The 72089-nt window shown below is 47.8% G+C and overlaps 1 protein-coding gene across 2 annotated transcripts; it reads left to right on the forward strand.

Moving 5' to 3' along the window:
- The first annotated feature begins 9369 nt into the window (after positions 1 to 9369).
- Positions 9370 to 60696, forward strand: LOC147089970 (NACHT, LRR and PYD domains-containing protein 3-like). 2 transcript variants are annotated; one of them, XM_085977192.1, is made up of 12 exons: positions 9370 to 9491; positions 10727 to 10891; positions 20318 to 20413; positions 24152 to 24318; positions 32743 to 32914; positions 33020 to 33085; positions 42113 to 43850; positions 56872 to 56958; positions 57101 to 57271; positions 57414 to 57584; positions 57720 to 57887; positions 58035 to 60696. In XM_085977192.1, exons 3-12 carry the CDS (start codon positions 20350 to 20352, stop codon positions 58120 to 58122), a joined length of 2892 nt encoding a protein of 963 aa, XP_085833318.1. In that variant the 5' UTR covers positions 9370 to 9491; positions 10727 to 10891; positions 20318 to 20349; the 3' UTR covers positions 58123 to 60696. The 2 variants fall into 2 exon arrangements, with proteins under 2 accessions (XP_085833318.1, XP_085833320.1); XM_085977194.1 differs by lacking the exons at positions 9370 to 9491; positions 10727 to 10891; positions 20318 to 20413 and adding an exon at positions 29065 to 30703 and having other exon boundaries at positions 24233 to 24318.
- The last annotated feature ends 11393 nt before the right edge of the window (positions 60697 to 72089 follow it).

Consider the following 72089-nt stretch of genomic DNA (forward strand, 5'->3'; position numbering starts at 1 on the left):
AACAGCACCATGGCAAAAGGTTGGTATGGACCTTATTCATTTAAATGGTAAAGACTATCTAATAGTGATTAACTACTATTCTAACTATCCTGAGATGGTGCTGCTCTCAATCACCACAGCAAGCAGTGTCATAATGCATGTGAAATCCATCTTCGCCAGACATGGAATTCCCAGGATTGCCTTTAGCGACAATGGTCCGTGCTTCAACTGTAAGGAGTGGCAACAGTTTGCAGCACATTATGAATTTCAACACATCACATCCAGTCCTTTGTATGCTCAGTCGAATGGTAAGGCAGAGAAAGGTGTTCAAGTTCTCAAGCAGCTACTGAAGAAAGCGACAGAAAGCAAGTCTGATCCTTATCTCGCCCTGCTGAGCTACCGAGCCTCACCTTTAGACTCTGGTTCTTCACCTGCTGAACTCCTAATGGGTCACAAGTTGCGTACCACGCTACCCTGCTGTGCAAAAGAAAAGCAGAGTAAGGAACTGAGACAGTGACTTCAACTGTTAAAGCTGAAACAGAAATCATACTATGACAAGTCATCCAAAACTCTGAAATCATTGACAAGGGATGATGTTGTCAGGATTGAAGATCCAGATGCATGGAACAGGAAAGATACAGTTCTTGAGGAAGTAGGACGAAGGTCATACACTGTTAGAACTGAGGAAGGACAGATTCTCAGGAGGAACCACCGTTCCCTCCTAAAAACACAGGAGACTATCGAAGAGCAAATCGATGACAATGCCGCAACTGAATCTTGTCACTCACCACCAAAACAATCTAACACAAATACACATACAGGCTCTCATGAAAACACATCAGACTTACCTGTGCTGAGAAGATCCACACGTGAAGTAAAAAAGCCTGATAGACTTAATCTTTGATTAAAAAGAAAACTACATTGAAAATGTATTGACTGTTGAAGATGTTCATGTTGTTATGATTGATTGATATTGATTGATACTGATTTTGTTTAAGCTCAAAGAAAGGGGGATGTAATGATCAGTAACCTGTCATTCTGGAATGGTACACTAGGCGGTGCTTTATGTATATAAGAGTGGACTACCCACAATGCACCAGGCAACCCACAAGGCAGCAGTCAAGATGGTTGCCTCTACAGATACAGTACCTAGTCCACATGTGCTCAACAAAGTGTCTAGCAAAAGCTAGCTGTTCTTAATAAAAACGATTAGTTATTAAAGAACATAGCATGTGTAACCCGGGGAGGATGGGCCCAGTGAGATCAGACAGTGTGTAACCCGGGGAGAATGGGCCCAGTGAGATCAGACAGTGTGTAACCCGGGGAGAATGGGCCCAGTGAGATCAGACAGTGTGTAACATTGGGAGGATGGGCCCAGTGAGATCAGACAGTGTGTAACCCGGGGAGGATGGGCCCAGCGAGATCAGACAGTGTGTAACCCGGGGAGAATGGGCCCAGTGAGATCAGATAGTGTGTAACCCGGGGAGGATGGGCCCAGTGAGATCAGACAGTGTGTAACCCGGGGAGGATGGGCCCAGTGAGATCAGACAGTGTGTAACCCAGGGAGGATGGGCCCAGTGAGATCAGACAGTGTGTAACCCGGGGAGGATGGGCCCAGTGTGATCAGATAGTGTGTAACCCGGGGAGGATGGGCCCAGTGAGATCAGACAGTGTGTAACCCGGGGAGGGTGGGCCCAGTGTGATCAGATAGTGTGTAACCCGAGGAGGATGGGCCCAGTGAGATCAGACAGTGTGTAATCGGGGAGGATGGGCCCAGTGAAATCAGTTAACGCTGGTTGCTCTAAAGCACAGAGAAATTGTATATTTCCATCCAGATTTCTGGTAATTTTTCAGAAGCCAAAGTGGGCAGGACGAGGATCTGAGGAAATGGAGAAAATGAAACAGAAATACTCGGCCCTGAACTTTTACTTCTCTGAAAAATTGGAGGAAAATTGTACACTACAATCCACTTCACAACATCAATATTGTTCTCATTTTCTGTTCTGTGGTAATTAGATCTCCCGGGAAGTGACAGAGTAATTGAGAAAGGTCCACAGCTGGCGTAAACATGGATTGTAGACTGAGGAACAACAGCAGGTGAAATAGCACAGGATTGTGAGAGCACCAACCAGAGAGAACCCTTGCGATTCAAAGAGCTTCTAGAGATCGACTGGGGAGAAAGGTCAGAGAGAATCCCATTGACTCAGATACACACTGGTTCTGGAGATGGACTGGGGAGAAAGGTCAGAGAGTCCCATTGACTCAGATACACATTGGTTCTGGAGATACACTGGGGAGAAAGGTCAGCGAGAGTCCCATTGACACAGATACACACTGGTCCTGGAGATGGACGGGGGAGAAAGGTCAGAGAGTCCCATTGATTCAGATACACACTGGCCCTGGAGATGGACTGGGGAGAAAGGTCGGAGAGAGTCCCATTGACTCAGATAGACACTGGTCCTGGAGATGGGTTGGGGAGAAAGGTCAGAGAGTCCCATTGACTCAGATACACACTGCTCCTGGAGATGGACTGGGGAGAAAGGTCAGAGAGAGTCCCATTGCCTCATACACACTGGTCCTGGAGCTGGACTGGGGCGAAAGTTCAGGGAGAGCCCCATTGACTCAAATACACACTGGTCCTGGAGATATACTGGGGAGAAAGGTCAGAGAGAGTCCCATTGACTCAAATACACACTGGTCCTGGAGATATACTGGGGAGAAAGGTCAGGGAGAGTCCCACTGACTCAGATACACACTGGTCCTGGAGATGGACGGGGGAGAAAGGTCAGAGAGTCCCATTGACTCAGATACACACTGGCCCTGGAGATGGACTGGGGAGAAAGGTCAGAGAGAGAACCATTGACTCAGATACACACTGGTCCTGGAGATGGACTGGGGAGAATGGTCAGAGAGTCCCATTGACTCAGATACACAATGGCCCTGGAGATGGACTGGGGAGAAAGGTCAGAGAGAGTCCCATTGACTCAGATACACACTGGTCCTGGAGATGGACTGGGGAGAATGGTCAGAGAGTCCCATTGACTCAGATACACAATGGCCCTGGAGATGGACTGGAGAGAATGGTCAGAGAGTCCCATTGACTCAGATACACACTGGCCCTGGAGATGGACTGGGGAGAAAGGTCAGAGAGAGTCCCATTGACTCAGATACACACTGGTCCTGGAGCTGGACTGGGGCGAAAGTTCAGGGAGAGCCCCATTGACTCAAATACACACTGGTCCTGGAGATATACTGGGGAGAAAGGTCAGAGAGAGTCCCATTGACTCAAATACACACTAGTCCTGGAGATATACTGGGGAGAAAGGTCAGGGAGAGTCCCACTGACTCAGATACACACTGGTCCTGGAGATGGACTGGGAAGATAGATCAGAGTCCCATTGACTCAGATACACACTGGTCCTGTAGACAGTATACAAAGGTTACAGGTTAATGCAGGAAATGGTGAGAATGGGACTGGGAGAGTCTGACCACTGAGCACAATTATCCAGCATGAGGCCGTGCAATGGGATGTGAAGTGAGATCAGTTTCTGTCTCTAAACACACAGTCACACTGAATCTTGTGTGTTGTAGAGTACAGGGATTTGATCTAAGAGGTGACTCCAGTCTGAGGCCGAGGCCAGTAGACTTTAACTATCTCCCCGCCCCCAGCACCAACTCAAAGAACTGACCTTTATGATGGCCATGATATCAGTATTATACTGCCTGTTAAGGTGATACCAGACATTCAATTATATTTCCTATCCAACTCTCTAAAGTCTTATAATTCTGAACTGGATGCTGGGTTTTACGAAAATGTATTTACTCTGATTCTTTTGCTGGATTTCACAATTGAAGTTGATTTACATGATTAATTTCTTCATAAACTGGTTATAAAATATATAAATCTTATATTTTAATAAAGATTTGTAAAATTGCAAACAGTTTATTATTTTGTGTGGTCACCTGATCCAGCTCCCTTCCTTGGCCGAGGGTTCTGTTTATTAAACTGAGAGAGGTGTTTGTCCCGATATTTTCTAGATTCCTTTCCCTGCTCGTTCAGCACAGTCCCCTGATTATCGTGGAGCCTAAAAACACCATGTTTCAGCTCTTCAAAGACTGACTGGAGTTTCCAGAATTGTCCTTTACTGAAATTTTGTAACATTTCAGATGTGCAACGGTGACGATCGGATATTTCGCCTTCAAGTTCAGTATATTGTGTAATTTAAATGGTTACTGTTAACAGTAACAGATTTAGATGGCTTAAGACAATCTGATTTTCAGCAGTCACAGGGTGTATCTCCAACAATGTGACTTTTATTGATGTATTTCTGTAGATGTGGTGCTGCTTAATGTTCTGTACAGCTGGAACTGACGGTGGATTCAGTAAATCCGCAGTGTCAGGTCTGGTGGTGTAAAAAATCCGTTATTGGAATCGCAGCTTCATGGTTAGAAACACTGGCTGAATGTTCAGGGTTAATGTTCTGAACTAAACTCCGAACATGTGATGTTGGTTTTGTTATTTCTGTGTTCAGTTATTTTCGGCAATTGAGTTCCTCTATTTCTAGATCGCAGCACAAGGGGCCTTGGCTCCAATTTATATCCGAAGGACTGTGAAACTTCAGTGTAAACTGCAGTCTATGTATTCGGTAGTCTAGGAGTAGGAACCAGTTGTTTCTGAGCAGTAGGTTATATAGATACATATATTTCGTAATACCTCCTCTTGCTATGATTTATTAACGCTTTGTTCTAAATTTGATAACACCTGTTTCAATACATTTTGTATAGAGAATATTGTTCCACGTTATTCGGTTCTGGGCACTGCTCCCTCGTAAGATATATTGGTCTTGGAGAGGATGCTGCACAGGTTCATTGGAATGACACCAGAGATAAAAGTGTTCAATTATGAGGACAGGTTGCGTAGACTAGGTTTTGTATTCCCCAGAAGATGAAGTGGTGATCTAATTGAGGTTTTTAAGATGATTAAAGGATTCGGTAGGGTGGATAGACAGAAATTATTTCCTCTTGTGGAGGAGTCTTGAACAATGAGGCAGAACCTTCAAATTAGAGCTAAGCTCTAATGATGTCAAAGTATTTCTTCACAAAAAGGGTTGTGGAAAACTGGAACTCTCTCCCCCTAAAAGCTGTTGCGGCTCGGTCAATTGAAAATGTCCAAACTGAGATTAGTAGATGTTTGTTAGGCATTAAGGGTTAACGAACTACAGCGCATGCATTGAGTGAAGACCCAGATCAGCCATGATCCTTGAATGGTGGAACAGTCTGAAGGGGCTGAATGGCCTCCTCCTGTCGCTATGTTCAGTTGTATTCCTCCCACCACTGGGGGCGATGTAGTGAACATTCCCGCTGTCCACCTTTTCCCAGGAGCGCAGTGAAAAGACATCCCAGTCCCTCTGCCTCAGTCTGAGCAAAGCCATGGAGATTGAGTTGTGATGAATTAAAAGCCTACTCCCTCTCCAAGGAGAAACTAGACCGCGAGAGGCAGCGACAGCGACCCTCCGCTCAGCAAACTCCAGCCCGGCTTTCACACCGGGAGGCGGAGGGGGATTATCACGCAGGCGCAGTGATGTCACAGTCAGCCTGAAATATCAGAAACAACAACAGGAAATGCTGGAAAAACTCAGCAGGCCAGACAACATCCATGGAGAGAAAAAACAGAGTCAACGTGTCGGGTCGAACCCTTTTTCAAAACTGGAAAGGAAATAGATCGAAAGGCAGTGCTGGGAGAGAACAAAAGAAGCGAAGAGACATTAAGAGGTATTCAAAACGAGACGCGATGGTGATAGGACGAGTGGAGACAAAAGACGGCTCCAGATTAGGTGTGAGATGTTCTGGCAGAATGGGAGACAGCTGCCATGTGGGAGATCTGTTTCATTTCCTTTCCAGTTTTGAGAAAGGGTTAGACCCGAAACGTCGACTCTGTTTGTTCTCTCCATGGATGTTGCCTGGCCTGCTGAGTTTTTCCAGCATTTTCAGTTGTTTCGGATTTCCAGCATCTGCAGTATTTTGCTATCGTACTGAAATATCAGAAATAACAACAGAAAATGCTGGAAATACTCAGCAGGCCAGGCAGCATCCGTGGAGAGAGAAACAGAGTTAACGTTTCAGGTCTGGGACCCTTCATCAGAACTGGAAAAAACTGGAGATGTAACATATTAAGCAGGTGCAGAGACAGGGGTGGGGGGGGTGTTAGGAGGGGAGGAAGGAATTGAAAGAACACCCTGTACTATTGAAAGAGGCAGGAAAGATAAAATGTTGCAAATGGGAATGGCCTCTTACCCTCTCTAGATCTTATCATTGCTAACTGCCGACGTGACGTCGGCCGTCTCCATTTCTCTGCTCCCCTCACTCACTCCAACCTACCTCCCTCTGAACTTGCAGCACTCCGATCGCTCCGATCCAACCCTAACATTATCATTAAACCTGCTGATAAGGGTGGTGCTGTTGTTGTTTGGCGAACTAACCTCTACCGTGCGGAACCTGAACGCCAACTCTCCAACACCTCCTCCTACCTCCGCCTGGACCATGACCCCACTAGCAAACATCAAGCCATTGTTTTCAAGCGTGTCACTGACCTCATCTCCTCTGGAGATCTTCCCTCCATGGCCGCCAACCTCATAGTCCCCCAACCCCGCACAGCCCGCTTCTACCTCCTTCCCAAGATCCACAAACAGGACTGCCCTGGTAGTCCCATCGTTTCAGCCTGTTCTTGCCCCACGGAACTTATCTCTTCCTATCTCGACTCTATTTTTTCTCCCCTTGCCCAATCTCTTCCCACCTACATTCGCGACTCTTCCGATGCCCTCCGTCACTTTAACAATTTCCAGTTTCCTGGCCCCAACTGCTTCCTTTTCACCATGGACGTCCAATCCCTCTACACCTCCATCCCCCACCAGGACGGCCTTCGGGCGCTCCGTTTCTTCCTTGAACAGAGGCCCAACCAGTCCCCATCCACCACCACCCTCCTCTGCCTGGCTGAACTTGTTCTCACATTGAACAACTTCTCCTTTGACTCCACTCACTTCCTCCAAATTAAAGGCCTGCCTGCCTGTTCATGGGATATGTGGAACATTCTTTGTTCCAGTCCTACTCGGGTCCTCTCCCTCACCTCTTTTTCCGGTACATCGATGACTGTATTGGTGCCGTTTCCTGCTCTCGCCCTGAACTAGATAAGTTCATTCACTTTACTTCCAATTTCCACCCTTCCCTCACCTTCACATGGTCCATCTCCGACTCTTCCCTTCCTTGACTTCTCCGTCTCCATTTCTGGCGATTGGCTTTCAACAAACATCCACTACAAGCCCACTGACTCCCACAGCTACCTGAACTACACTTCCTCCCACCCCGCTTCCTGTAAGGACTCTATTCCATTCTCCCAGTTTCTCCGTCTCCACCGCGTCTGTTCTGACGATGCCACCATCCATACTAGTGCTTCCGACGTCTTCCTTTTTCCTCAACCGAGGATTCCCCTCTACTGTGGTTGACATGGCCCTTGACCGTGTCCGTTCTGTTTCCCGCACTTCTGCTCACACCCCTTCCCTTCCCTCCCAGAACCATGATAGGGTTCCCCTTGTCCTCACCTTTCACCCCACCAGCCTCCACATTCAACGGATCATCCTCTGCCATTTCTGCCACCTCCAACGTGATCCCACCACCAAACAGATCTTCCCCTCACCTCCCCTTTCAGCATTCCGAAGGGACCACTCCCTCCGCGACACCCTGGTCCACTCCTCAATCACCCCCAACAGCCCTTCTCCTTCACCTGGCACCTTCTCGTGCAAGCGCAGGAGATGCAACACATGCCCTTTTACCTCCTCCCTTCCCACTGTCCAGGGCCCCAAACACCCCTTCCAGGTGAAACTGTGATTTACTTGTACTTCTTGCAATCTAGTATACTGCATTCGCTGCTCATGATGCGGTCTCCTCTACATTGGGGAGACCAAACGCAGATTGGGCGACTGCTTTGCGGAACACCTCCGTTCAGTCTGTAACGGTGACCTTAAGCTTCCGGTCGCCTATCACTTTAATTGTCCGCTTCACTCCCACTCTGATCTCTCTGTCCTCGGGCTATTGCATTGTTCCAATGAAGCTCAGCGTAAGCTCGAGGAACAGCACCTCAGCTTTCGATTGGGCACTTTGCAGCCTGCCGGACTCAACATCGAGTTCAACAATTTCAGATAATTATCCCTGCCCCCATTTTTCATGCAGTATGATTTTTGCCATTCCCATTTGCAACATTTTATCTTTCCTGCCTCTTTCAATAGTACAGGATGTTTTTTCAATAACTTCCTCCCCTGGCCATCTCTGCACCTGCTTAATATCTGTTACATCTCCAGCTTTGTCCAGTTCTGATGAAGGGTCCCAGACCTGAAACGTTAGCTCTGTTTCTCTCTCCACGGATGTTGCCTGGCCTGCTGAGTATTTCCAGCATTTTCTGTTGTTATTTCTGAAACGGTGGCATAGTGGTTAGCACTGTTGCCTCACAGCGCCAGGGACCCGGGTTCGAATCCGGCCTCGGGTGACTGAGCAAACTCCACACAGACATTCTCCCCGTGTTTGCGTGGGTTTCCTCCGGGTGCTCCGGTTTCCTCCCACAGTCCAAAGATGTGTGGGTTAGGTTGATTGGCTATGATAAATTGACCCTTAGTGTTAGGGGGATTAAATACGTGGGGTTACGGGGATAGGGTGGGATATGTATTGGTGTAGGGGTTACGGGGATCGGGTGGGATATGTGTCGGTGCAGGCTCGATGGGCCGAAATGGCTTCTATCTGCACTGTGGGGTTTCTGTGATTCTGTGAAATATCAGAGTTGCATTGCCTTCCCGCGCAGGCGCAGTACCGCTCCCTTGCCTTCCCGCGCAGGCGCAGTCTCGCGCTCCCTCTGACGCAGGCGCAGTGCCGCTCTGTCTCAGACGCAGGCGTCGTGCCGCTCTCTCTTTGACGCAGGCGCTGTCGCTCTCTCTGACGCAGGCGTAGTACCGCTCTCTCGCTCTCTCTCTCTCTCGCGCGCTCTCTCTGACGCAGGCGCAGTACCGCTCCCTCTCTGACGCAGGCGCAGTACCGCTCTCTCTCTGACGCAGGCGCAGTACCCCTCCCCCTCTCGCTCGCTCTCTGACGCAGGCGCAGTACCTCTCCCTCTCTCTCTGACGCAGGCGCAGTGTTGCTCGCTGCCGACATTCCGGGGATTGCCGGTCCGGATCAGTTTGCCTCTGGTGCCGGGCCGGGTTGATCGATGAGTGAGGGTCAGAAACAGGGTCATTGCCCAGGTTACGGGTGCCGCGCTCTGTGACTGAGGGAACTCTGCTCCATTCAGCACTCGGCCCGACAGCGGCTGCTCAGACCGGAGTTTGGATCACAGCGAGGGAGGGTCACCGCTCCGGTCAGTAACTCCGCTCAGAAAATGGCGCATTTCTGTCTACAGCAGTGAGAATGCGGAAGTCTCGGTTCTAATTTTTTATATCACACGGAGGGAGGGGATTCACAGGATCACAGCTCCGGTTAGTAACTCCCCGGGGAATGAGCTGGACCGGCTCACAATACAGGGGCTGGTCCGGGGGTGGAGGGCGCGGTGGGTTCATCAGGTCCCGGGGAATGAGCTGAACCGGCTCACAATACAGGGGCTGGTCCGGGGGTGTAGGGCGCGGTGGGTTCATCGGGTGCTGGGGAATGAGCTGAACCGGCTCACAATACAGGGGCTGGTCCGGGGGTGGAGGGCGCGGTGGGTTCATCAGGTCCCGGGGAATGAGCTGAACCGGCTCACAATACAGGGGCTGGTCCGGGGGTGGAGGGCGCGGTGGGTTCATCAGGTCCCGGGGAATGAGCTGAACCGGCTCACAATACAGGGGCTGGTCTAGGGGTGGAGGGCGCGGTGGGTTCATCAGGTCCCGGGGAATGAGCTGAACCGGCTCACAATACAGGGGCTGGTCCGGGGGTGGAGGGCGCGGTGGGTTCATCAGGTCCCGGGGAATGAGCTGAACCGGCTCACAATACAGGGGCTGGTCCGGGGGTGGAGGGCGCGGTGGGTTCATCAGGTCCCGGGGAATGAGTTGAACCGGTTCACAATACCGGGGCTGGTCCGGTGGTGGAGGGCGCGGTGGGTTCATCAGGTCCCGGGGAATGAGCTGAACCGGCTCACAATACAGGGGCTGGTCCGGGGGTGGAGGGCGCGGTGGGTTCATCAGGTCCCGGGGAATGAGCTGAACCGGCTCACAATACAGGGGCTGGTCCGGTGGTGGAGGGCGCGGTCGGTTCATCAGGTCCCGGGGAATGAGCTGAAGTGGCTCACAATACAGGGGCTGGTCCGGGGGTGGAGGGAGCGGTGGGTTCATCAGGTCCTGGGGAATGAGCTGAAGCGGCTCACAATACAGGGGCTGGTCTGGGGGTGGAGGGCGCGGTGGGTTCATCAGACCCCGGGGAATGAGTTGGACCGGCTCACAATACAGGGGCTGGTCCGGGGGCGGAGGGCGCGGTGGGTTCATCAGCAGTTTGGACAGGAAATGGCGCATTTCTGCCCAGAGCAGTGTAAATGGGGGAGTCTCAGGAGGGTGGAAATTTACTGTGAGGAAAATCTCCAAACTAAACACACAGCCCCGGAACTGGGGATCTGAGGAAAGGGACAAAATCAAACAAATACTCGACCTTGAAATTGAATTTTAATAAGCAGATTAAAAGTCTACATTACATTATTTCACGCTTTCAATATTGTTCTTATTTTCTGCTCTGCCGCAATTAGATCTCCCGGTGAATGATGGCGTGATTGAGGAAGGTGCTCAGCTCGAAGTAAACAGGGATTGTAGACTGAGGAACAACAGTAGGTGAACCAGCACAGGATTGTGAGCACCAACCAGAGAGAACTCTTCCGATTCAAAGAGCTTCCATCGGTGGACTGGGGCGAAAGGTAAGAGAGAGTCCCATTGACTCAGATACACTCTGGTCCTGGAGATGGACTGGGGAGAATGGTCAGGGAGAGTCCCATTTACTCAGATACACACTAGTCCTGGAGATGGACTGGGGAGAAAGGTCAGAGAGAGACCCATTGACTCAGATACACACTGGTCCTGGAGATGGACTGGGGAGAAAGGTCAGGGAGAGCCCCATTAACTCAGATACACACTGGTCCTGGAGATGGACAGGGGAGAAAGGTCAGAGAGAGACCCATTGACTCAGATACACACTGGTCCTGCAGACAGTACACACAGGTTACAAAATGAGGCAGGTCTTGGTGAGAATGAGAGTGGGAGTGTCTGACCACCGAGCACAATTATCCAGCATGAGGCCGTGCAATGGGATGTGAAGTGAGATCAGTTTCTGTCTCTAAACACACAGTCACAGTGAATCTTGTGTATGTTTTAAAGTAAAGGGGTTTGATCTAAGAGGTGATGCTGGAGCAGAGCCCAGCAGATGGACACGTGTCTGTTTGTTAGGTGGGGCTGAACACACACCGACACCTTCAGATCTCAGTGTTAAAATATTTCAGATCTGGTGACAAATCAAGGGGAAAGATTGAACAGTGAAACTAATTAAAATCAATTCATTGAACACGATTCAGAGACAAACCTATAGCCTGTGACCAGCAGATATGGAGTATTGTCAGATAGTGCATGCTGAGCACAGCGTTATTACGTAATAAGTAGGAGCAGAAGTCTGCCACACAGCCCCTAGAGCCTGTTCCACCATTCAATACGATCATGGCTGATCATCGACCTCAACTGCACTCTCCTGCCCGATCTCCATATCCCTGGATTCCCCTAGAGCCCAAAAATCTATCGATCTCAGCCTTGAATATACTCAATGACTCAGCATTCGCAGCACTCTGGGGCAGAGAATTCCAAAGAGTCACAACCCTCCAAGTGAAGAAATTCCTCCTCACCTCAGTCTTAAATGACCGACCACTTATCCTGAGACTATGCCCCCTAGTTCTCGACACTCCAGCCAGGTGGAACAACCTCTCGGCATCTACCCTGTCAATCCCCTTCAGAATCTTATATGTTTCAATGAGATCACACCTCATTCTTCTAAACTCCAGAGAGTATAGGCCCATTCTACACAATCTCTCATAGAACATTCCTCTCATCCCAGGAATCAATCTAGTGAACCTTCGTTGCACCGCCTCCAAGGCAAGTATATCCTTCCTTAGATAAGGAGGCCAAAACTGCACAGTACTCCAGGTGTGGTCTCACCAAGGCCCTGTACAATTGTAGCAAGACTTCCTTACTCTTATACTCCAGGCCCCTTGCAATAAAGGCCAACATGCCATTTCCCTTCCTCACTGCTTGCTGTACCTGCATGCTGGTTTTCTGTGTTTCTTGCATGAGGACACCCAAATCTCTGATCACCAACATTTGAAAGATTCTCACCATTTAAAAAGTATTCTGTTTTTCTTGCTCACATTTCCCTACATTATACTGCATCTGCCACCTTACTGCCCACTCACTCAGTCTATCTATATCCCTCACAGCTTACTGTCCCACCAAGATTTGTATCATCAGCAAACTTGGATACATTTCACTCGGTCCCTTCATCGAGGTCATTAATATAGATTGTCAATAGCTGAGGCTCCAATACTGATCCTTGCGGCACCCCACTAGTTACAGCCTGCCAACCTGAATAAGATCTGTTTATCCCGACTGTTTTCTGTCCGTTAACCAATCCTCTATCCATGCTGCTTTATTATCCCCAACCCCATGAGCCCTAATCTTGTGTAATAACCTTTTATGTGGCACCTTCTCGAATGCCTTTTGGAAATCCAAATATACTACATCCACTGGTTCCCCTTTATCTACCCTGCTAGTTACATCCTCAAAAAACTCTAATTAATTTGTCATACACGATTTGCCTTTCATAAAACCATGTTGACTTTGCCTAATCATGTTATGATTTTCAAGTGCCCTGATACAACTTGCTTAACAATCGCTTCCAGCATTTTCCGAATGACTGGCCTGTTGTTCCGTTTTCCCTCTCCCTCCTTTCTTGAATAGCGGTGTTACATTTGCGACCTTCCAATCCGCTGGGACCGTTCTAGAATCTAGGGAATTTTGGAAGATCAAAACCAATGCATCCACTATCTCTTCAGCCACCTCTTTTCGAACACTAGGATGTATGTCATTGGGTCCAGGGGATTTGTCGGCTTTTAGTCCCATTAGTTTCTCTAGTACTTTTTCTCGACTTGTATTAATTACCTTAAGTTCCTACCCTTGGTTCCCCACCATTTTTAGTCTGCTTTTTGTGTCTTCTACTGTGAAGACAGATACAAAATATTTGTTTAACGTTTCTGCCATTTCCTTATTCCCCATAATTTCTCCTGTCTCAGCCTCCAAGAGACCAATGTTTAGTTTTACTACTCTCTTCCTTTTTACATACTTGTAGAAGCTCTTACAATCTGCTTTTATATTTCTTGCTAGTTTTCTCTCATTGTATTTTTCCCTTATCAATGTTTTGGTCAACCTTTGCTGGTTTTTGAATCTTCCCCCAGTCCTCGGGCTTACTATTATTCTTTGCAACATTATAAGCTTCTTCTTTCAATCTAATGCTATCCATAACTTCTTTAGTTAGGGTGGGGGGCGGGGGGCTGAGCCAGTGGGTGTGGGGGGGGCAGAGGCCTGGGCCAGTGGGGGAGAGCGGGGGCCTAGGCCAGTGAGGGGGCGGAGGCCTGGGCCAGTGGGGGAGAGCGGGGGCCTAGGCCAGTGAGGGGGCGGAGGCCTGGGCCAGTGGGGGAGAGTGGGGGCCTAGGCCAGTGAGGTGGCAGGGGGCTGGGCCAGTGTGTGTGGGGGGCGGAGGCCTGGGCCAGTGGGGGAGAGCGGGGGCCTAGGCCAGTGAGGTGGCGGGGGCCTAGGCCAGTGAGGGGGCGGAGGCCTGGGCCAGTGTTGGGGCGGTGCGGAGTGCTGGGCCGTAGGGGGCGGGTATCTGGGTCAGTGAGGTGGCGGGGGGCTGTGCCAGTTTGGGGGAGGGGGTGCTGTGCCCGTGGGGGGACAGAGGAACAACATCACTTGAATTGTACAGGATCGGTCAGAAGGTAAGTTCCATGTTGCTGAGCCTCTGCAAGTAAAATATGCATTGAATGAGGTGTTTGATAGAAACATAGAAGATAGGAGCAGGAGAAGGCTATTCGGCCCCTCGAGCCTGCTCCGCCGTTCAATTAGATCATGGCTGATCATCCAATTTCAGTACACTGTCCCTGCCTTCTCCCCATATCCCTTGATCCCTTTAGCCTTTAGAACTATATCTAACTCCTTGAATATATTTAATGAATTGGCCTCAACTGCCTTCTGTGGTAGAGAATTCCACAGGTTCACCACTCTCTGGGTGAAGAAATTCCTCCTCATCTCAGTCCTAAATGGCTTACCCCTTATCCTTAGACTGTGACCCCTGGTTCTGGACTCCCCCACCATCAGGAACTTCCTTCCTGCATCTAGTCTGTCTAGTCTTGTTAGAATTTTATAAGTTTCAATGTGTCCTCCTTTGTGAAGACAGAACCAAAGTATGTATTTAATTGGTCTTCCATTTCTTTGTTCCCCATTATAAATGCATGAGGGAGAAAGGAATCTCAGGCTATGCTGATGGGGTTAGATGAAGAGCGCTGGCAGCAGGCTCGTGTGGACCATCAAGTGGCACAGACCACTTGGGCTGAATAGCTTGTTTCTCTGCTGTTAATTCCATGTAAAACAGGAGGTGACGATGCCGCATTTTCTGAGACAGTTTGGTATAAAGAGAACATCAGAAGCTTGGCTCTAATTCTGTAACGTGCAACAAGCAAACTCCTCCGGTGGAACTGGGAGATTCCAGTCGCCCAGCCAGAGCACGTGGAATATTCTGTAAAAGTGAAATGAGTTTAACTGTTTCTATAACATTGAATCACAAATAAGGTTTGTGTATTTCACAGAAGAGGGTTTGATCAGAGACTCGTCCCGTTTGCCACGTGGGTGAAGAGTCAGGCAGGTGCATCTCCATCTCCAGCCTCCCTTTCCTCAATGTTTTGCCGCCTCCCGAATTTCTGCCCATCTTTTTCACTGCCTCATGTTTGAATCTCTCCAATCAGGTTTCTGCTCCTGCCACAGCACTGAAATGGCAGCAACCAAAGTCCCAATCGACACATTCTGAGACTGTGACCATGGTAAACGATCCCTCCTCATTCTTCTCGACCTCTGCCGTCTTTGACACGGTCGAGCACGACATCCTCCAAGGCCTCTCCCCCGTTGTCCAGCTCAGTGGGACTGCCCTCACTTGGTTCCACTTTTACCTACCCAGTCGTAGCCAGAGAATCTCCATCAATGGCTTCTCTTCCCGCTCCCGCACTGTTAACACTGGAGTCCCCCATTGATCGCCCCTCGCCCCCTCCTGTTTCTCATCTCCGTGCTACCCCTTGGAGACAGCCGAAGACAAGTGGTCGGCTTTCACATGTACCCTGACCCCACTCTGCTCCACATCTCCACCAGCTCTCTCGAACCCGCCACTGACTCTGCTTTCTCAAGCTGCTTATCCGACATCCATCTGTGATTAGCTGCACATTTCTCCAATTAAACATTGGTAAGACCCAAGACATGGTCTTTGGCCCCTGCCAGGAATTCTGTTCCCTCCTTGTACCCAATCAGTGTCTCAGATTTAAACATACCATTCACACGTGATATCAAGAAATGGCTGCCTGCACTGGATACAGGAAAGGGTATGGGCCCCGACAACATCCCAGCTGTCGTGCTGAAGACTTGTGCTCCAGAACTAGCCGTGCCTCTAGCCAAGCTGTTCCAGTACAGCTACAACACTGGCATCTATCCGACAATGTGGAAAACTGCCCAGGTGTGCCCGGTCCACTAAAAGCAGGACAAATCCAACCTGGCCAATTACCGCCCCATCAGTCTACCCTCAATGATCAGCAAAGTGATGGAAGGTGTCGTCGACAGTGCTATCAAGAGGCACTTATTCACCAATAACCTGGTCAGTGATGCCCAGTTTGGGTTCCACCAGGACCACTCAGCTCCCGACCTCATTACAGCCTTGGTCCAAACATGGACAACAGAGCTGAATTCCAGAGGTGAGGGGAGGTGAGAGTGACTACCCTTCACATCAGGGCAGCATTTGACCAAGTGTAGCACCAAGAAGCCCTAGTAAAACTGAAGACAATGTGAATCGGGGTGGGGGGGGGAAACGCTCCACTGGCTGGAGTTATACCTAGCACAAAGGAAGATGGTTGTGGTGGTTGAAGGTCAATCATCACAGCCCCAGGATATCACTGCAGGAGTTCCTCAGGGCAGTGTCCTAGGCCCAACCACCTTCAGCTGCTTCATCAATGTCCTTCCCTGCAACATAAGGTCAGAAATGGGGATGTTCGCTGATGACTGCACAGTGTTCAGCGCCATTCACAACTCCTCCGATAATGAAGCAGTCCATGCCCGCATGCAACAAGACCTGGACGACGTTCAGGCTTGGGCTTATAAGTGGCAGGTAACATTCGCACCACAGAAGTGCCAGGCAATGACTATCTCCAACAAGCGAGAGTCTAATCACCACCCCTTGACATTCAATGGCATTACCATCACAGAATCCCCCACCATCAGCATCCTGGGGCTTACCATTGACCAGAAACTTAAACTGGACCAGCCACATAAATACTGTGGCAACAAGAGCGGGTCAGAGGCTGGGTATTCTGCGGCGAGTGTCTCACCTCCTGACTGCCCAAAGCCTTTCCACCATCTACAAGGCACAAGTAAGGAGTGTAATGGAATACTCTCCACTTGCCTGGATGAGTGCAGCTCCAACAACACTAAATAAGCTCGACACCATCCAGGACAAAGAAGCCGTTTGATTGGCACTCCATCCACCACCTTAAACATTCACTCCCTCCACCACCGGCGCACCGTGGCTGCAGCGTGTACCATCTACAAGATGCACTGCAGCAACTCACCAAGGCTTCTTCGGCAGCACCTCGCAAACCCGTGACCTCTTCCACCTAGAAGGACAAGGGCAGCAGGCGCATGGGAACACCACCACCTCCAAGACCACCTCCAAGTTCCCCTCCAAGTCACACACCATCCTGACTTAGAAGTATATCACCGATTCTTCATCATCGCTGGGTCAAAATCCTGGAACTCCCTACCTAACAGCACTGTGGGAGTACCTTCACTATAAGGACTGCAGCGGTTCAAGAAGGTGGCTCACCACCACCTTCAAGGGCAATTAGGGATGGGCAATAAATGCTGGCCTTGCCAGCGACGCCAGCTGCCATTAGCGAATAAAAAAAAAAGAAAAAGTTTTATGGGATGGACAATGGAGACGTGGAACATAGAAAAGGATACCAGATGAGAATATATCGAATGCTGTTGGAAGGTGAATGATGGACAAGGAAGGGTTACACACCATGGTCACAGTCACAGAGATTGGAGTTTGTGACTGTTCAGGGCAGATTAGATTTACATCGATACTGCAGCAGAGAAACAGTCCATTCGGCTCTAGTGGTCTATGCTGTGTTTATACTCCACGGGAGCCTCCTCCCACTCTAATTACATCTTGACACCGTATCCACTTACATTCGAGGGCGTTAGACTCGCGACACCAATATTAAATAACATTCAGAATGCCGGAGAACCCATCCTCCTGGAATGGATTGAGCCAGTTTGTCGCACTCCCCTCACTTCAGGAAAAATGAGCTCATTCACGTTGGACCTAAAAAGGATCGATCAGAGAATTTTCTAAATGGTTAGAAGTTAGGAACTATGGATGATCAGAGAGAACTTGGGGGCCAAGTACAGAAATCACTAGAAGCTAGTTGATGGGCACCAAAATAAGTAAAAGTCTGATGGAATGTTGGGCTTTATCGCGAGGGCTGGAATACAAAGGGGTAGAAGTTCTGTTCCAGCTGTACAGAGCTCTGGTTAGACCCATTTAGAGAACCGCACCTTGGGAACAATATCTTGGCTTTGGAGGTGGTGCAGCTCAGATTCACCAGAACGATACCGGGACTAAAAGCTTTAAATTATGAGGATAGATTGCACAGACGAAGCTTTTATTCCCTTGATTATGCAAAGTTAAGGGGTGATCTAATTGAGGTGTTTAAGATGATCAAAGGAATTGCTAGGACAGAGAGTTAAACTATGTCCTTTGATGGACCAGTCCAGAAAAAGGGGGCATAACCTTAAAGGCAGAACGAGGCCGTTCAGGGGTGATGTTAGAAAGCACTTCTTCAGACACAGTGTAGTGGAAATCTGGAACACTCGCCCTCAAAAAGCTGTTGAGTTTCGGTCAATTGAAAATGACAAAACTGTCATTGATAGATTTGTGTTAGGCAATGGTATTTAGGGTTATGGAACCAAGGCGGGGAGATGGAGCCATGATCAAATTGAATGGCGGAACAAGCTAGAACGAGTGAGTGGCCTACTCCTGTTCCTATGTTCCTGGGCCTCTATTTATAAAGCCAATGTTCCCATATATGTTTCTAAAAGCCGTATCGCCATGCCCTGCCACCTCATTGAAACTTATAAAATTCTGATAGGACTGGACAGACTTGATGCAGGAAGGGTGTTCCCGATGGTCGGGGAGTCCAGAACCAGGGGTCACAGTCTAAGGATAAGGGGTAAGCCATTTAGGACAGAGATGAGGAATTTCTTCACCCAGAGAGTGGTGAACCTGTGGAATTCTCTACCACAGAAGGCAGTTGAGGTCAATTCATTAAATATATTCAAGAAGGAGTTCGATATATTTCTTAAGGCTAAAGGGATCAAGGGATATGGGGAGAAGGCAGGGACAGGGTACTGAATTTGGTTGATCAGCCATGATCTCATTGAATAGCGGAGCAGGCTCGAGGGGCCGAATGGCCTACTCCTCCTATCATCGATGTTTCTATGTCAAAGATTTCTGTATCTATACCCCAAAGTACTTCTGTTCCTGCAACCTCTTTAAATTGTACCAGTTGGTTTAAATTGCATCGCCTCATTCTTCCTTCCAAAATGAAGCATTTCACCTGCCATGCGTCTGCCCATTTCACCAGTGTCTCCATTTCCTCCTGAAGTCTTCTGCTATCCTCCTCGCGGTTTACGACTTTTCCGAGATTCGTGTCATCGACAAACTTTTAACTTATGCCCCGTATACCTAAGTCCATGTCATTGAAATATATCAAAAAGAGCAGTGGTCCTAATCCCGCCCCCTGGGGACACTGTATACTTCCCTCCAGTGTGAACAATATCGGTTCACAACTACTGTCTGTTTTCTGTCCCTTCACCAATTTAGTATCCACGCTGCCACTGCTCCTTTAATATCATTGGCTCCAATTTTGTTAACCAGTCTATTATGAGGTACTTTATCAAATGCCTTCTGAAAGTCCATATACAGAACATCAACTGCACCACCTTCATCAACCCTCCTATTTCATCGATTCGTTCATTCAAGTCAGCCAGATTTGATTTGCCTTTTAAAACAAATCCATTTTGGCTGTCACTAGTTAACCCATGTTCTTCCAAGTGACGGTTAATTTTGTTTTGGAAATGTTGTCCCGAGGAGTTTCATCAACACCGATGTTAAGCTGAGTTGCCTGTGGTTATTTGGTTCATCACTCTCTCCTTTTTTGAACAATGAAGTAATGTTTGCAGCCCTCCAGTCCTCTGGCACCTTTCTCAGATCCAAGGATTGGAAGACTGTGGCAGAGCGGGTGACATTTCTGCTTTGAGCCCAATCAACCGTTTTAATACATCGTCCTAATCGATTTATATCCTGTCCAATTTCTCTACCACCTCCTCCTTCACTGTACGATTGGCAGCATCCTCTGCTTTAGTGAATGCGGAGGCAAAGTGCTAATTTATTACCTCAGCTGTGTCCTCTGCTTCCACAAGATGATTGCCTTTTTGGTCATTAATCGGCCCCACCTTTCCTTGGACTATTCTTTCACGCTTTATATGTTTATAAAAGGCGTTCGTGTTCCCTATTATGTTACCACTAATCATTTCTCATACATTCTCCCTGCCCCTCTGTTGCTGTTGTGTGTTTATTACACTAGTGGCAGCGTTTATAAAATTCAGTACGTTGCCGTTTCATTAAGTCTCAAACTGGTACTGAATTAACTGAATCGCTTTGACATTTCCACAGTGGGGAAAGGAAAGACCGCTGATTGATAGTTTCAATGGACACACGTGCGCGGGCTCACACACAAATGGAGAATTATGATTGTAAAACAGCAGTCACATCTACCATTTGTATATTCATGGTGTTTTCTGAGATCCCAGAGCTGCCAGCTGCTGCACTGTTGAGGGAGGAGGGCCTTGATATCATGTTTAACAAGGCAACGTTCTCCTCATCATTTTAACATTTCCCTCGAACCCTCCTATTAATATTATATTTGTTACAGAGCATCAGAGCCTGGGAACGCCTGTCACCGCCATGGCCGAAGGTCCAAACAGGGAAGAAGATCCAACATCTTCAAAAAGAATGAGAATGGACACAGGTAGGTTCACAAAATACTTCAAGTACAATTGCTGTCCTGATAAAATGTCCAGAACTAGTTCAAGAACCTGCAGCTCTCACAGGTCGAGGGAACAGGACAGGGGCTGAGTACGAAGAGGGAAACGAGTGACCATCTAGAGGGACACTGCAGTCTTGGGTGGAGGCAGTCTCTGAGTACTGAAACTCTCCAATGGATGCCTGGTATTGGGGACTGTAAGGTGGAGAGAGTGATCAGAGGAGGGTTTTCCTGAGCAAACAGTGTGACTCCAGAGAGCAGGAGGCCACCCAGCAGGGTGAGAGTGAGAGGTAGGTGGGGCCCAGGAATAGGAGAGCGGCACTGGTGGCAGATTGTATAGTCAGGGGAATAAACAACCTCATCTGCGGCCCTGAGCATGCCCCGAATGGTTAGTTGCCTTCCTGGTGCCAGAGGGAATAACATCCTGGAACAGGTGGGGCCACCTCTGGGAAGGAAAGGAGAGCAGAAAATAGCCATGTTCAGAACCCGTAACACGGATAGAAATACGTTTATAGAGGGACTATTGAGACTGAGGCACTAAACTAAGAAACCAGGCCTCAAGCTGTTGAGCTCCGGATTGTTTTGCACTGGGCTGCTTAAGGCGGGAAATATGAGGCTGGTCAATGTGCGGCTGCAGGGCTGGAGCAGGAGGGAAGTGTTCACGTTCTTGGGGTGTTAGTGAGTTCCGATGGAAGGGAAGCGACGGCCGCCATCTGTACCGACCAACAATAACGGTTTTACAGAAAAGGTGAATGGAGCAGTGGGAGGGTATCGGGATGTGACTGGAGATTGGGAAATATCCGGATCGGAGACAAGAGAGCGGAATTAATAAAAATGTAGGAGCTGAAACAGAAGATTTAAGAAATAGTGAAAAAGGTATTAGCAAGAAAAAGGAAGGAGGATTTGAAATAGTGAGAAACAAATTCACTTGGTTTTTAAAAAAAAAGAAACTGGGACAAGTCAACATTCCCAGTGTTGGAGCTAGTATTGAGTGTTGTGTGTGTGTACAAATCATTCCAAACATTCAGAAGTATGAGATATGTGATCAGGTATCTATAAGACAGGGCCTTGGTTTTCACAGGACTCAGAGGGAGATGTTCCTGGTGATAACATTTTGAGGGAAGAGTGAAAGTTTGTGACTGCCAGTATTAATAAAGCATTCGATGACAGCTTAGAACAACAACATGGACACACTTACGTTTATATAGCACCTTTAAAGTAGTAAAACATCTCAAGGTGCCTCACAGGAGTGTTAGCAATCAAAGTTTGACACCGAGTCACATAAGGTGATATTAGGACAGGTGAGCAAAAGCTTGCTCAAAGAGGTAAAGTTTAAGGAACGTCGAAAGGAGGAGAGCGAGCAAGAGAGCGAGGCGGAGAGGCTTAGAAGATAAGGGTGTTCCAGGGAGCTATGCTAAGATGGAATCCATATGTACACAGTTCAGCAATAGGAAGGGAGTTAGCACAATTCTCAGTGGGTTTTACAGGTCAGCGAGCAGTGGAGCTGAGATAAAGGTGGGACTGGGGAAACTAGCTGTGAAGGATGCAATTTTGGGGAGATACCAAATATTTCCTTAACTTTCTAAAAATGATGGTTGAAGTGAGAATGTTGATGTACTGGAGGAGAATGTGGGTCCATAGTTAGAGATCACTGTAGAGAAGGATTTGGATCTGAGTAAAATAGCCAAGGTGGAGAAGTCACTGGGCTCAGAAATAATGCAGCCCAGACTGTTAGAGGAAGTCAGAGAGGCAATAGGAGGGACTGCCCCCAGCATTTCAACCCACGTTTAATATCAAAAATATACTGGTGTACTGAAGAAGCCCAAGTGATGATTCTGTTCTAATGTGGAGAGTGGATTAACCTGGTAACCAGAGACCATTGTATAGAAACTCCACCAAATCTGTTAATCCAGGTCGAATTAGTGAGCATTTAGCGAGAAAGAGTATGCTGAGGGGAGGCTGGAACGGATTGGATGTAGAAAAGTCGTATATGACAATTTTACGAACAATGACGGACAGGTAAAGATCCATTGGTCCATCCAGACTCTCCCAGGCAATTGCGATGCTTTGCCATACTTTGTTCTAGCCATCCCAAACCAAACCATGGGTGAGGTGAAAAAAAACAGGTAAAAACACAGGCCAATTTGGGGGATTAAAATAGGGGAAATTCCTCTCCGACCCTCTAGGCAATTGAAACTAGTCCAGCAGATCAGTCTTACACTGAATTCCCGGAAGTGTCTTCCTGTTGTAAGAGGTGATGTCCACACCAAACAGGAACAGGTCCAGCTCTTGCCTGAAGGAATTCACCGAGTCACTGTCCACCGCCAGAGAAGGTATCCTGTTCCAGAGGTCGACTATCCTCTGGGAAAAGAACCACCTCCTGACACCTAACTTAAATCTGGCCTTGCACAACTTAAAATTGTGACCCCGGCCCTCCGTAAGCTATGTAATTGGAACAAAGTGTCAAATGGAACACAATCGATTCCCTCCATCATCTTATAAACCTCAATCAGATCACCGCTAAGTCTTTGCTTCTCTAAAGTGTAGAGTCCAAACTCTTAGCCTATCTTGATAACTAAGTTGCTTTATACAGGAAACTTTGTGCTATCCGGCACCCATGGGACCGAGCTACTGCCGTTTTTTTAAAAGCTCCGGATAGACCAGCGTCAATGTTATCAGATAGGAGCTTTTCATCGCAGTATCTGACCACAAACACTGTTGCTCAACAACAGCTTGTAAACACTCGGCCCGTGGCTTGGAAGCGTCTCTGAAGCTGTTGCTAAGATACAGAGACGCTTTCTAGAGCCTGCTGTATCTGACCACAAACACTGTTGCTCAGCAACAGCTTGTAAACACTCGGCCCGTGGCTTGGAAGCGTCTCTGAAGCTGTTGCTAAGATACAGAGACGCTTTCTAGAGCCTGCCGTGTCTGACCACAAACACTGTTGCTCAGCAACAGCTTGTAAACACTCGGCCCAGCAGCTTGGAAGCGTCTCTGAAGCTGTTGCTAAGCAACAAAGATGCTTTCCAGAGCCTGCCTGTGAAAAGAATGCTAGGAGAAAAAAAAACACCTAACCAAAACGGCTGCTGATTTCTGCCATTCGATCAAAGTTGCCGGACATTCAGCTTCCGGATAGTACAGTTTCCTGTACTGGAAATTAGTCTAATGTCCCTCCTCTGCAACAGTTTAAAAGCCTCAATCTCACCCACCATGTGAGGAGACCAAAACTGGACACAGTATTGCAAGTGAGGCCTTTACCAAGGTCTTGTACTAAGAGAAAATAGGTTGTCTTGTACCCAACTGTCCTATGAATGCACCCTAATACCCCCTTTGTTCTAACTATCGCTTCACGGCATTGCTCCTGTACTTTTAGAGATGTATGTACTAGAATGCCCGGATCTTCCTTTCTCCCCCTTATTTAATGCCATGAAGGGTGTATGAATGTTGAGCACTCGCCCTGCCCACAGGCATAACATGGCACTGATCCAAGCTAAACATCATTTGCCAGTCATGTGCCCAATCTCCCAACACATTAAGATGCAGTTTTGTGGAGATGTGACTATACAGGGTTTTGGAATGTTGCCCATGCGGTGTGAATGTGTTATCAGAAGGTGATCGATAATGTGGCTCACAGGAAGCTGCAGCCGTTTGGTATACGATGAAATGTAGCCGCCTGGGTAGAAAGTGGATAATGTGTTTAGTTTTCTCCATTTGTGTTCACAGATCCGGACTCTACAATCACTGAGTTCTTGACAAAGTGCGACGATTACCAGCTGTTCCAGTTCACAAATTTCTACCAGGACAGACTGGAACAGGCGATTGAAGGAGGGGTGGACGGAGTCAGCTCGTTGTTAACATACGAGAGGCATTTCAGTGGACAAGAACATCGGGTGAGTGGGAGGCACACAGAATGAGTTTGGAATATTTAAACATCACAGAACTGACAGGATATCAGAACTTAGAATCACAGAATGTTACATAAGAGAAACATGTCAAATAGGAAAGAAATGGATAAAACGGAAAATATTTATAAGGCCCAGAAATTCGGGTCTCCACGGGTGACTACGCACGGGGTATTCACCCGTAGGCCCAATGGAAGTGCCGGTTTCCTGCATGCACGGGAAACCGGCACTTCTGTTCCCCTGAAAGATGGGGTTAAGAGGCCGAACACGTGCGCAGGAGAGGCTGTGCGTGCGCATCGAACTTGTGTTCTTTTTGCAGGTTTTCCCGGGAGGGTAAGTCTCCAGAAGTTACACATTTAAAAAGCAGGCGTAAGGCCTGTTTTTTTACAAGGTAAGTGGTGAATTAATTAAAATTAAAACATTTTTTCCACAGGTTTATTATTTTTAAATACTTTAAAGCAAGGTAAGTTTATTTTTAGCCCCGTTAGAAAATAAAATTATTTTTTCAAATTTAAATTATTGTATAAAAGTTATTTCATGTAATTTATAGTTTATTTAAAAAATGTGATTTTTAAAAAATTTATTTGAAGATTTAGTGATGTTTTGGGGCCCGTAGTATTTATAAGTTTTGACAGCTCTTCCTGTCAAACTTATGAATGATGCATACCCTGCTCCCCATGGCCCACGTGATCCCAGGGGACGCATCGAACTAACTGCGCCCCTGGGATACGCAAGCACTGCGTGCCGGCAGTTGGAGGAGGCCCAGGATCGGAATCCCACACGGGCCCACAGCTCAACGGTCGGCGCGCCAGGTAAGTGCAGGTCGGGGGCTTGCACCCGCGGGAAGCCCCCGACCCGAATTTCTGGGCCATCGTGAATCTGAAACGATACGAAGAGGTGAAAATACCCAGCGGATCCATCCCTATCTGTACAAGGGACAGGGGAACGTTTCGGGTATAACTCTTTGTGGACTGAAAACAAAGGGAAACAGTTTTAGTGGGACTGGGAAAAGGAGAGACCAGAGGCAACAGACAGCAGTATTTTGCTATCGTGTTAGAGGGAAGGTCATGAGTTTACTGACTTGCAAACGACTTAACGTAAATTAAGGAACTGGGAGATGACAAAAATCACCTGTAGAGTAAATGAGAGGTATTTCAAGAACAAAAACAAAATGGTAAAATGGTTAAAATGTAGAGACCCGAACAAGAAATCTAACGCCCAAAAAATGGGAATTGAAAACCCAAGGCAGTGCAGGTTTTTCCTCCCCCTGCATCACCAGGAGTCAATTCCAACTTCGGCAAGAGACTCAATACGAGCGCTAGAACCTGTCGTGGAGCGTCACTCCCCGGGACAGCACTTCAGGAAATTACAGCAAGCAGCCTGTAATGTTCTATCAATTACCTGTAATGAAACAGAACTAAATGGAAATTATAATCGGGCAGGGTGTATAATGGACGGTTGATCTGCGACCACATTTCCAAGTTAATAATCTGGGAAACTTACTCTCATCCCAACCTCCTGCTCACTACGCATTACTGTTAATATCCCACCTAGTCTAATCCCAACCTCCTGCTCACTACCCATTACTGTTAATATCCCACCTAGTCTAATCCCAACCTCCTGCTCACTACCCATTACCGTTAATATCCCACCTAGTCTAATCCCAACCTCCTGCTCACTACCCATTACTGTTAATATCCCACCTAGTCTAATCCCAACCTCCTGCTCACTACCCATTACCGTTAATATCCCACCTAGTCTAATCCCAACCTCCTGCTCACTACCCATTACTGTTAATATCCCACCTAGTCTAATCCGAACCTCCTGCTCACTACCCATTACCGTTAATATCCCACCTAGTCTAATCCCAACCTCCTGCTCACTACCCATTACCGTTAATATCCCACCTAGTCTAATCCCAACCTCCTGCTCACTACCCATTACTGTTAATATCCCACCTAGTCTAATCCCAACCTCCTGCTCACTACCCATTACCGTTAATATCCCACCTAGTCTAATCCCAACCTCCTGCTCACTACCCATTACCGTTAATATCCCACCGAGTCTAATCCCAGCATCCTGCTCACTACCCATTACTGTTAATATCCCACCTAGTCTAATCCCAACCTCCTGCTCACTACCCATTTACCGTTAATATCCCACCTAGTCTAATTCCAACCTCCTGCTCACTACCCATTTACCGTTAATATCCCACCTAGTCTAATTCCAACCTCCTGCTCACTACCCATTACCGTTAATATCCACCTAGTCTAATCCCAACCGCCTGCTCACTATCCATTACCGTTAATATCCCACCTAGTCTAATCCCAACCGCCTGCTCACTATCCATTACCGTTAATATCCCACCTAGTCTAATCCCAACCTCCTGCTCACTACCCATTACTGTTAATATCCCACCGAGTCTAATCCCAACCTCCTGCTCACTACCCATTACCGTTAATATCCCACCTAGTCTAATCCCAACCTCCTGCTCACTACCCATTACCGTTAATATCCCACCGAGTCTAATCCCAGCATCCTGCTCACTACCCATTACTGTTAATATCCCACCTAGTCTAATCCCAACCTCCTGCTCACTACCCATTTACCGTTAATATCCCACCTAGTCTAATTCCAACCTCCTGCTCACTACCCATTTACCGTTAATATCCCACCTAGTCTAATTCCAACCTCCTGCTCACTACCCATTACCGTTAATATCCACCTAGTCTAATCCCAACCGCCTGCTCACTATCCATTACCGTTAATATCCCACCTAGTCTAATCCCAACCGCCTGCTCACTATCCATTACCGTTAATATCCCACCTAGTCTAATCCCAACCTCCTGCTCACTACCCATTACTGTTAATATCCCACCGAGTCTAATCCCAACCTCCTGCTCACTACCCATTACCGTTAATATCCCACCTAGTCTAATCCCAACCTCCTGCTGACCGCATAATGTTTAGAATTCCAATTAGTCCAGGTGTATTCTTCTGTTCAGCCCCCATACTCCAGCATTACCTTCTATCCACGCAGCAATAGAAATAGATTTTATCAAAAAAATGTTGACTTGCTTCCACAATAGTCTGTGGTTGAATTATGCTTTCTTTCTTACCACCTCATGTGTAAATACATTTATCAACCTTCACCTCAATTCTTCAAATTAGCCTAAATATGTACCTGCTGGGCAATCAGTGGAAACTATCAGTAACTTTTTTGATCTTAGCTATTCCAAATCTGAAGACTTGCAGCAACTCCTCACTTAATCTGCTCACCTCTAGTGGAATGAGCCCAATGTTCTCAAATCGCACTCTCTGACAGTAACTCCACATCCCTGGGAACATCCTAGTGCAATTACACGCCAGTTTTTCCATTGCTTTTACATCCTAAACATGGAGTGTCCAAACCTGGACATAACTGGTTAAATTACCTGCCCCTGTGCTCTTGGTGTGGAACGTCACTCCCCAGGGGGGAACATGAGGAAATTGAGATTTCTCAGTCTGTAATTACCTGCCCCTGTGCTCTTGGTGTGGAACGTCACTCCCCAGGGGGGAACATGAGGAAATTGAGATTTCTCAGTCTGTAATTACCTGCCCCTGTGCTCTTGGTGTGGAACGTCACTCCCCAGGGGGGAACATGAGGAAATTGAGATTTCTCAGTCTGTAATTACCTGCCCCTGTGCTCTTGGTGTGGGACGTCACTCCCCAGGGGGGAACATGAGGAAATTGAGATTTCTCAGTCTGTAACATTCCGTCCACTCACTTTAATGGTTTGGTTTCTGCACCATTTTTTTCACTGGGTGAGTGACTGGTAGTTTCATATTTTCGCAATAGGACAGATTTTGCGGTAGAAATAACGATGGGGCTAACAGCGCTCACTTATTAAAGTGTAAATTGGACAGTAACTTCCAACGACTGCACATGCGGAGTTAAACACGAAAATGGTGAAGGTCCTGTCCGAGTTGCCCTGCTGCTCCCAAAGCTGCACAAGGATGGTATCTCGCCGAGAGACTCGCCATTGAAATGCATGGAACGGCGTAAAATGACTGTACTTACCTGATAGATACACAGGAAACTCACCAGGAAAAGTCGGGGCTTGCCTATTCCAGTGTAATTATTTGTTTAACAGCGTGATCAGTCTTAACTAATGCCAAGCAACCTCTCTGGTGCAGAAAATTAACTTTTACAAGTGTGGAGTCTCATTCCTTTGGATTTTAATTATTGTTGAGCTGTATAAACAAAAATTCAATAATGTTTGTATCTTTTCTATCTGACTCTTTTTTCGCTCCCTCTGAACATAAGAGGATAAGAAATATTAGCACAAGTAGGCCATTTATCCCTTTGAGCCTGCTCTGCCATTCAGTAAGATCATTGCTGATCTATCTCATCTCCCCTTTCCTGCAATATCCCCATGTCCCTTGATTCCCTTAATATTCAAAAATCTATCGATCTCTGTCTTGAATATACTCAACGACTGAGCCTCCACAGCCCTCTGGGGTAGAGAATTCCAAAGATTCACCACCCTCTGAGTGAAGAAATTTCTCCTTACCACAGTCCTAAATGGCCGACCCTTTTTTCTAAGACTGTGACCCCTGGTTGCAGACTCCCCAGCCAGGGGGAAACATCCTCCCTGCATCTACACTGTCAAGCCCTGTAAGAATGTTGTATGTTTCAGTGAGATGCATTCTGAATCCAATCTTTCTTTCCCTCTCTTTATTTCACTTTCTGCAGGTGATTTGACATTGCATTCTATATTCTAACTAAGACTTCCTGGTTCAGACTTTGCGTAAAGATTCTTCAAACTGATTGGTTAAGGAAGCATACAGTCGCTTCTCCTGTTCCCTCTGTAGAGGGTGCTGGGCGTTTTGGCTTTAATTTACACTGACGATGAAGGAACGGCGATACATGTTCAAGTCAGGATTGTATGTTACTTGAAGTGGAACTTGGAGGTGGCGGTGTTTCCATGCGGATGCTGCTCTTGTCCTTCTAGGTGGCAGAGGGCGCGGGTTTGAGAGGTGCTATCAAAGAACCTTGGCGAACTGCTGCAGTTCTCTCTGTAAATAGCACACACTGCATTGATGGTGCACCGTTGGTGGAGGGATTGGATGTTTAAGGTGGTGGGTGGGCTGCTGATGAAGCGTATTTCTCTGTCCTGGATTGCGTGGAGCTTCTTGAGTGTTGTTGCAGCTGCACCTATCCAGGCAAGTGGAGAGTTTTCCATCACACGCCGCAGTTGTACCTTATAGGTGCAGGAGAGGCTCCTGGGTGGCCAGGAGTTGAGCCACTCGCCACAGAATCCCCAGCCTCTTACCTGCTCTAGCAGCCACGAGTTTTTTTGTGGCTAGTCAATGGTAGGGATTTGACGATGGCAATGCCAGTTAATAACAAAGGGACATGGTTGGACTCTCTTGTTGGAGATGGGCATTGCCTGACACTTGTGGGACGCGAATGTTGCTTGCCACTTGTCTGCCCAAGCCTAGATTTTTGTCCAGGACTTGCTGCATGCGAGCATGAACCGCTTCATTATCTGACAAATTGAAAATGGAGCTGAACACTGCAATCATCAGAGAACATCCCCACTCCAGGCTTTATGATGGAGGGAAGGTAATTGGCGAAGCAGCTGAAGTGGTTAGTCTGAAGACTCTGCCCCGAGGAACTCCTGCAGTGATGTCCTGGTGCTGAGACGATTCTCCTCCAATAACCACACTCCATGGTGCCACACACGTCGAATACTGCCCCGAGGAACTCCTGCAGTGATGTCCTGGTGCTGAGACGATTCTCCTCCAATAACCACACTCCATGGTGCCACACACGTCAAACACTGCCCCGAGGAACTCCTGCAGTGATGTCCTGGTGCTAAGACGATTCTCCTCCAATAACCACACTCCATGGTGCCACACACGACGAATACTGCCCCGAGGAACTCCTGCAGTGATGTCCTGGTGCTAAGACGATTCCCCTCCAATAACCACACACCATGGTGCCACACACGATGAAAACTGTCCCGATGAACTCCTGCAGTGATGTCCTGGTGCTGAGACGATTCGCCTCCAATAACTACACTCCATGGTGCCACACACGTCGAACACTGCCCGAGGATCTCCTGCAGTGATGTCCTGATGCTGAGATGATTCGCCTCCAACAACCACACTCCATGGTGCCACACACGACGAACACTATCCCGATGAACTCCTGCAGTGATGTCCTGGTGCTGAGACGATTCGCCTCCAACAACCACACTCCATGGTGCCACACACGTCGAATACTGCCTTGATGTGAAGCACAGTCACTGTCACCTCACAGCTGGAATTCAGTTCTTTGGTCCTTGCTTGGAGTCGATTGGTCCTGGTGGAACTTAAATTGAGCCTCGGTAAGCAGCTTTTTTGTGATTAAGTGCTGCTTGTTAGCAGTGTTGATAACTCCTTCCAACACTTTGATGATGATTGCGAGCGGGCTGATAGGGCGGTAATTGACCGGGATGGATTTGTCCTGCTCTTTGTGGAATGGACATATTTGGACAATTCTCCATCTGTGTTCACTATGGAGAAGGACGATGTAGGCATAGAAATCAGGCGGGGGGTTGTGATATACTTGAACACATTAGTATTGAGAGGGAGGAGGTACTAGCAGTTTTAGCGGGCTTAAAAGTGGATAAATCCCCAGGCCCTGACAAGATGTATCCCAGGCTGCTGTGTGAGGCAAGGGAGGAGATTGCAGGGGCTCTGACACATTTTTAGAACCTCTCTGGCCAAAGGGGAGGTGTCAGAGGACTGGAGAACAGCTAACGTAGTACCATTATTCATGAAGGGTAGTAGGGATAAACCAGGGAATTACAGGCCAGTGAGCCTAACATCAGTGGTAGGGAAATTATTGGAAAAATTCTGAGGGACAGAATCAGTCTCCACTTGGAGAGGCAAGGATTAATCAAGGATAGTCAGCATGGCTTTATCAGGGGGAGATCATGTCTGACCAATTTGAATGCATTTTTCGAGGGGGTGACTAGGTGTGTGGATGAGGGTAGTGCAGGTGATGTGGCCTACATGGACTTCAGTAAGGCTTTTGACAAAGTCGGGCATGGGAGACTGGTCAAGAAGGTAAGAGCCCATGGGATCCAGGGCAACTTGGCACATTGGATCCAAAATTGGCTTAGTGGCAGGAGGCAGAGGGTGATGGTCGAAGGTTGTTTTTGTGACTGGAAGCCTGTGTCCAGTGTTGTACCGCAGGGATAGGTGTTGGGTCCTTTGCTGTTTGTAGTGTACATTAATGATTTAGATATGAATGTAGGAGGTATGATCAGTAAGTTCGCAGATGACACGAAAATTGGTGGGGTGGTAAATAGCGAGGAGGGAAGCCTCAGGCTACAGGACGATATAGATGGGTTGGTCAGATGGGCGGAACAGTGGCAAATGGAATTTAACCCTGAAAAGTGTGAGGTGATGTATTTTGGATGGACTAACAAGGCAAGGGAATACACAATGAATGGTAGGACCCTAGGAAGGACAGAAGATCAGAGGGACCTTGGTGTGCATGTACATAGATCCCTGAAGGCAGCAGGACAGGTAGATAAGGTGGTTTTAAAGGCATATGGGATACTTGCCTTCATTAGCCGAGGCATAGAATATAAGAGCAGGGAGGTTATAATGGAGCTGTACAAAACGGTAGTTAGGCCACAGCTGGAATACTGTGTGCAGTTCTGGTCGCCACACTATAGGAAGGATGTGACTGCATTGAAGAGGGTGCAGAGGAGATTTACCAGGATGTTACCTGGGCTGGAGTGCTTCAGCTATGATGAGAGACTGGACAGGCTGGGGTTGTTTTCCTTAGAGCAGAGAAGGCTGAGGGGGGACCTGATTGAAGTGTACAAAATTATGAGGGGCATAGATAGAAAGGAACTTTTCCCCTTAGTAGAGGGGTCAATAACAAGGGGGCATAGATTCAAGGTAAGGGGCAGGAGGTTTAGAGGGGATTTTAGGAAAAGCTTTTTCATCCAGAGGGTGGTGGAATCTGGAACTCACTGCCTGAAAGGGTGGTAGAGGCAGGAACCCTCAACATTCAAGAAGCATTTAGATGAGTACTTGAAACGCCATAGCATACTAGGCTACGGACCAAGTGCTGGGAATTGGGATTAGAATAGACAGGGCTTGATGGCTGGTGCGGATGCGATGGGCCGAAGAGCCTCTTTCTGTGCTGTATGACTCTATGACTCTAAATTTCTTGGCCATTAATGAGTGAAACAAGATACTTACAGAATATTCAGCCCATGTTCAGAATGGATCGGAACCCGGCCCAGTGATTACTTTTTGTGCTCAAGAAATAGGAGATCCCATCACTGAGCAGATTCTTTCCTTCTCATTCTCCGTGTTTATCTTTCACTTCGCTCCTCAATATATTCATTATTATTCTTTACAGAAAGTCACTGATCTCGCGGAGAAGGGAAACCGGGCGGACAGTTCCAAACTTCTCCTAAATCTGGTGATGGAGAAAGGAAACCGGGCCCGAAGGGTGATGTGGGAATCCTTTGTGAAAATGCGCCATGGGGTGCCAAAGCTGGAAAAAATACTGAAAGAAATACAGGAACGTGGTACGGTAAACTCCGACACTGCATTCAATTTCAGATTCAAACACTGCAGATTTTACTGTAATATTACACAGATCTGAGTTCATGAACTCTCATTGATTTAAACAGGTTTTGACCAATATGATTACATGAACATCGCACACGGTTTATCCGAAGTACCCAGTCAACTGAAAGGTAAGTGATGAAGTGGAGATTTCAATACATTTATCTCACTTCTGAAAATCCGAATATTTGACTGGATCCGATTGTTTAAAGATTGTCAGAAGCTGGGAATGAGAAGTTCAAAGGCTAAGGAAATAGGATTGACCATTGTTTGGATTCTTGATTAATCCACAAAAGTTCAGCATAGATTCAATTTACAATTAACGCCGATTTTTGATTTATTAAATTTAAGGGTCTTGTATGCTCCAGTTATTGCAACACACAACACATAGACGTGGCAGGATCCTGATACACTGTGAAACCCCATACACACCAGGCAGGATCCTGATACACTGTGAAACCCCATACACACCTGGCAGGATCCTGATACACTGTGAAACCCCATACACACCTGGCAGGATCCTGATACACTGTGAAACCCCATACACACCTGGCAGGATCCTGATACACTGTGAAACCCCATACACACCTGGCAGGATCCTGATACACTGTGAAACCCCATACACACCAGGCAGGATCCTGATACACTGTGAAACCCCATACACACCTGGCAGGATCCTGATACACTGTTATACCCCATACACACCTGGCAGGATCCTGATACACTGTGAAACCCCATACACACCTGGCAGGATCCTGATACACTGCGAAACCCCATACACACCTGGCAGGATCCCGATACACTGTTATACCCCATACACACCAGGCAGGATCCTGATACACTGTGAAACCCCATACACACCTGGCAGGATCCTGATACACTGTGAAACCCCATACACACCTGGCAGGATCCTGATACACTGTTATACCCCATACACACCTGGCAGGATCCTGATACACTGTGAAACCCCATACACACCTGGCAGGATCCTGATACACTCTGAAACCCCATACACACCTGGCAGGATCCTGATACACTGAAACCCCATACACACCTGGCAGGATCCTGATGCACTGTGAAACCCCGGCTACCGACCATAGAGCACATATACCAGAAACGCTGTTTACGGAGGTCACGGACCATCATCAAAGACCCTACCCACCCCAGCCACAGTCTGTTCACCCTCCTGCCATCTGGGAGACGCTACAGATGCATTCGCACCCGAACGACCAGATTTAGGAACAGCTTCTTTCCCAGGGCTGTCATCCTACTGAACTCGACAAACAAACTCTAAAGCCTGCACATCTGCCAATGCACTTTATAATGTTTATGTTAATGTATTACAAGCCAAATGAATGTTGTATGTTTAAATGTCTCCAAATGTACACACTCGGGAGCCGCAAGCCTACGTTTCGTTGTACTGCACTTGTGCACTAACAATGACAATAAAGTTTATTATTATTATACCCCATACACACCAGGCAGGATCCTGATACACTGTGAAACCCCATACACACCTGGCAGGATCCTGATACACTGTGAAACGCCATACACACCTGGCAGGATCCTGATACACTGTGAAACCCCATACATACCTGGCAGGATCCTGATACACTGTTATACCCCACACACACCTGGCAGGACCCTGATACACTGTGAAACCCCATACACACCTGGCAGGATCCTGATACACTGTGAAACCCCATACACACCTGGCAGGATCCTGATACACTGTTATACCCCATACACACTTGTGTATTGTGGGGTGGATGAGGGAAATGCTGTGGATGTGGTTTACATGGACTTCAGTAAAGCTTTTGACAAAGTCCCGCATAGGAGACTGGTCAAGAAGGTAAGAGCCCATGGGATCCAGGGTGCCTTGGCGCGTTGGATCCTAAACTGGCTGAGTGGCAGGAGGCAGAGGGTGATGGTCGAAGGTTGCTTTTGTGACTGGAAGCCTGTGTCCAGTGGGGTACCTCAGGGATCGGTGCTGGGTCCCTTATTGTTTGTGATCTACATAAATGATTTGGATGAGAATGTAAAAAGTATGATCAGTAAGTTCGCAGATGACACGAAAATTGGTGGGGTGGTAAATTGCGAGGAGGAAAGCCTCCGGCTACAGGACGATATAAACGGGTTGGTCAGATGGGCGGAAAAGTGGCAAATGGAATTTAACCCTGAAAAGTGCGAGGTGATGCATTTTGGACGGACAAATAAGGCAAGGGAATACACAATGAGTGGTAGGACCCTAGGAAGTACAGAGGGTCAGAGGGACCTTGGTGTACATGTACATAGATCCCTGAAGGCAGCGGAGCAGGTAGATAAGGTGGTTAAAAAGGCATATGGGATACTTGACTTCATTAGCCGAGGCATAGAATATAAGAGCAGGGAGGTTATGATGGAGCTGTACAAAACGCTGGTGAGGCCACAGCTGGAGTACTGTGTGCAGTTCTGGTCGCCTCACTATAGGAAGGATGTGATTGCTTTGGAGAGGGTGCAGAGAAGATTCACCAGGATGTTACCTGGGATGGAGCGCCTCAGCTATGAACAGAGGCTGGACAGGCTGGAGTTGTTTTCCTTGGAGCAGAGAAGGCTGAGGGGGGACCTGATTGAGGTGTACAAAATAATGAGGGGCATAGATAGGGTAGATAAAGAGGAACTTTTCCCCTTAGTGGGGGGGTCAATAACAAGGGGGCATAGATTCAGGGTAAGGGGCAGGAGATTTAGAGGGGATTTGAGGAGGAACTTTTTCACCCATAGGGTGGTTGGAATGTGGAACTCAATGCCTGAAAGGGTGGTGGAGGCAGGAACCCTCACAACATTCAAGAAGCATTTGGATGAGCACTTGAAATGCCATTGCATACAAGGCTATGGACCAAATGCTGGAAAATGGGATTAGACTGGACAGGGATGGATGGGCGGCGCAGACACGATGGGCCGAAGGGCCTCTTTCTGTGCTGTAAAACTCTATGACTCTATGACACCTGGCAGGATCCTGATACACTGTTATACCCCACACACACCTGGCAGGATCCTGATACACTGTGAAACCCCATACACACCTGGCAGGATCCTGATACACTGTGAAACCCCATACACACCTGGCAGGATCCTGATACACTGTGAAAACCCATACACACGTGACAAGATCCTGATACACTGTGAAACCCCACACACACCTGGCAGGATCCTGATACACTGTGAAACCCCATATACATCTGGCAGGATCCTGATAAGCTGTGAAACCACATACACATCTGGCAGGATCCTGATAAGCTGTGAAATCCCATACACACCTGGCAGGATCATGATACACTGTGAAACCCCATACACACCTGGCAGGATCCTGATACACTGTGAAACCCCATACACACCTGGCAGGATCCCGATATACTGTGAAACCCCATACACACCTGGCAGGATCCCGATACACTGTGAAACCCCATACACACCTGGCAGTTTCCTGATACACTGAAACCCCATACACACCTGGCAGGGTCCTGATACATTCTGAAACCCCATACACACCTGGCAGGATCCCGATACACTGAAACCTCATACACACCTGGCAGGACCCTGATACACACGGAAACCCCATACACACCTGGCAGGATCCTGATACACTGAAACCCCATACACACCTGGCAGGATCATGATACACTGTTATACCCCACACACACCTGGCAGGATCCTGATACACTGTGAAACCCCATACACACCTGGCAGGATCCTGATACACTGTGAAACCCCATACACACCTGGCAGGATCCTGATTCACTGTGAAACTCCATACACACCTGGCAGGATCCTGATACACTGTGAAAACCCATACACATGTGACAAGATCCTGATACACTGTGAAACCCCATACACACCAGGCAGGATCCCGATATATTGTGAAACCCCATACACACCTGGCAGGATCCCGATACACTTTGAAACCCCATACACACCTGGCAGGATCCTGATACACTGTGAAACCCCATACACACCTGGCAGGATCCTGATACACTGTGAAACCCCATACACACCTGGCAGGACCCTGATACACTGTGAAACCCCATACACACCTGGCAGGATCCTGATACACTGTGAAACCCCATACACACCTGGCAGGATCCCGATATATTGTGAAATCCCATACACACCTGGCAGGATCCCGATACACTTTGAAACCCCATACGCACCTGGCAGGATCCTGATACACTGTGAAACCCCATACACACCTGGCAGGATCCTGATACACTGTGAAACCCCATACACACCTGGCACTTTCCTGATACACTGAAACCCCATACACACCTGGCAGGGTCCTGATACATTCTGAAACCCCATACACACCTGGCAGGACCCTGATACACACGGAAACCCCATACACACCTGGCAGGATCCTGATACACTGAAACCCCATACACACCTGGCAGGATCCTGATACACTGTGAAACCCCATACACACCTGGCAGGATCCTGATACACTGTGAAACCCCATACACACCTGGCAGGATCATGATACACTGTGAAACCCCATATGCACCTGGCAGCATCCTGATACACTGTGAAACCCCATACACACCTGGCAGGATCCCGATATACTGTGAAACCCCATACACACCTGGCAGGATCCCGATATACTGTGAAACCCCATACACACCTGGCAGGATCCCAATACAGTGTGAAACCCCATACACAACTGGCAAGATCCTGATACACTGTGAAACCCCATACACACCTGGCAGGATCCTGATACACTGTGAAACCCCATACACACCTGGCAGGATCCCGATATACTGTGAAACCCCATACACACCTGGCAGAATCCCGATATACTGTGAAACCCCATACACACCTGGCAGGATCCCGATACACTGAAACCCCATACACACCTGGCAGGATCCTGATACACTGTGAAACCCCATACTCACCAGGCAGGATCCTGATACACTGTGAAACGCCATACACACCTGGCAGGATCCTGATACACTGTTATACCCCACACACACACCTGGCAGGATCCTGATACACTGTGAAACCCCATACACACCTGGCAGGATCCTGATACACTGTGAAACCCCATACACACCTGGCAGGATCCTGATACACTGTGAAACCCCATACACATCTGGCAGGATCCTGATACACTGTGAAACCCCATACACACCTGGCAGGATCCTGATACACTGTGAAACCCCATACACACCTGGCAGGATCCCGATATACTGTGAAACCCCATACACACCTGGCAGGATTCCGATACACTGTGAAACTCCATACACACCTGGCAGGATCCCGATACACTTTGAAACCCCATACACACCTGGCAGGATCCTGATACACTGTGAAACCCCATACACACCTGGCAGGATCCTGATACACTGTGAAACCCCATACACACCTGGCAGGATCATGATACACTGTGAAACCCCATATACACCTGGCAGGATCCTGATACACTGTGAAACCCCATACACACCTGGCAGGATCCCGATATACTGTGAAACCCCATACACACCTGGCAGGATCCCGATATACTGTGAAACCCCATACACAACTGGCAAGATCCTGATACACTGAAACCCCATACACACCTGGCAGGATCCTGATACACTGTGAAACACCGTACACACCTGGCAGGATCCTGATACACTGTGAAACACCACACACACCTGGCAGGATCCTGATACACTGTGAAACCCCATACACACCTGACAGGATCCTGATACACTGTGAAATCCCATACATACCTGGCAGGATCCTGATACACTGAAACCCTACACACACCTGGCAGGATCCTGATACACTGTGAAACCCCATGCACACCTGGCAGGATCCTGATACACTGTGAAACCCCATACACACCTGGCAGGATCCTGATACACTGAAACCCCATACACACCTGGCAGGATCCTGATACACTGTGAAACCCCATACACACCTGGCAGGATCCTGATACACTGAAACCCCATACACACCTGGCAGGCTCCTGATACACTGTGAAACCCCATACACACCTGGCAGGATCCTGATACACTGTGAAACCCCATACACACCTGGCAGGATCCTGATACACTGTGAAACCCCATACACACCAGGCAGGATCCTGATACACTGTGAAACCCCATACACACCAGGCAGGATCCTGATACACTGAAACCCCATACACACCTGGCAGGATCCTGATACACTGTGAAACCCCATACACACGTGGCAGGATCCTGATACACTGTGAAACCCCATACACACCTGGCAGGATCCTGATACACTGAAACCCCATACACACCTGGCAGGATCCTGATACACTGTGAAACCCCATACACACTTGGCAGGATCCTGATACACTGAAACCCCATACACACCTGGCAGGATCCTGATACACTGAAACCCCATACACACCTGGCAGGATCCTGATACACTGTGAATCTGAATACAAACCACCTCTGTGCCACGCAGACATTCTGGGATCACCAAGTGCCTTGGGCCAGTTATTCAGGTTTTCCTGCGACCCTAGAAATCTGTTCCACCATAGAGTGCAGGGAAAGATCATGACATGCGTAATAGTAAAATGTTAGCACATCTCAGCACAAAATAAGGTTTTGGAAATTGCCATACCTGATCTGAGAAGATGTGCAGGTGTTCACACAATGGAACCTTATTCCGTGTCGAAATGTGAAAGTGTACTATGTTCAGTTTGACTAGGAAGTTATTGGCTTTCTTCATTATGGTATTGAACGAGAGACCCTCATTCTACTCCAAGAATAGTCCTTTAAATCACGTGTATTTTAACCCAATGTAACGACTAACAGAAACACGTTTGTAATTACCCAAACCAACACTTTAGGAAACTTATAACAAATTGAAAAAACAACAGAACAGTTCAAATCGACGGTGAATGTTTTCTGCTCCAACATTAAACTGGGTGAAGTGGGCGGCAGTTCTATTTCTAATTCTAAAGCAAGATACTGCGGATGCTGGAAATCTATTTCTAATTCTAATCGGTGATATAACAGGCTTGTTATAAAAACATATTTAGTGATTTTATGTTTAAAACTGCTGAAACATTGTTTGTGATTTCAGAGATAAAATGTAAGCAGAGAATGATTAGGGACAGGAAAATACCGGTCGGGTCAATCCAGTCTGTCCCTGTTAGAGAGATGAAGCCACCGAAGATTCCTCTGAGTATCCACAGAAACACCTTCAATTGTCTCTAGACCCCACTTACACTGCCCTTTAGTGCCCTTCCCTGGTAACTGGTCTCCCTGCTGTATTACCCTGTGGGTGAAAAAGTGCCCTGATTTCCATTCTTACTTTTGATTTTCAATTTTCTCCATTATTAATTATTTTGCTACTTGTTTCCTGCACTAATGTTGTGAATTCCATTAAAACATTTCATAACTATATCTCTTGGCCAAAACACCCTCAAGCTAAACTCCTAAAATCTTAAATCATCTTCCTAATTCCCCTCTGTACCATCAGAATGCCAGTAACCTTTACCTGTGTTCAGGTAACTTTAGCAGTGCAGGTAATACCCCAGATAACTGCGGTCAATTCACAGTCTGCCTCTCTCTCTATGCACAACACACCAGATAACCTGCCCGAGTCCTGATTTAATACCAGTGGAACTTCTGTTAAGAGAAGGAGAGGATTCGGGAGGGATTTCCAGAGCTTCGGGCCCAGGAAGCTGATGGGGCGTCCGCCAATGGTGGAGCGATGACAATCGGAGATGCACAAGAAGCTAGAATTGGAGTAAGGCAGAGATCTCTGAGGATACTAGGGCTGGAGATTACAGAGATAGGGAGGGACAAGACCATGAAACAATTTAAAAATAAAAATGTGAAAATTAAAACCAAGGCGTTGTTGCGTCAGGAGCAAATGCAGCTCCGCGAGCGCATGAGGTGATGGATGAACGGGAGTTGGTGCAAGTTAGAATATGAACAGTAGAGTTCTGTATTAGCTCAAGTTTATGGCAGGTACATTGTGGGAGGCCGACCTGGACAGTATTGGAATAGTCGAGTCTGGATGTAACAAATGCATTGATGAGAGTTTCAGTAGCAGATGAGTTGAGGCGGACAGAGATGAGCAATGCTTTGGAGGTGGAAGTAGGCGGTGTTGGTGGTGAACAGATATACAGTCGGAAGCTCAGCTAAGGGTCAAATAAGCCCCCGATTAGAACTTCTGACCTCTTAGTCTGTTTCACACCCAATTCACACAATACCCCAGCTGCCATGCCTACGGTCCGATATAGGAAGAGTGGACCAGCTGAACATTTCGAGTTTATCCCACTCCCAGTACACACAATCCTCCAGATAACCATCCCACGGTCTGATACAATGAGAGTGGGACTCCTGGCCATTCACAGTCCATCCATCTCCCAATATGCGCAATCCTCCAGATACCCTTCCCACGGTCTGATACAATGACATTGGGACCCCTGGTCATTCACAGTCTGTCCCTCTCACAGTACACACAATCCTCCAGATAAAATTCCAACGGTCTGATACAATTACTGTGGGACTCCTGGCGATTCAATCTGTCCCTATCCTCCTCCTCATGTCTTCTAGCTGCTCCCTTTGAAGATTGATCAATGAGAACCACTACTGTTGTATAACCAGGATCATGTGTGGATTTATAATGAGATGTCTGTTATAAATCTCCTCATCATCAAGAAACTACTCATGAAATAACACAGGACGGCCAGCTGGTGGTGCCGTCCAAGGAGTAAAAATACTCGGGCATGGGCCCAGCTTATCCAGGGACATTTTGTAAGACAAGGAGCTAGTGAAATACAACTAGACTTCCATGTTCTGAAACAAGTTGATTCCGGCCTTGCTTTATGCTCAAACCAAGTGTGTAGTGAGTTTTATTACATCAATGTTTCCAGTACAAAGCAGGGCTGATGGCATTAACCGTCCGAGGGAAAATATCACTCGTAGAAATCTCCATATTCAGTGAATATTAGAATCAAGAGGATTTGAAACTTTTCTCGGCCATTGTTAACTTTCCAACAACGTTTCCATTAACTGAGTTTTAATTTCTACACGCAACTCTATTGAAGTTGTGAATTAAATTTTGCAATATTTTACTGAATAGTGAAATGGTATTGAGAAGTTGCTTTATGTCAATGCAACTAACATTGAGACCACTTTCTATCTGTTTTATTGAAGATGTTCAACAGAAACACAAGGAAACACTCCGGGTACAAACTGAAACACTGAGCGTGAACACGATCCTAATAAAGGAGAAGGTTCAGATTTTCCAGCTGGTTGATCGATACGCTGAGCTAACGATCATTTCTAATGTTCGAGATCGGACACTTGTAGAACATGAACTGCTGGCAAGAGGCCGAGACCATGAAGAGTCGAGAGAGAAACATCTCCGGAAAGAACTGGAAAAAATCCGAACTGATCAATTGTTCCAGAGCAGTTTTTCCCGGAGAAAATCCAAATCTGGGAGTTCAGCAGCAGTGAGCGGAGTCCCTGGGATTGGAAAAACAACAATGGTACAAAAGATTGTTCATGACTGGGCCACTGGGAAAATATACCCACACTTTCAATTTGTTTTCTGTTTTAAATTCCGGAATTTGAACGCTATTAACTGTAAAATAAACCTGTGGAACCTGATAATCATTTTCTATCCTTACATCGGGAATATTCTGGGAGAGCTCTGGAAGAACCCGGAGGGATTGCTGTTTATATTCGATGGTCTGGATGAATTCAAGGACGGGATCGATTTTGCTGACAATCGGAGAAAGACAGAACCTCAGCACATGTGCACAGATCCCGAATTCCGGTGTGAAGTGTCTGACATTGTGTACAGTTTAATACAGCACAAGCTGCTCCCAGGATGTTCAGTGCTAGTGACCAGCCGCCCCACTGCATTACATTTATTGGAAAAGGCTGAGATCAGTGTCTGGGCTGAAATCCTGGGATTTGTTGGTAAAGAACGGAAGGAATATTTCAACAAGTTTTTTGAAGATCAGACGGTGGCAGCAGCTGTTTTCAAACACGTGGAAGAGAACGAGATTCTGTACACCATGTGCTACAACCCTTCCTACTGCTGGATCCTCGGTCTGTCACTGGGCCCCTTCTTTACACTTAGAGACAGGAATCAGCAACAAGTTCCCAAGACCATCACCCAACTATATTCCTACTATATTTACAACATTCTGAAAAACCATGGCCGAGAGATTGAAAGCCCCCGTGATGTGTTACTGAAGCTTGGTGAGATGGCCTTCACAGGAGTCTCCGAGAAGAAGATTGTGTTTAGAAATGGAGATTTGATCAAGTACAATCTGCAACCTTCCCAGTTCCTGTCCGGGTTCATGATGGAACTTCTGGAGAGAGATGATTCTGTCCAGAGCGTGGTGTACACATTCCCGCACCTCACCATCCAAGAGTTTGTAGCCGCACTCGCACAATTCCTGACTCCAGATCCCGGGGACATCCTGAAACTCCTCAATGAAGCCCACAGCGAGGAAGATGGGCGATTTGAGATATTTCTCCGTTTTGTTGCTGGTCTCTCCTCCCCACAGGCAGCTCGGCCCCTGGAGGAGTTTCTGGGCCGATTTCTTCATCAAACCACCTGCCGAGTGATTGACTGGGTGAAGGAGAAGGTGGAAGGACAGATTGGGAACACAGAGAGTGAAATTGGTAAAAGGAACCTCCTGAACACATTCCACTACCTGTTTGAGTCCCAGAATAAAGCACTGGCTCGGATAACAGTGGGGTCTGTGGAAACACTGACATTTAGCGGATTGACATTGACCCCGATTGACTGTGCAGTCCTGTCTCACGTCATTGGTCTGTGTGATACAATAAAAGAACTCGATCTACAATACTGCCACATTCAGTGTGAAAGACTGCAGCGGCTGGGACCCGTACTGCACAAATGCCAGGTGTTGAGGTAACTGTTTATTTTTCTCTAACTGTTGGGCGAGTTGTAGACCAGTCACGGATTGTGTTATCGCTTCGTAATGAAGGGGAAAAGCACAATCCAGTTAAACCAGAGAGAAGCAGATTCAACACAAATATGTCCAGTAATAAGCGGATCGGTCAGTAATTCCCCAAGTACTGGAGCCTCTAGAATGGATCCTTGTGAACAAGTAGGGATTTTACAGTCTTTATCAGATCAGCAAATACAGGTCACTGAGAGTCTGATAAATTAATTAAAATAAATCAGATTTAATAAGGCCGGACAGCGGAATGTAAATATAAAATAATCCGGCAGTAAAGATAAAATTAATTTTAAATGTTTTTCACTTCCACCATTTCAACTGGAGACAAGACGGAATCCGAGTTTAAATCGCTAACAGTTCGATATTTATTCCGATACCGTGCAGGGTGTGTCTTGTTGAGGGGGAAGTGTCCTGGATTGGGAATATTGGGGAATTGGGAATTCTTCCAGCTGTAAATGTTTACAATTACGCACAGTCATGAATATTGAGCAAAGATGGTTATTCAGGATCTTTAAGCTGCCGGTGAAAAGGTTCCAATCTAACTGGATCACAGACACACACCGGCCAGTGGTGGGGTCTCGCAAACAGCGGGCGGCTCCTGGGAAAACTGGGGGAAGTGAACCCGGGAATTCCCCATAAACAGTGTGTGAGGCCCCGCTCGGGGAGGGAAATTCAGAAAATTCCCCAGAAACTGTCGGGCCAGTTACACCTGAAATAAATGTAGAGCCATTTTAGTGGGAATAAAGTGAGAGACTCCCCTCCCCTATAAACTAGGAGTACAGGGAGATTTAAAACTTGTAACGGGACAGAATAAACTCTCTTGCTGCTATTGACAAAAATTCACTTTAAGCCCTCTGACTCCCACAGCTACCTGGAATACACTTCCTCCCAACACGCTTCCTGTAAGAACTCTATTCCATTCTCCCAGTTTTTCCTTCGCTGCCGCATCTGCTCAGACGATGCCACCTTCCTTACCAGTGCTTCTGACATGTCTTCCTTTTTCCTCAACCGAGGATTCCCCTGTACCGTGGTTGACACGGCTCTTGACTGTGTCCATTCCATTTCCTGCACTTCTGCTCTCACCCCTTCCCCTCCCTCCCGAAACCAGGATAGGGTTCCCCTTGACCTCACCTTTCACCCCACCACCCTTCGCATTCAACGGATCATCCTCCGCCAATTCCGCCACGTCCAGCATGATCCCACCACCAAACGCATCTTCCCCTCACCTCCACTTTCTGCATTCTGAAGGAACACCTCCCTCCATGACACCCTGTTCCATTCCTCAATCACCCCCAACACCCCTTCCCCTTCCCACGGCACCTTCACATGCAAGTGCAGGAGATGCAACACCGACTCTTTTACCTTTCCCTTCCCAGTGTCCAAGGCCCCAAACACTCCTTCCAGTTACAACAGCGATTTACTTGTACTTCTTGTAATCTAGTATACTGTATTCGCTGCTCACGATGTGGTCTCCTCTACATTGGGGAGACCAATCGCAGATTGGGTGACCGCTTTGCGGAACACCTCCGCTCAGTCCGTAAGTGTGACCCTGAGCTTCTGGTCGCCGATCACTTTAATTCTCCGCTCCACTCCCACTCGGATCTCTCCATTCTCGGCCTCTGACAGTCGTCCAACAAAGTATAACATAAGATCGAGGAACAGCACCTCATCTTTCAATTAGGCAGTTTACAGCCTTCTGGACTCAACATCGAGTTCACCAATTTCAGGCCCCTATTTTATTTTTTTCATTATTGTTTTTCTTTTTCCCTTTTTTCTCGCAGGACAGCTGTTGATGATTCTGCCATTACCGTTCACACCTCATCTAGATTCATCTTTTGTTGTTAACTTGTCCAATTATCATCTCCTTTTGCTTGCACCATCATCCCTTTTGTATTTTAATCTCTCCTGTCGTCCACCCTATCACAGACCTTCCCTTTTGTTCTTTCCTCCACTCCCCCACCTTTCCCTGCCCCTACACGTCCTTCAAAATCTGTTACATCTGTATCTTTTTCCAGTTCTGACTGTCCTTGACCTCAAACAGATATACCGCTTTGGATATTGTCGGGGGAGATGGATTATCAGAGCAAGGCAGCAGCAGCCAACTTCCTGGCACCGTGGGTGATTCTGCTGCACAGGACTGGAGGAAAAAGAGTGGGAGAGCTATAGTGATAGGGGATTTTATTGTAAAGGGAATAGACAGGCGTTTCTGCGGCCGCAAACGAGACTCCAGGATGGTATGTTGCCTCCCTGGTGCAAGGGTCAAGGATGTCTTGGAGCGGCTGCAGGGCATTCTGGAGGGGGAGGGTGAACAGCCAGTTGTCGTGGTGCATATAGATACCAACGATATAGGTAAAAACCGGGATGAGGTCCTAAAAGCTGAATATAGGGAGTTAGGAGGTAAATTTTAAAAACGGACCTTAAAGGTAGTAATCTCAGGATTGCTACCAGTGCCACGTGCTAGTCAGAGTAGAAAAAGAAGGATATTTCAGATGAATACGTGGCTAGAGGAATGATTCAGATTCAGATTCAGATTAGATTTATTTGCCATATGTAACAAGTACAATGGAATGCTTGTTCCCCATAGGGACCCGTCAGCTATACATACAGCGCCGCGTTCAGAGTCAATACAATGGCTTCCCGTGGCAGTGGGAGCACGATGTCCCTCAGCCGCTCCGTCCTCCCCTTCACCGCGGCCTCCTCCTCACTGTTGCCGGCTCCACATGTGGTGGCCTGCTTCTCCCGCTCTGGCCACCATGCCCGGCTCCCCTCCTCCCATCCGGCCTGCGAGTTACCCGAAATGGAGCTGCCGGCCGACGTGCTGCAGCTTGTCGTTGAGTCTGCTGCTGCTGCTCGTTGCGCTGCGCTCCTCTGCCCGACTCGCCGAACACATCGTCGGGATGTGAATGCTCCAATGCGGCCTCCTCTTCAACGTCGCCGGCTCCACGTTCCACGGCCCAGGGCCTACCTCTCCCTCTCCCGGGTCGGCCTATGGCCGCCATGCTCGGCTCCCCTCCTCCCAGTCGGAATTCCTTCCCGCCGAGGAGCTGCCGGCCGATGTGCTCCAGGTGCAAGGGGGAGGGATTCAAATTCCTTGGACATTGGAACCAGTTCTGGGGGAGGTGGGACCAGTACAAACTGGACGGTTTGCAGCTGTGCAGCACCGGGACCGATGTCCTAGGGGTAATGTTTGCTACTGCAGTTGGGGAGGGTTTAAACTAAATTGGCAAGGGGTTGGGAACCTGTGCAGGGAGACAGAGGAAAGAGAAACAAGGATAGAAGCACAAGACAGGAAGGAGAAAAGCAAAAGTGGCAGTCAGAGAAATGAAGGGTTTAAATCAAACATGGCCACAGTAAATAATAATTCTAAAAGGTCTAAGAGTGTTAAAAAAACAAGTCTGAAGGCTTTGTGTCTTAATGCGAGGAGCATTCGTAATAAGGTGGATGAATTAGCTCTTCAAATAGAGGTAAACAGATATGATATGATTGGGATTACGGAAACATGGCTCCAGGGTGACCACGGCTGGGAACTCAACATCCAGGGGTATTCAATATTCAGGAAAGACAGGCAAAAAGGAAAAGGAGGTGGGGTAGCATTGCTGGTTAAAGAGGAGATTAACACAATAGTAAGGAAGGATATTAGCTCTGATGATGTGGAATCTGTATGGGTAGAGCTGAGAAATACCAAGGGGCAGAAAACGTTAGTGGGAGTTGCATACAGACCTGGAAACAGTAATGCAGAGGTTGGGCTGGCTTTAAATGGGAAATTAGAGATGCGTGCAATAAGGGCACAGCTGTTAAAATGGGTGACTTTAATCTACATATAGATTGGGCTAACCAAATTCGTAACAATACTGTGGAGGAGGACTTCCTGGAGTGTATACCGGATTGTTTTCTGGACCAATATGTCGAGGAACCAACTAGAGATCAGGCCATCTTAGACTGGGTATTATGTAATGAGAAAGGACTAATTAGCAATCTCGTTGTGCGAGGCCACTTGGGGCGGAGCGATCATAATATGATAGAATTCTTCATTAAGATGGAGAGTGATTTGACTCAGAGACTAGGGTCCTGAATTTAAATAAAGGAAGTTACGATGGTATGAGGCGCGAGTTGGGTAGAATGGATTGGGGAACGTTACTTAAAGGGTTGACAGTGAATAGGCAATGGCAAACATTTAAAGATCGCATGGACGAACTAAAGAATTTGTTCATCCCTGTTTGACATAAAAATAAAACAAAAAAGGTGACACAACCGTGGCTAACAAGGGAAATTAGGGATAGTATAATATCCAAGGAGCGGACCTATAAATTGGCCAGAAAAAGCAGCAAACCTGAGGATTGGTAGCAGTTTAGGATTCAGCAAAGGAGGACAAAGGGATTAATTAAGAGGGGGAAAATAGATTGAGAGTAAGCTTGCAGGAAACATAAAAACTGACTGTAAAAGCTTCTACAGATATGTGAAGAGAAAAAGATTGGTGAAGTCAAGCATAAGTCCCTTGCAGTCAGTATCGGGGGAATTTATAATGGGGAACAAAGAAATGGCAGACCAATTAAATACATACGTTGGTTCTGTCTTCACAAAGGAGGACACAAAAAACCTCCCACAGATGTCGGGGAGCATAGGGTCCAATGAGAGGGAGGAACTGAATGAAATCAGTATTTGTAGGGAAATGGTGTTAGGGAAATTGATGGGATTGAAGGCCGATAGATTCCCAGTGCCTGATAATCTACATCCTAGGGTACTTAAGGAAGTAGCCCTAGAAATAGTAGATGCATTGCTAGTCATTTCCAAAATTCTATAGACTCTGGTACAGTTCCCATGGATTGGAGGGTAGCTAATGTTACCCCACTATTCAAAAAAGGCAGTGGAGAGAAAACGGGGAATTATAGACCGGTAAGCCTGACATCGGTAGTGGGGAAAATGCTAGAGTCCATTATAAATGATGTAATAGCAGAGCACTTGGAAAACAGTGACAGGATCAGACAAAGTCAACATGGATTTACAAAAGGTAAATCGTACTTGACTAATCTACTGGAATTTTTTGAGGATGTAACTGGTAGAATAGATAAGGGAAAACGAGTGGCTGTGGTGTATTTGGATTTTCAGAAGGCTTTCGATAAGGTCTCACATAAGAGATTAGCGTGTAAAGTTAAAGCACATGGGATTGGGGGCAAGGTACTGACTTGGATAGAGAACTGGTTGGCAGACAGGAAGCCAAGAGTTGGAATAAATGGGTATTTTTCAGAGTGGCAGGCAGTGACTAGTGGGGTACTGCAGGGATCGGTGCTAGGACCCCAGTTATTCACAATATATATTAATGATCTAGACGAGGGAACTAGATGTAATATCTCCAAGTTTGCAGAAGACACATAGAAACACAGAAGATAGGAGCAGGAGTAGGCAATTCGGCCCCTCGAGCCTGCTCCGCCATTCAATGAGATCATGGCTGATCATCCAAATTCAGTACCCTGTCCCTGCCTTCTCCCTATATCCCTTGATCCCTTTAGCCTTAAGAAATATATCTCACTCCTTCTTGAATATATTTAATGAACTGGCCTCCACCGCCCTCTGTGGCAGAGAATTCCACAGGTTCACCACTCTCTGGGTGAAGAAATTCCTCCTCATCTCAGTCCTAAATGGCTTACCCCTTATCCTTAGACTATGACCCCTGGTTCTGGACTCCCTGGCAATCGGAAACATCCTTCCTGTATCTAGTCTGTCCAGGTCTGACAGAATTTTATAGGTTTCGATGAGATCCCCTCTCAATCTTCTAATCTCCAGTGAGTATAAGCCCAGTCAACACATTCTCTCCTCATACGTCATTCCTGCCATCCCAGGTATCAGCCTGGTGAATCTTCGCTGCACTCCTTCCATGGCAAGAACGTCCTTCCTCAGACAAGGCGACCAAAACTGCACACAATACTGAAGGTGCGGTCTCACCAAGGCCCTGTACAATTGCAGCAAGACATCCTTGTTCCTGTACTTGAACCCTCTTGCTACGAAGGCCAACATACCATTTGCCTTCTTAACTGCCTGCTGCACCTGCATGCTTACCTTCAGCGACTGGTGCACAAGGACACCCAGGTCTCTTTGCACTTCCCCTTCTCCCAATCTATTGCCATTCAAATAATCTGCCTTCCTGTTTTTGCCACCAAAGTGGCTAACCTCACATTCATCCACATTATTGTGCATTTGCCATGTTTCTGCCCAAGCACCCAACCTGTCCAAATCGTACTGGAGTTTCACGACATCCTCCTCACAGCATAGCCTCCCACCCAGCTTTGTGTCGTCTGCAAATTTGGAGATATTGCATCCAATTTCCTCGTCCAGATCATTAATATATATTGTGAACAGCTGGGGCCCTAGGACCGATCCTTGTGGTACCCCACTAGTCACTGCCTGCCACTCAGAAAACGACCCGTTTATTCCAACTCTTTGCTTTCTATCCGCCAACCAGTTCTCTATCCAAGTCAATACCTTGCCCCCAATCCCATGTGCCTTAATTTTGCCCGCTAATCTCTTATTGACACAAAGCTGGGTGGGACTGTGTGCTGTGAGGAGGATGCCTAGAAACTCCAGTATGATTTGGACAGGTTAGGGGACTGGACAGATGCAGTATCATGTGGATAAATGCGAGGTTATCCACTTTGGTGGCAAAAACAGGAAGGGAGATTATTGTTTGAACGGCAATAGATTGGGAGAAGGGGAAGTGTAACGTGACCTGGGTGTCCTTGTGTACCAGTCACTGAAGGTAAGCATGCAGGTGCAGCAGGCGGTTAAGAAGAAAAATGATATGTTGGCCTTCGTAGCGAGAGGATTCGAGTACAGGAACAAGGATGTCTTGCTGCAGTTGTGCAGGGCCTTGGTGAGACCACAACTTGAGTATTGTGTGCAGTTTTGGTCGCCTTATCTGAGGAAGGATGTTCTTGCCATCGAGGGAGTGCAACGAAGATTCACCAGACTGATACCTGGGATGGCAGGAATGACATATGAGGAGAGATTGGGTTTATACTCGCTGGAGTTTAGAAGAATGAGGGGATCTCATTGAAACTTATAAAATTCTAACAGGACTAGACAGACTAGATGCAGGAAGGATGTTCCCGATGGCGGGGGAGTCCAGAACCAGGGGTCACAGTCTAAGGATAAGGTGTAGGCCATTTCTGACAGAGATGAGGAGGAATTTCTTCACACAGAGAGTGGTGAACCTGTGGAATTCTCTACCACAGAAGGCAACTGAGGCCAAGTCAGTAAATATATTCAAGAAGGAGTTAGATATATTTCTTAAGGCTAAAGGGATCAAGGGATATGGGGAGAAGGCAGGGACAGGGTACTGAGTTTGGATGATCAGCCATGATCTCATTGAATGGTGAAGCAAGCTCGAGGGGCCGAATGGCCTACTCCTGCTCCTAGCTTCTATGTTTCTATGTCTATGTTTCTATTGGGCTGGATTTTAATTCAGGGGCTGGTTGGAGTCGTGTAATCCGCATTTTGTGTTATCCACACAAATCCAAATCGATGTGGGAGATTGATGCGATTTTAACTTAATTGGCCAATTGATTTCCAGCGTGTGGCAACCCATGGCAAATGATTTTTTCCAGTCTGAAATTCGCCGCTGATGACGTCATCATTGCTGCTGCATTTAATGTCTGCAACAAGCCTTGCTTCTTCCGCAGACTGCCAACATTTTGGCCTTTCATGCTGCAGGGACCTGGAGGCAGAATGGCCTGTGAAAGACCAAGGTCTGCTCCAAGGTTTGACGACGTTGCCCTGCAGACTTTAGTTGAGGGAGCAAGAGCTCACAAGGAGGTGCTCTTCCCTTCTTCATGGAGGAAAAAGCCTCCCCAGCAGACCAAGGCTGTGTGGCTGCAAGTGGCAGAGGAGGTCAGCTCATTCTCAGTTACCTGCAGAACCTGGACACAGTGCAGGAAGAGATTTCACGACCTTCTGCGCACTGGAAAAGTGAGTATGAATTTCCCATCACCCTCAATCTAATCCCCATTGCTCCTCCTCACCAGCACTCGGCTTTAGCAATTTCTTCCTCCACATCCCACTTGACACTGCCATCCATGCACCCTTACCCATTCCCTCGCTCTCTATGGTCACATTCACCTAACTATTCCAATATGCAGCCCTCACACTCCCTATCACTGTGATGCTATGAAAACAACTAACAACACACAGGGAGGGCCCTTGGTCTTGCCACCTCATTCCATCTTTGTCTCCTTCTAAGTATCTATGCTATGGAATCTCTACACTCACTCCTTCATTCTCACTCACCCTCCACTTGTCTCCGTCTTTACAGGAAAAGGGAGCTCACAATAAGCGCGAAAGAGCGAGGACAGGAGGAGGGCCACCCTCAGTAGCCCGCCTCACCCGCTGGGAGGAGGTGGTCCTGGAGATTGTAGGAGTGGAGGAAGTTGCGCAAGTGGCGACGGACAGAGGGGTGCATCACAACAAGCTGGTGACAGAATAGTTTTCCATCTCTCTCACTGACATTGCATGAGTCACTGATAATGATTCTGAAGCTCTAATAGATGGACTTATGATCATCTGCAATGTGCATATAACCTTGGCATCACATCTCTGACTCTTTCCTTTACTCCCCCACAGGACCATCGCAAGCACCCGTCCCCACTAGCCTGGAGGAAGAGCATGAGCCTCAAGACTCCTCAAAGGAAGCTGCAACATCTGAGGGCGTAGCATCAGCAGAATTAAGCGCATCCAGCACCAGCACAGACACTCTCACCTCAGTGGGACCTTCCGGACATAGAGTAGTGTTGTCACCTGGTGTATCACAGCTCACAAGTGAGCATCAGCAAATTGTGGAGACAGGAACAGCAGTGGAGAGTCCTAGTCGGAGGGCGCAGGACTCTGCCAGCTCGGCTCAGCTGCATGGCAACCCTCTGCCTCTGGGTCCATCCATAAGATCAGCAGTGCTGGAACTCCAGGAACAGATGCAAGAGTCTCTGGCAGGTTTTGTCTCCAGGGTCGCTGTGAGTGTGGAGCGAATGGAGGAGTCCATAGCAAACATGAACAGAGCCTTTGTGGAGTCATTGGCGCATGAACGCATCAGCATGGAAAGGATGGCAGCCTCCATGGAGGTGATAAGTCACCAGAATGCAGAAAACATGGTGAGTGTTCAGAATAGAATGACATCTCTGGAGGAGCGATGGTGATCTATTGAACAGAGAAACCAGACCTTCATGGAAGTCCTCCTGAGTAGGACTGCCAGTGCAGATACGGGTCCCTATGGCCCCCCGATATGCAGCAAGGTGCTCTCAAGCCACTTACAAGTGCTGAGGGGGACCTGACCCATGAGAGGGAAGTTGGTGGCAGACATCAAGGAATTGGGGGCTCCTCTCCAAATACTCACACTTCCATGCCACTGCAGAGCCCTCGGTCACAGCCCCACCAGAGTCCACACCCAACTGAGATCGGCGACTCAACCCCTGCACAGCCGCAGGAGCAGCAGGCTGTTGACGAGCCCTCACAGGTTCGCAACCCAGAGGACGATCGCCAAAGGTGTCGAGACAGGAGCAGCAGGAAAGTGAGCAAGGGGCCTCCACATCTGCTGAAGCCACAGGGGAAGCACCACGTAGGAGCACGCGTAAGAGAATGATACTGCACAAATAGTCACAACGGTAGTCACTTGGGTGAAATTTGATGTTTTCTGTGAAAAAGCCATCAGATGAATAATGTAAAGAAAAAATCTGATGGCTACTGCTGTAGTTGTGGCGTGTGTCTTTTCGCAAATGGGACTTTCACATTGAGGGCTTAGGATTACTTGCAATTGCCAGTATGGTGGTGAAATTGCTTGAAATCCGCTGGTCCTTGGCCATTGTCGATGCTCAGGTAAGAAGCTGCGAGGCAAAAGTGCTTAATTGGCTAGGCTAAGCAAATTTGGACAAGATGAGTGCGTTCCTTGCATCCTGGCCAGCAATGTGGTCGCGCGCTGGCGCCTTCTGGCCTGTGCAGCTTCAGGTGGGTGAGCGGGAGCTTGGCGCACCTGCTGTTGCTGCTGCTGTTGGTGGTGCTGTTGTTCATGGTTCTGCTGGTGCCGTGGCTGGTCTTCGTCCGAATCTGATGTCCAGGAGGAAAGGAAATAAATGGTTCCCATGCTTCTGGTATATGCCTCAGTTGAGGAAGCGCTCCGTGAAGGTGGCGAGAGGGGTTTCCCAGGAGGTCACACTGGAGATGGGTGTCAGGCTCGAAACTTCCACAGCTGTGGTTAAGCCTTCTAAAAGTTACCCCAGACCTGAGACTACAAAGTCCTGCCACCTGCAAATGATGGCTGATCAAATCTCCTCTTTCATGGTTGACCTGCAGCTGATAGTCAGCAATCCAATTGTGCTCCCGCCAGTTTTCACCGTCGTGTTTCAGAACAGGCGTGTTTCATGTGGGAAAAGGGTGAAAATCGCAAAGGCCTTTCAAAATGGCATTTTAGAGCCAATTTAGTGCTTGTTAAGGGCCTTAACGGCCTCTCCCGCCTCCTGGAGGTGGCACGGAGACAGGACCACTAGACATGAATGATTTAAAATTGATTGGAAACGGGATGGAGGCGGGGTTGGGCCCGCCTGCCAGTTTATGCAATTTTAACCCCCCACAAGCCTCCAATCCCACCTCCATGGCCCAATGAAAATCCAGCCCATTAATTCTGTTTTTCTCTCTAGATGCTGCCTGACCTGCTGGGTATTTCCAGCATTTTCTGTTTTTATTTCAGCATAAATTCTCCTTATATAAAATCCTGGGGGACGGATTTTACAGCAGCAGTTACCGTTTCACAATATAACTCACCCCGATATATTATACAGATTAATATAACGCAGAGAGTATAAATTACAGGGAAGCACCGCTTTATCATTTAATTCTGGGAAAATCATCCCATTTCCATAAAGTCCGGGACTTAAGGAGCAGCAAAAATGAGACAAGTTGCTCCAACCATGACGAGGCCGGTCACTGAGCTCCAGGAGCTAATTCTGATCATCAGGGAATGAGACCGGACTGAGGGACATTTAAAGGCTTCGCACAGACAGCACTTTATTTAATTAATACATTTACGGACAGTCCCTGAATATATGGGAAGTTGGACAGAGTGAGATTAAATCCCAGTGACAGGAATAGTGGTGAATTTCGCAGGGGTCAGCGGGCGTGATCGGTGCCAGGTAGGATGGGCAACTGGATTTATTCCCAGCGGGTCGGGACCCCACTGCCAACCCGCCGCCATGCCCCCGCCCCCACCCCCACCCCCACCCCCAGACCTGACCTGCAGTGGCAGGGGAGGCAATTCAGGTCATTATGACCTTGCTAACAAAGGATTAACAACTATTTTCAGCTCACCTTCAGAGTTTATCAGGTCACCCGTGTGGTCTGCGCTGCTCGGGGATCACGTCAGGTAAGCTGGGCGGGAGTTGAAAGGCCATGGAACCATTTCATTACTTGACAGCTGGAAATGTGCTATAAAAGCTCCCATCTCACAGCTCTTCACTTTCCAAGCTCAGAAGCTGTTGCTTCCTGCATTTGGAAGACGGATTGAGCTTTATGCAGTTTGCAAGTGTTTGGAGCAAACCCTCTATCCAGTGACCCCTCAATGGATCAACCTCTTTCACCTTTGACCGTTTGCTTCTGTAATCTCAAGTTCACCTGCCATCTATTACATCAGAATGTGTACGGTTTATACTGTCTCACCTTGGGCCTCAGAGTCACACCACGATCAGCCCCAACACCTGCAGGACCAGGCACACCAGCAGCACCAACACCAACCTTCACCATAACTCCTGATTCTGCACAGCACAGATGGCATCAACACCCGATCACATTGCTGACCGGGTCGCCAGAGATAGCCTCAACATGGTCAGATATACTTCACATAACGCTGCATGCCCTGGATGCCACATGATGTGCCAGGTTAACACCAGCCCACACCAACAACACAAAGCATCCCATCAATGCCCAAACCATTCCTGTCACACTCATCAGCATTGCGGGGGCAACGTTATGTCTCACCAGTCAATGAAACTCACTAAGCCATTTCCTAAGGTGCACACAAATCTGTCAAAGAACGGAAAGTGTTGAAAAGAAAGATTTCAATGTTTGACAAAACATTAACAGAAACATCACATGAACATTGGCTAAAACACACAATTGCCTACCCTTGTGTGTTGTTAGTTGGTTCAATTGGACTAGGATGAGGGTGAGTGTGATGGCTGTCTAGTGAGATGGGGATGTGATAATATAGACAGAGGGATGGGTGGAGGTTCAAGGTAAGTTGGTGTGAGTAAGAATGTGCAGGAGTATGGTAGGGAAGGCAGAGTGAAGGGGATGTGATGAGTAGCACAGCAGGATGAGGTTGAGGATGCCTTTGCAGTAACGTTTCGTGATCTACTGAGATCATTGAAATGTTTGCGCCACTGCAGGCTGGTCCTCCTGACAACATTCCTGCTTGAGCCCCACTGTGCAATGTGCAACCAGGCTGTGTTTGTCTTTTCCACCCCTTGGAAGTGACGCGAACCTCCTTGCATGCTGTGGCTCCCTCCATACGCATATAGAAGGAGTTATGGGAGATCCTGGGTGCAGCCCTGCTCCTCTGTGCTGATGTTGTCAGTGTTTGTAGCACCTCAATACTGTAGAACACTGACATCACAATGGTCAAACTCATGTTGTCAGTGTTTGTAGCACCTCAATACTGTAGAACACTGACATCACAATGGTCAAACTCAATGTGTGAGTCATCAAATGAGGTCATCAAACCCGCTTCCCCCAATTCTCCAGAGCGAGGCCGCGACCCGGCCCCACCCCCACCCGACCCGACCCCGGCCGCACCCATCCCGCCCAGGGAGCGAAATCGCGGGAGGTAACTGGTTTATTAATTTCCTGAAATACTTTCAGTGATTAATGTAATATCCAAGAGAGAAAAATATATCAGATCCGGGCTTTGATTCAGTTTGTTTCCCTCTCTGTGTTTGTGTTTAGACTGAGTTACAATAAACTGGGAGATTCAGGAGTGAAACTATTGTCTGCGGCTCTGAGGAACCCGGACTGTAAAATACAGACACTGTGGTAAGTACCAGACTCTGTGAGATTGTGTTTATAATAACTGGATGTCTGACACTGAACATTATTATTAGTATCAGTAACAGTGTTAGTGTCAATCCACAGAGTTTACTCTGATTCCTGTTATTTCTCTCTCTCTGGTCCCCAGGCTGAGTGATGTTGGTCTCACAGATTCTTGTGCCGGGGATCTCGCCTCCGCTCTCAGTACAAATCGGTCATTGATGGATCTGAACCTGGGTAATAATAAACTGGGAGATTCAGGAGTGAAACGACTGTCTCCAGCTCTGAGGAACCCGGACTGTAAAATACAGACACTGTGGTAAGTACCGGACAGTGTGAGATTGTGTTTATAATAACTGGGTTTCTGACACGGTACATTATTATGAATATCAGTGATAGTGTTATTAATAAACACTGGGGATTTACTCTGATTCCTGTTATTTCTCTCTCTCTGATCTCAGTCTACGGGCTGTCGGTCTCACAGATTCTTGTGCCGGGGATCTCGCCTCCGCTCTCAGTACAAACCGGTCATTGATGGATCTGAACCTGGGTAATAATAAACTGGGAAATTCAGGAGTGAAACTACTTTCTGTGGCTCTGAGGAACCCGGACTGTAAAATACAGAAACTGGAGTAAGTACCAGACAGTGTGAGATTGTGTTTATAATAACTGGATGTCTGTGACACTGTACATTAGAATCAGTAATAGTGTTATTAATAAATACTAGGGATTTACTCTGATTCCTGTTATTTCTCTCTGATCCGCAGGCTGTATATTAACGGTCTCACAGATCCTTGTGCCGAGGATCTCTTCTCCGCTCTCAGTACAAACCGGTCACTGATGGTTCTGAACTTGGTAGCAAACTCCTTCACAGACCCATCTGTCCCCGCTCTCTGCCGCATCATACTGACCTGCAGGAGTCTGGAACGGATCGTGTGAGTGTGTTAATGTTAATAGGATTCAGTCACATTTTTGAGTAATATTTGTCTATAATTATTATTGAAAAATTAACCCCAGGCTCTCTGTTATTTACACTGTTGTTCAATCTGTTTATTTCCTGTTTAATCTTTAATCTGTTTCAGGCTGTTGGGGAATCAGTTCAGTTCAACCGGAAAGAAACAGCTGGAGTCGCTGCAGGGATCCAGACCCGGACTGAGTGTGGATGTGTGAACATTTCAATTGATGACGTCACTGCTCTCATTTGACTATTTTTGGCCGATGACTTGATTTTAATTTAATTTACGGGTTTCCAGCTCGAGCTGATCGCGTCATCTCCCATTGTGAGGTCAGAGGCCCAGCCACAGGGTCACGAGCCTCAGCCGGCCAGCCCCACAGCACTGCTTCTGCAGAATATCCAGGGCTGAATGTTCCCCAATGGGGCACTGGGCAAATGCACAGACAGGAAGTGCCCAGGGTGGGGCTCAGTCTGGGCTGCAGTGGGACACTGACTATTCCACTCAGTGTTCCTGGGTGTCTCTCCCAGTGAGGAGTGAGGCTCTGTAACAAGTGTCCCTGTGTACAGTGTGTATCTCTCCCAGTGAGGAGTCAGGCTCTGTAACAAGTGTCCCTGTGTACAGTGTGTGTCTCTCCCAGTGAGGAGTCAGGCTCTGTAACAAGTGTCCCTGTGTACAGTGTGTATCTCTCCCAGTGAGGAGTCAGGCTCTGTAACCAGTGTCCCTGTGTACAGTGTGTGTCTCTCCCAGTGCGGAGTCAGGCTCTGTAACAAGTGTCCCTGTGTACAGTGTGTATCTCTCCCAGTGAGGAGTCAGGCTCTGTCACAAGTGTCCCTGTGTACAGTGTGTATCTCTCCCAGTGAGGAGTCAGGCTCTGTAACAAGTGTCCCTGTGTACAGTGTGTGTCTCCCCCAGTGAGGAGTCAGGCTCTGTCACAAGTGTCCCTGTGTACAGTGTGTATCTCTCCCAGTGAGGAGTCAGGCTCTGTAACAAGTGTCCCTGTGTACAGTGTGTGTCTCCCCCAGTGAGGAGTCAGGCTCTGTAACAAGTGTCCCTGTGTACAGTGTGTATCTCTCCCAGTGAGGAGTCAGGCTCTGTAACAAGTGTCCCTGTGTACAGTGTGTGTCTCCCCCAGTGAGTCATAGAGTTATACAGCACAGAAAGAGGCCCATCGCGTCCGCGCCGGCCATCAAGCCCTGTCTAATCTAATCCCATTTTCCAGCATTTGGTCCGTAGCCTTGTATGCTATGGCATTTCAAGTGCTCATCCAAATGCTTCTTGAATGTTGTGAGGGTCCCTGCCTCTACCACCCTTTCAGGCAGTGAGTTCCAGATTCCAACCACCCTCTGGGTGAAAAAGTTTTTCCTCAAATCCCCTCTAAACCTCCTGCCCCTTACCTTGAATCTATGCCCCCTTGTTATTGACCCCTCTACTAAGGGGAAAAGTTCCTTTCTATCTACCCTATCTATGCCCCTCATAATTTTGTACACCTCAATCAGGTCCCCCCTCAGCCTTCTCTGCTCCAAGGAAATCAACCCCAGCCTGTCCAGTCTTTCTTCATAGCTGAAGCACTCCAGCCCAGGTAACATCCTGGTACATCTCCTCTGCACCCTCGCCAAAGCAATCACATCCTTCCTATAGTGTGGCGACCAGAACTGCACACAGTTCTCCAGCTGTGGCCTTACCAGCGTTTTGTACAGCTCCATCATAACCTCCCTGCTCTTGCCTTCATTAGCCGAGGCATAGAATATAAATATCCCATATGCCTTTTTAACCACCTTATCCACCTGTTCTGCTGCCTTGAGGGATCTATGTACATGCACACCAAGGTCCCTCTGATCCTTTGTCTTTCCTAGGGTCTTACCATTCATTGTGTATTCCTTTGCCTTGTTAGTCCATCCAAAATGCATCACCTCACACTTTTCAGGGTTAAATTCCATTTGCCACTGTTCCGCCCATCTGACCAACCCATCTATATTGTCCTGTAGCCTGAGGCTTCCCTCCTCGCTATTTACCACCCCACCAATTTTAGTGTCATCTGCGAACTTGCTGATCATACCTTTTACATTCACATCCAAATCATTAATGTAGACCACAAACAGCAAGGGACCCAGCACCGATCCCTGCGGTACCCCACTGGACACAGGCTTCCTGTCAGAAAAACAACCTTCCACCATCACCCTCTGCCTTCTGCCACTAAGCCAGTTTTGGATCCAATGTGCCAAGGCACCCTGGATCCCATGGGCTCTACCTTCCTGACCAGTCTCCTATGCGGGACTTTATCAAAAGCCTTACCGAAATCGATGTAAACTGCATCCACTGCACTCCCCTCATCCACACACCTCGTCACCACCTCGAAAAATTCAAGCAAATAGGTCAGACATGATCTACCCTTGACAAAGCCATGCTGGCTATCCCTAATTAATTCTTGCCTCTCCAAGTGGAGACTAATTCTGTTCCTCAGAATTTTTTGCAATAATTTCCCTACCACTGATGTTAGGCTCACTGGCCTAATTCCCTGGTTTATCCCTACTGCCATTCTTGAATAATGGTACTACGTTAGCTGTTCGCCAGTCCTCTGGCACATCCCCTGTGGCCAGAGAGGTTCTGAAAATTTGTGTCAGAGCCCCTGCAATCTCCTCCTTTGCCTCACATAGTAGCCTGGGATACATCTCGTCCAGGCCTGGGGATTTATCCACTTTTAAGCCTGCTAAAACCGCTAGTACCGCCTCCCTCTCGATGCTAATATGTTCAAGTATATCACAGTCCCCCTGCCTGATTTCTATGTCCACATCATCCTTCTCCATAGTGAACACAGATGCAAAAAATTCATTTAAAACCCCACCTACATCTTCTGGCTCTACACACAGCTTGCCACTTTGGTCCCTAATGGGCCCTACTCTTTCCCTAGTTATCCTCTTGCCCTTAATATACTTATAAAACACCTTAGGATTTTCCTTTATTTTGCTCACCAGTGTTATTTCATGGCCCCTCCTCGCTCTCCTAATTTATTTTTCAAATATCCCCCTGCACTTTTTATACTCCTCTAGGGCTTCCTCTGTCTTTAGTCCTTTGTATCTGCAAAAAAGCCCCCCTTTTTTTCCTAATCCGTTCTTGTATATCCCTTGACATCCAAGGTTCCCTGGGCTTGTTGGTCCCACCCTTGACCTTTACGGGAACATGTTGCCATTGTACTCTCTCAATTTCCTTTCTGAAAGACTCCCGTTGCTCCGATGTGGATTTTCCTTCAAGTAGCTGATCCCAGTCCACATTGGCCAGATCCTGCCTCACCATATTAAAATCGGCCTTCCCCCAATTTAGAACCTTTATTTCCGGTCCATCCTTGTCCTTTTCCATGACTACCTTAAATCTCACCGAATCATGGTCACTGTCACCAAAGTGCTCACCTACTAACACATCTACCACTTGCCCGGCCACATTCCCTAGAATTAGGCCCAGTACCGTCCCCTCTCTTGTAGACCTTTCTACATGCTGGCTCAAAAAGCTCTCCTGGATGCACTTTAAGAATTCTGCACCCTCTAAGCCTTTTGCACTCTGACTATCCCAGTTAATATCCCAGTGAGGTGTCGGACACTGTAACAAGTGTCCCTGTGTACAGTGTGTCTCTCCCAGTGTGGAGTCAGACTGTGTAACAAGTGTCCCTGTGTACATTGTGTGTCTCTCCCAGTGATGAGTCACACTCTGTAACAAGTGTCCCTGTGTACAGTGTGTGTCTCCCAGTGAGGAGTCAGACTGTGTAACAAGTGTCCCTGTGTACAGTGTGTGTATCGCCCAGTGAGGAGTCGGACTCTGTAACAAGTGTCCCTGTGTACAGTGTGTGTATCGCCCAGTGAGGAGTCAGCCTCTGTAACAAGTGTCCCTGTGTACATTGTGTGTCTCTCCCAGTGATGAGTCACACTCTGTAACAAGTGTCCCTGTGTACAGTGTATGTATCTCCCAGTGATGAGTCACACTCTGTAACAAGTGTCCCTGTGTACAGTGTGTCTCTCCCAGTGATGAGTCACACTCTGTAACAAGTGTCCCTGTGTACAGTGTGTGTCTCCCAGTGAGGAGTCAGACTCTGTAAATGTGTCCCTGTGTACAGTGTGTGTCTCTCCCAGTGATGAGTCACACTCTGTAACAAGTGTCCCTGTGTACAGTGTGTGTCTCTCCCAGTGAGGAGTCAGACTCTGTAACAAGTGTCCCTGTGTACAGTGTGTCTCTCCCAGTGAGGAGTCAGACTCTGTAACAAGTGTCCCTGTGTACAGTGTGTCTCTCCCAGTGAGGAGTCACACTCTGTAACAAGTGTCCCTGTGTACAGTGTGTGTATCGCCCAGTGAGGAGTCAGACTCTGTAACAAGTGTCCCTGTGTACAGTGTGTGTCTCTCCCAGTGAGGAGTCGGACTCTGTAACAAGTGTCCCTGTGTACAGTGTGTGTCTCTCCCAGTGAGGAGTCAGACTGTGTAACAAGTGTCCCTGTGTACAGTGTGTCTCTCCCAGTGAGGAGTCAGACTCTGTAACAAGTGTCCCTGTGTACAGTGTGTGTATCGCCCAGTGAGGAGTCACACTCTGTAACAAGTGTCCGTGTACAGTGTGTGTATCGCCCAGTGAGGAGTCAGACTCTGTAACAAGTGTCCCTGTGTACAGTGTGTCTCGCCCAGTGAGGAGTCAGCCTCTAACAACTGTCCCTGTGCACAGTGTGTGTCTCTCCCAGTGAGGAGTCGGACTCTGTAACAAGTGTCCCTGTGTACAGTGTGTCTCTCCCAGTGAGGAGTCACACTCTGTAACAAGTGTCCCTGTGTACAGTGTGTCTCTCCCAGTGAGGAGTCAGACTGTGTAACAAGTGTCCCTGTGTACAGTGTGTCTCTCCCAGTGAGGAGTCGGACTCTGTAACAAGTGTCCCATGTACAGTGTGTGTCTCACCCAGTGAGGAGTCAGACTCTGTAACAAGTGTCCCTGTGTACAGTGTGTCTCTCCCAGTGAGGAGTCGGACTCTGTAACAAGTGTCCCTGTGTACAGTGTGTCTCTCCCAGTGAGGAGTCACACTCTGTAACAAGTGTCCCTGTGTACAGTGTGTCTCACCCAGTAAGGAGTCAGACTCTGTAACAAGTGTCCCTGTGTACAGTGTGTCTCACCCAGTAAGGAGTCAGACTCTGTAACAAGTGTCCCTGTGTACAGTGTGTGTCTCTCCCAGTGAGGAGTCGGACTCTGTAACAAGTGTCCCTGTGTACAGTGTGTCTCTCCCAGTGAGGAGTCAGACTGTGTAACAAGTGTCCCTGTGTACAGTGTGTGTCTCTCCCAGTGAGGAGTCGGACTCTGTAACAAGTGTCCCTGTGTACAGTGTGTGTCTCACCCAGTGAGGAGTCAGACTCTGTAACAAGTGTCCCTGTGTACAGTGTGTGTCTCTCCCAGTGAGGAGTCGGACTCGGTAACAAGTGTCCCTGTGTACAGTGTGTCTCACCCAGTGAGGAGTCAGACTCTGTAACAAGTGTCCCTGTGTACAGTGTGTGTCTCTCCCAGTGAGGAGTCACTCTGTAACAAGTGTCCCTGTGTACAGTGTGTGTCTCTCCCAGTGAGGAGTCAGACTCTGTAACAAGTGTCCCTGTGTACAGTGTGTCTCTCCCAGTGAGGAGTCACACTCTGTAACAAGTGACCCTGTGTACAGTGTGTCTCTCCCAGTGAGGAGTCAGACTCTGTAACAAGTGTCCCTGTGTACAGTGTGTCTCTCCCAGTGAGGAGTCAGACTCTGTAACAAGTGTCCCTGTGTACAGTGTGTGTCTCTCCCAGTGAGGAGTCACACTCTGTAACAAGTGTCCCTGTGTACAGTGTGTCTCTCCCAGTGAGGAGTCGGACTCTGTAACAAGTGTCCCATGTACAGTGTGTCTCTCCCAGTGAGGAGTCACACTCTGTAACAAGTGTCCCTGTGTACAGTGTGTCTCTCCCAGTGAGGAGTCAGACTCTGTAACAAGTGTCCCTGTGTACAGTGTGTCTCTCCCAGTGAGGAGTCAGACTCTGTAACAAGTGTCCCTGTGTACAGTGTGTCTCTCCCAGTGAGGAGTCGGACTCTGTAACAAGTGTCCCTGTGTACAGTGTGTCTCTCCCAGTGAGGAGTCACACTCTGTAACTGTGTCCCTGTGTACAGTGTGTCTCTCCCAGTGAGGAGTCACTCTGTAACAAGTGTCCCATGTACAGTGTGTCTCTCCCAGTGAGGAGTCGGACTCTGTAACAAGTGACCCTGTGTACAGTGTGTCTCTCCCAGTGAGGAGTCACACTCTGTAACAAGTGTCCCTGTGCACAGTGTGTCTCTCCCCCAGTGAGGAGTCACACTCTGTAACTGTGTCCCTGTGTACAGTGTGTCTCACCCAGTGAGGAGTCGGACTCTGTAACAAGTGTCCCTCTGCACAGTGTGTGTCTCTCCCAGTGAGGAGTCACACTCTGTAACAAGTGTCCCTGTGTACAGTGTGTCTCACCCAGTGAGGAGTCACACTCTGTAACAAGTGTCCCTGTGTACAGTGTGTGTCTCTCCCAGTGAGGAGTCGGACTCTGTAACAAGTGACCCTGTGTACAGTGTGTCTCTCCCAGTGAGGAGTCACACTCTGTAACAAGTGTCCCTGTGCACAGTGTGTCTCTCCCCCAGTGAGGAGTCACACTCTGTAACTGTGTCCCTGTGTACAGTGTGTCTCACCCAGTGAGGAGTCGGACTCTGTAACAAGTGTCCCTCTGCACAGTGTGTGTCTCTCCCAGTGAGGAGTCACACTCTGTAACAAGTGTCCCTGTGTACAGTGTGTCTCACCCAGTGAGGAGTCACACTCTGTAACAAGTGTCCCTGTGTACAGTGTGTGTCTCTCCCAGTGAGGAGTCGGACTCTGTAACAAGTGTCCCTGTGTACAGTGTGTCTCACCCAGTGAGGAGTCGGACTCTGTAACAAGTGTCCCTCTGCACAGTGTGTGTCTCTCCCAGTGAGGAGTCACACTCTGTAACAAGTGTCCCTGTGTACAGTGTGTGTCTCTCCCAGTGAGGAGTCGGACTCTGTAACAAGTGTCCCATGTACAGTGTGTCTCTCCCAGTGAGGAGTCGGACTCTGTAACAGGTGTCCCTGTGTACAGTGTGTCTCTCCCAGTGAGGAGTCGGACTCGGTAACAAGTGTCCCTGTGTACAGTGTGTCTCTCCCAGTGAGGAGTCACACTCTGTAACAAGTGTCCCTGTGTACAGTGTGTGTCTCTCCCAGTGAGGAATTGGACTCTGTAACAAGTGTCCCTGTGTACAGTGTGTCTCTCCCAGTGAGGAGTCAGACTGTGTAACAAGTGTCCCTGTGTACAGTGTGTGTCTCTCCCAGTGAGGAGTCGGACTCTGTAACAAGTGTCCCTGTGTACAGTGTGTCTCTCCCAGTGAGGAGTCAGACTCTGTAACAAGTGTCCCTGTGTACAGTGTGTCTCTCCCAGTGAGGAGTCACACTCTGTAACAAGTGTCCCTGTGTACAGTGTGTGTCTCTCCCAGTGAGGAGTCACACTCTGTAACAAGTGTCCCTGTGTACAGTGTGTCTCTCCCAGTGAGGAGTCACACTCTGTAACAAGTGTCCCTGTGTACAGTGTGTCTCTCCCAGTGAGGAGTCACTCTGTAAATGTGTCCCTACAACCCTCCGAGATTTCTCCACTCCTCTGACCTGTTGCACATCCTCGATTTTCGTTGCTTTGCATTGTTGCCATAACTTCAGCTGCCAAGACACTAAACTCTGGTATTCCCTCCCTAAACCTCTTCGCTGCTCTACCTCTCCATCCTCCTCCATTAAACGCTTTTTAAAACCTACCAGATTCCCCGAGTTTTGGGCCATCTCTGATAAAATCTCTACGTGGCTCAGTGTCAGATTTTGTCTGTTAATTGCCTTGTGTTGGTTCATTTCATTAAAGCTGCTATATAAATACAAGTTATTGTTGTTGTCCCTGTGTTGTGTTAATAAAACTCCACCGCTTACTTCAGCTCATGCCTGGTCTCCTCGACATTCTCAATAACTGGTTTCACTGTTTTAATATATTAAATAAAGGTTTCTCTAAAGTACATCCCAACTACTCCCCCTCTGAAGAAGGCCTCGGTCGGTCCCCTCTGAAGAAGGTCTCGTTCAGTCTCCTCAGGACCAGGCCTCGGTCGGTCCCCTCTGAAGAAGGTCTTGTTCAGTCTCCTCAGGACGAGGCCTCGGTCAGTCCCCTCTGAAGAAGGTCTCGTTCAGTCTCCTCAGGACCAGGCCTTGGTTAGTCCCCTCTGAAGAAGGTCTCGTTCAGTCTCCTCAGGACCAGGCCTCGGTCAGTCCCCTCTGAAGAAGGTCTCGTTCAGTCTCCTCAGGACCAGGCCTTGGTTAGTCCCCTCTGAAGAAGGTCTCGTTCAGTCTCCTCAGGACGAGGCCTCGGTCGGTCCCCTCTGAAAAAGGTCTCGTTCAGTTTCCTCAGGACCAGGCCTTGGTTAGTCCCCTCTGAAAAAGGTCTCGTTCAGTCTCCTCAGGACCAGGCCTTGGTTGGTCCCCTCTGGAGGACATCTGACAGTAAAAGCTGCTGTGGAATCTTTGCATTATTCTACTTCCCCTCTACTCAAATCAAGACAAGACAGGCAGGCAGACAGACATATGAAATTAAGACAACATGCAGAATAGAAATCAAAACAAAAAATGCTGGAGATACTCAGCAGGTCAGGCAGCATCTGTGGAGAGAGAAACAGAGTTAATGCGTCAGGTTGACGACCTTTCGTCAGAGCCTTGACAGAATCTGACGGAAGGTAATGGAGATGATACGTTAACTCTGTTTCTCTCTCCATTGATGCTGCCTGACCTGCTGAGTATTTACATCATTTTCTGTTTTTATTCCCATTTCCAGCATCTGCAGAATGTTGCTTTTGATGCCGAATAGAGAGCCTGTAGCTGTAGGACGCAAAATGAAAAGACAAGATACTGAAAAGTGTATTTTTGCTTTTAAACTGCCAAACACAGCAGAGCAATGAGAGAAATCAACTTTCTTTCATTGCTGATAGTGTTGTGTGCCAATTTTACAGGCTGGCCTGTGTGAAAGAGAGAGAGAGACAGCATTAGCTGGTGTTTATGCAGGGCTTGGCTGAGTTCAACTTACCTGCCGTGTGCATTGGTATTGCATCTCATGTCTGAAAAAACAACGTATACACCATTAGATCATACTGATTTAATTCCAGACTGCAATGCTGTGGGATCTTACTTTGCCTTTCTTTCAAGACTTTTGTAAAAAGCAAAGCTACACATATACATCAAGCAAATTGATTTTTTCTGTACTTTATCGAGGAATGTATGTGGGCTGTTTCAGAGCATATCTTGCAGTGGGATCTTACTCTACCATTAAGCCCAACCCAACCAAACCAAGTCAAGACTTTTGTAAAAACAAAGCATATATATAAAAAATATTTTCAGAATAATCCATTTGATGTTTTTCGGGACTGGTCTTTATTGGGGAATGTGCTTGGGGTGTTTTCAGAGCAAAAGCTGCTGTGGGATTATTCCATTCATTTTATTCCATTCCACTCAAATCACAGACTAGCAAACATTTAGTTAACAAAATTAAAGTCAATATATTATTATTTATCCCTGATTGTATTTCCTTCTTTTCACCCTCCCGGTCTTTAATTTCCTTGTGGAGAACTGGATTTCTGGGGCCTCGGCTTCTTCTCTTCCTGTTGGATTGTCCTCATCAAACATGGCCGCAGAGCCAGAAAGGGACATCATCAAAAATAGACACTCCCAGGCTGCAGCCCTTTCAAAATGGAAGTGTGAGTTTCTGCAAATTGCAGAGTCTGTCTGAGTGTGTCTATATGGGCGTGGGTGTCTGTTTCTGCAAATTGCAGAGTCTGTGTGAGTGTGTCTATATGGGCGTGGGTGTCTTGTGTTTCTGCAAAGTGCAGAGTCTGAGTGTGTCTATATGTGCGTGGGTGTCTGTGTTTCTGCAAATTGCAGAGTCTGAGTGAGTGTCTATATGGGCGTGGGTGTCTGTGTTTCTGCAAATTGCAGAGTCTGTGTGAGTGTGTCTATATGTGCGTGGGTGTCTGTTTCTGCAAATTGCAGAGTCTGTGTGAGTGTGTCTATATGGGCGTGGGTGTCTGTGTTTCTGCAAATTGCAGAGTCTGAGTGAGTGTCTATATGTGCGTGGGTGTCTGTGTTTCTGCAAATTGCAGAGTCTGAGTGTGTCTATATGTGCGTGGGTGTCTGTTTCTGCAAATTGCAGAGTCTGTGTGAGTGTGTCTATATGGGCGTGGGTGTCTGTGTTTCTGCAAATTGCAGAGTCTGTGTGAGTGTCATGTTACTGTAAATTTTAGTTCAATGTAGGATGGAGGGAGACTGAGTGACACACAGACAGTCAGTGCGAGCGAGAGAAACATGAAATCAAAAGGCAAGTTGCAGAATAAAGCCTGTGTCTGTAGGCCACAAAGTGAAAAGATAAGATACTGAAAAGTGTCTTTTTGGTTTTAATCTTCCAACATGGCAGTCATCCCTCTGCAGGCTGGCCAGGCTATGAGTGTGTGTGAGAGAGAGATAGAGAGGGCAAAAGCTGGTGTTTGTGTGAGATGTGGTCTGCTGTCTTATTACCTGCTGTTGTTGTATTGAACCCTATTGATGTCATTCTGGTCTGGCCCACATGTAATGCTGCTGTGTATCACTTCATTGCACTTTATTTCACTTTACTTCAAGACAGACAGTCAGTCAGTGAGATACTGAAAAATGCCTTTGAGGACTATCTGACAATAAAAGCTGCTCCGGGATCTTTTCATTATTGTTATTCCACTCCACTCAAACCAAGACAAGGCAGACAGGCAGTGAGAGTCACCTGAAATCAAGACAACAGGCAGAATAGAAATGAAAACAGAAAATGCTGGAAATACTCAGTAGGTTATACAGCATCAGTGGAGATACAGAGAAACAGAGTAAACATTTCGGCTCAATGACCTTTAGTCAGAACCTTGCCACAATCTGACAAAAGGTAATCGAGCTGAAACATTAACTCTGTTTCTCCCTCTCCACAGATACTGCCTTACCTGCTGAGTATTTCCAGCATTTTCTGTGTTTATTTCAGATTTCCCACACCCACAGCATTTGCTTTTGATGCAGATTAGAAAGCCTGTTCCTGTAGGCCAGAAAATGAAAAGATAAAGGCCTAGAAATTGGGTTGGGGTGCCAAAGTCGCCTGAGCGCAGGATTTAGCGCAGCGTTCAAGGCTTTAGCGATCGTCAGATATTCAGTTTCATTGCCCCTAGAGGGAGACGGGGCGAGGCTCCAGGCGCTCCGTGTCCCTCTTAGGGTGCTGAAACTGAATATCGCAGCGCAACGTGCCGCAGTGCCACACGCTGCGGCACGGCATGCTGCGGTACTGCAGGCCTTCCTCCCATCGTTAAGGGGGAGGGGCCTGCAACAGCACGGTCCCCGCTCACGAGTGCCGGCAAACGAGCCCGGCACCAAGGAGAAGTGCCAGGCTCTCAGGAAACAGTCGGCAATGCCGCGGGGGGGTGGTTAGGAGGCCGGGGACGGAGGTGCTGGCAGGCGGCCGCCCCGCACCTCCACCTTAACTTGCGCCGCTGCCGGCACAGCAAGGCCCCGTGAACCGGGCGCGGGTAGCGAACGGCGCAACTGCGGCGTTCGCTACCAAATATCGCGAAAGGGGCGCTAATGGGGTGCGGCGCACACCGATGACATAATCGGTGGCGGCGCAGCGCAACAGGCTAACGCCACCATTATCGCCCTAACTCAATATCGTAGGTGGCGCAGCCAGTAGCGCTAAAGCCACTGACTGCCTCTTTAGGCGCTAACAGGTGGCGCTACTCACCCAATTTCTCCCCCAAAATACTGAAAACTGTCTGTTTGCTTTTGAACTGCCGAACACAGTGGAAGAATGATAGAAATCAACTTTCTTTCATTTCTGACAGTTTTGTGGCAGTTTTAAAGCCTGTCGTGTGTGTGTGTGACAGACAGACAGACAGCAAAATCTGGTGTGTATGCAGGGCTTGTCTGTGTTCAAGTTATCTGCTGTGTGCATTGGTACTGCATCTCATGTCTGGGAAAAAAACCAAAGTATATACCATTAGATCATACTGATTTAATTCCAGACTGCACTGTTGTGGGATCTTACTTTGTCTTTCTTTCAAGAATTTTGTAAAAAGCAAATCGACATATACACATCAAGCCATTTGATATTTTTCTGGACTGTACTTTAGAGGGGAATGTTTGTGGAGTGTTTCATGGCACATCTGCAGTGGGATCTTACTCTCCCTTCAGCCCAACCCAAACAAGACAAGGCATTTGTAAAAAAAAAAGTATGTATTATTCCTATTTAATTATTTTCAGAATAATCCATTTGATTTTTTCTGGACTGGGCTTTATTAGGGAATATGCTTGGGATGTTTTCAGAGCAAAAGCTGCTGTGTGATCTTTCCATTCATTTTATTATACTCCGGGCAAACCACAGACAGGCAGATTGTTAGTTAACAAAAGTAAAGTATATATATTATTTATTCCTGATTGTATATACTTTTCACCCTCCCGAGCTTTCATTTCCTCTCGGGGACCCGGATTTCTGGGACCTCGGCTTCACTTCTTCCTGTTGGATTGTCCTCATCAAACATGGACGCACAGCCAGGAATGGACATCATCAAAAATAGACACTCCCAGGCTCCACATCTTTAAAGATAAATGTGTGTGAGAATTTCTGCAAATTGCAGAGTCTGTGTGAGTTTGTCTGTATCTGTGTGGATGTCTGTGTTTGTGCAAATTGCAGAGTCTGTGTGAGTATGTCTGTATGTGAGTGGGTGCCTGTGTTTCTCCAAGCTTCAGAGTCTGAGTGTGTGTGTCCTGTTAATGTAAATTTTAGTTCAATATGGGTGGGAGGGAGACTGTGTTAGTGAGAGCCCAGACAGACAGTCAGTGAGAGACATGGGCCTCGATTTTCATTGGGCCGTGAGGCGGGCTTTTCGGTGTGTGGGGTGTTAAAATCACAAAAAATGGCGGGCGGACACCCCCCACCCAGCCTGGTTCCCAACTCCAAGCAATTTTAACTCAGGTGTGTCTGCTGGTCCTGACTCCGTCCCGCATCCAACAGGCGGGACTGGTCTTTAAGGCCCTTAATTAGCACTAAATGGCCTCTATAATCCTATTTTAACAGGCCCTTGCAACTTTAACCCTTTTCTCACATAAAACACGCCTGGTGGGAATCAGGAATGTGAAACCTGGCGGGAGCACTATTGCATTAGTGACTTTCAACTGCAGGTCAACCACTAAAGTTGAGTTTTGATCAGCCATCATTTGCAGGTGGCAGGACTTCGTGGTCTCAGGTCTGGGGCAACTTTTACAAGGCTTAACCACACCTGTGGAAGGTTGGTGCCTCACACCCATCTCCGTTGTGACCTCCTGGGAAACCCCTCTCGCCACCTTCACTTAGCGCTTCTTTAACGGAGGCATATACCAGAAGCATGGGAGCCATTTACTTCCTTCCCATCTGGGCATTAGAGGAGCTCGAGCACCAGCCACGCTACCAGCAAAACCAGGAACAACAGCAGCAGCAGGAGCACCAGGCTGCTGCTCACCCATCTGAAGCTGCACAGGCTAGAAGGGGCCAGCACCTGGAAGCCCGTCGGGGCAGGAGATACCCCCCAAACAGGGTCTACAGACGCAGGGTCAGCTACCTCAACATGTCTGGGCAGCAGTGCCAAAGGCGGCTCCGACTTTCACGAGAGGTAGTGACTGACATCTGCGCAATGCTACAGCAAAACCTGCTGCCCCGAGGACCAGGTGGACTACCATTACCAGTGGCCATCAAAGTCACCAGCGCACTCAACCTTTTTGCCTCAGGCTCATTCCAGGGATCAGCAGCAGACATCAGCACCATCTCCCAGGCGGCCGCACACACTTGCATCATGCAGGTAACCGATGCCCTCTTTGCCCTCGTGCACAATCACATCCATTTCACCAAGGATCGAGTAAGTGTCACTGCGCGAGCGGTTGGATTAGCTCATCTGGCAGGCTTTCCAAGGGTGCAGGGCGTGGTTGACTGCACACATGTGGCCCATAGGGCACCCCATCGTAATCCAGGTATTTTTGTCAACCACAAGGGCTTCCACTCCCTCAACATTCAGCTGGTGTGTGACCACAAGAAGGAAATTTTGCATGTTTGTGCCATGTACCCTGGCAGTTGC

The sequence above is a fragment of the Somniosus microcephalus genome, unplaced genomic scaffold (assembly GCF_052327205.1).
Source record: "Somniosus microcephalus isolate GS21.2 unplaced genomic scaffold, FLI_Smic_1.0 unresolved_chr4, whole genome shotgun sequence".
NCBI classification, from domain to species: Eukaryota; Metazoa; Chordata; class Chondrichthyes; order Squaliformes; family Somniosidae; genus Somniosus; species Somniosus microcephalus.

Excerpts from the sequence above, each read along its gene's own strand:
- LOC147089970 (XM_085977192.1), top strand. The coding sequence starts at position 20,350 with ATGGCCGAAGGTCCAAACAGGGAAGAAGATCCAACATCTTCAAAAAGA. Across the intron at positions 57,272-57,413 it reads TGTAAAATACAGACACTGTG|TCTACGGGCTGTCGGTCTCA; the intron begins GTAAGTACCGGA and ends CTCTGATCTCAG. Across the intron at positions 57,888-58,034 it reads AGGAGTCTGGAACGGATCGT|GCTGTTGGGGAATCAGTTCA; the intron begins GTGAGTGTGTTA and ends AATCTGTTTCAG.